The sequence below is a fragment of the Mastacembelus armatus genome, chromosome 6 (assembly GCF_900324485.2).
Source record: "Mastacembelus armatus chromosome 6, fMasArm1.2, whole genome shotgun sequence".
Lineage (NCBI taxonomy): Eukaryota > Metazoa > Chordata > Actinopteri > Synbranchiformes > Mastacembelidae > Mastacembelus > Mastacembelus armatus.
The window spans coordinates 24,723,984-24,796,072 of NC_046638.1; the positions used below are offsets into that span (position 1 = coordinate 24,723,984).

General features: G+C 41.9%; 1 protein-coding gene across 2 annotated transcripts; it reads right to left on the reverse strand.

The window, feature by feature from the left end:
* Nucleotides 1-1,581: 1,581 nt before the first annotated feature.
* On the reverse strand, nucleotides 1,582-48,919 carry sema3d (sema domain, immunoglobulin domain (Ig), short basic domain, secreted, (semaphorin) 3D). Of its 2 annotated transcripts, XM_026310569.1 has the most exons (19): nucleotides 48,720-48,919; nucleotides 43,491-43,675; nucleotides 41,660-41,913; nucleotides 35,705-35,865; nucleotides 33,915-33,977; nucleotides 33,692-33,811; nucleotides 33,504-33,597; nucleotides 32,949-33,077; nucleotides 28,677-28,813; nucleotides 26,456-26,570; nucleotides 25,770-25,839; nucleotides 25,546-25,690; nucleotides 24,805-25,027; nucleotides 23,658-23,746; nucleotides 23,310-23,351; nucleotides 22,178-22,335; nucleotides 19,795-19,859; nucleotides 19,087-19,226; nucleotides 1,582-2,729 (listed from the first exon to the last, which is right to left on the reverse strand). In XM_026310569.1, exons 3-19 carry the CDS (start codon nucleotides 41,895-41,897, stop codon nucleotides 2,301-2,303), a joined length of 2,418 nt encoding a protein of 805 aa, XP_026166354.1. In that variant the 5' UTR covers nucleotides 41,898-41,913; nucleotides 43,491-43,675; nucleotides 48,720-48,919; the 3' UTR covers nucleotides 1,582-2,300. The 2 variants fall into 2 exon arrangements, with proteins under 2 accessions (XP_026166354.1, XP_026166353.1); XM_026310568.1 differs by lacking the exon at nucleotides 43,491-43,675.
* Nucleotides 48,920-72,089: the final 23,170 nt, after the last annotated feature.

Here is a 72,089-nt window from a genome sequence, read left to right on the forward strand (position 1 = left end):
CTTGACCCAACCTGACCTGAATCTAAAGCCAACTCATTATTCTGAAATCCACTGATTTACATTGTGGGTGCCAGCAGAGTCCTCACAATATAAGTGTACAGTGTGAGTCATGCCCGTCGCACACAGGCACAAACACAAACCATAAACCAGAGAGCAGCTGGTGCTGAATCATTCTGACATCTGCACACACTGAACTGGGACTGTGTTCCTATATCAAGGCTCATGTGAACAAATTCTAACCCATGCTAGAGACTTCTTTCGACTGCACCTGTAACAGAGTCACTGTACGTTGATTCTTCAGAGAATGTAAATAAGCAAGAAATTATAGGAAAAAGGCCCCAAGACAATTTTATTTAAATAACTGAACAGCAATAATGAAAACATTTAAGAAACCTACAATACACATCAAAAACATTTGTACAAAAATATGTTTTTAGCTCAAGCCTGATACATGATTATCATTACAATTAAGCAGAGCAGTAAGACTAAACTGAGCAAACTGTATCTCCTGTAAATGATATATAAATATTTATTCAACATGCATTGTCATCACCATAAACAAATGATTCGTTTTTCCTTGTGTGTGTATATATATATATCCATCCATTATCTATACCCACTCAATCCTTAAACAGGGTCACAGGGATCTGCTGGAGCCTATCCCAGCTCTCTTTCTGGTGGAAGGCAGGGGTACACCCTGGACAGGTTACCAGTCCATCGCAGGGCCACATATAGACACACAGAGACAATCAACCACACACACTCACACTCACTCCTATGGGCAATTTAGAGTCACCAATCAACCTAATATGCGTGTTTTTGAACTGTGGGAGGAAACCGGAGTACCTGGAGGCAGAACATGCAAACTCCACACAGAAAGGCCAGGTTGCGAAACCAGGAACTTCTTGTTGTGAGGCAACAGCAACACGTAGCCACCATGCTACCCATGTGTGTGTGTGGATATATACTGTATATATGCACTACTCACAAAAAGTTAGGTATATTTGACTTTTTCAGAATTTCAGAATGCACCTAAAATGCACTATAACCTTTACAGCTGAACTTAATTTGACCTTCTCTAAACTTTTGAATGCACATGTTCAACTGTTCAATGTTTCAGTACTTATTGAATAACATGGTGTTCTCTAACAAGGTGATTAACCACAAAAATCACAACAAGTGTCTGATCCATGACCATCGACCACTAAATGTTCTGGTTCAATGACAGTTCGTATTTAAACAGTCCTCTTCATCATGCTGTTCACATTTTGACATCATGAGACCAAGACGACACCTAACAATTGACAAGTTATTGAGACATTGAAATTTTTTGTTGTGGTATACCCACCACTGTTGTTAGCTTTTGTTACAATAAATTGTTTGAGATGAAGAAATTACCATTGCATACTTCTACTTAAATGCCCTACTTTCATGATATAATATCACTGTAGTATGAACTTTTTACATTTTCCATAAATTTCACCTGAAAGTCGAATATCCCTAACTTTTTGTGAATCGTGTGTATATATATATATATATATATATGTGTGTGTGTATGTATATAAATAATACACTAGGAACTGCAGCTTTCAATTTTTTATTTTACAGTCGAATATTCTACCGAATATTCCAGAAATTATTCGAGTAATGAGATAAAACAGACTTTCGCGTTTTTAAACAATGACACTATTGTGTAATGCATGACAGAAACAACAGGTTACCTTGAAATGACGTTACCTTGTGAGCCAGTCTGGTTCACAGCTGGATGCTTTCTGGCCAGATGTTGAAGCATTGATGAAGTGCTGTTGTGGTTTGCCAGTTCTACTTTACAATAAACGCATCACACCGTGTTGTTACATTTTTTAAGTTTGAAACAATCCCAAACTTTGGACATTTTCTGTCTTTTACGGACGATGTCGCTCTCTGCCATAGCGCTTTTATTCTAAAATGCATTGTGCTACAGTGGTTTACGGTCCGTGTGGAACAATGATCCCCAGGATCAAGAGAGAGAAATTATTATATATATTATTAATATATATACTAATATATATATATTATATATTCACACACACAACAACTTAAATGTGTTTACATAGTTGGCACATAAAGACATATTATCTATTGTCAAACCAATACTAGTTTCGTCTTTCAGGCTGCATTAACTCTGAGTTGCCTTTGCTCAGACAGATGTGTCATTGCAGTTTGACAGTTCATGTCTCCTTCACTGCCCAGTATGTGAATATGCACAGCTAATCCTCATCCTATTCTGTTCAGTCTCAACCCTCACTGTTGTGCTGTCCTCACCACCCTCTCTCTCTCTTCCTCTCCCTGTGGTGTCTCCTGTTCCTGCTCTTCTTCAGTTCCTGGATGTGTTTCCATTTGCTGTCTCCTAAGCCTCGTCCTCGCGCCCTTGATGGCCTCTTTTCCAGCCACAGTGAATTGCAGTACTCCTCCAAAGAGTTAAAGGGAGAGCTCATCGCTCTCAGATAGTCTCTATATCGCTGACGAGACTCGCTGCCATATCGTAGATCAACCACATGGTCTTCAGTGAACTTGGGCTTTCCGTCCGCTTGGCCATGAGTAACAAGCTGTAGCGTGAGACGGAGCAGAGTGTGGGTAAAGTGTGTGTGCTCTTGAGCTACACAGACATAAACACCAGTGTCCGAGGCATGAAGGGAGCGAATCAGGAGGCCTCGATCGGTGTGTATAACACGATCATCCAGCCTGACCTGGAGAAGAAAAAAGCAAGAAAGAGCTTTATCATAAAGAACATGTGACTGCAATGACCTAAGGTTAGAATGACATACATCCTGACTACTCCAAGAATCAATCAGGCTGCCTGCGCGTTACAAACATTTACTTGATACCTCTCACCTTATTTAAACATTTTCACACCTAGATAGCTTAAACACGCCAAATGCAACCACAGGGGGTCTTCATGTGCCAGTCCCAAGTCCAGGTAAATGCAGAGGGTTGTGTCAGGAAGGGCAGCCGACATAAATTTAAGCCAAATCAAACATGCGAATCACAAATATGACTTCCATACGGGATTGGTTGTGGCCCGGGTTAACAATGACCACCACTGGTGCTGTTGACTAAAGGGTGCCAGTGGAAATTGGACTACTGTTGGTCAAAGAAGGAGAGGAGGAAGGCATGTTCATAGGCAAACAGAGAAGAGGAAGGGCAGGAGTGTAGGACTTAGAGTAGGGACTTTGAATGTAGGGACTTTGTCAGGGCAAACTAGAGAGTTGGCTGATATGATGGAGAGAAGAATGGTGGATATCTTGGATATCTTGTGTGTTCAGGAGACCAGGTGGAAAGGTAGCAAGGCCTATAGATTAGGAGCAGGGAGTAGGAGTTATCCTGAAGGAGGATTTTGCTGAAATGCTCTGGAGGTGAAGAGAGTGTCAGACAGGGTGATGAGTCTGAAGCTAGAAGTTTAAGGTGTGATGTTCAATGTTGTCAGTGGTTATGCCCCACAGGTAGGATGTGAGTTAGAAGAGAAGGAGAAATTCTGGAGGGAGATGGATGAGATTATTCAGGGTATCCCTAGCGGTGAGAGAGTGGTGATTGGGGCAGACTTCAATGGAAATGTGGGTGAGAGAAACAGAGATGATGAGGAAGTGATGGGTAAGTTTGGTATGCAGAACAGGAATGCAGAAGGACAGATGATGGTAGACTTCGCAAAAAGGATGGAAATGGCTGTAGTGAACACATTTTCCCAGAAAAAGGAGGAGCATAGGGTGACATATAAGGGTGGTGGCAGGAACACACAAGTTGACTCCATCTTGTGCAGACGTTTCAAACTGAAAGAGATCAGTGACTGCAAAGTAGTGGCTGGGGAGAGTGTAGCCAGCATAGGACGGTGGTGTGTAGGATGACTCTGATGGTGAGGAAGATGAATTTAATTCAATTCAATTTTATTTATATAGCGCCAAATCTCAGTGCAAATAATCTCAAGGCACTTTACAAAAACTAAAACTAAAAACCCAACAAATCCCTTATGAGCAAGCACTTGGCGACAGTGGAGAGGAAAAACTCCCTTTAACGGAAGAAAAAACCTCCAGCAGAACCGGGCTCAGTTTGGGCGGCCATCTGCCTCGACCGGTTGGGGTGAGTGGATAGAGGAGAGACAAAAGCACAGCAACAATAAACAACAGATAGACACTGCAGGTTGGTGGGACCAGTAAAAAGGAGGTGGGAGGAGAGGAAAAGAGGGGAAGGGAAGGGAAGGGAAGGGGGGGGGTGCATTGATGGTGCATTGATGGTCCTCGGGCAGTCTAGGCCTATAGCAGCATAACTAACTCTGAGAGCGAAGTGGTCTATTGGGATAATATGGTACTATGAGGTCTTTAAGGTATGAAGGAGCTTGATCATGAAGGGATTTGTATGTGAGGAGAAGGATTTTAAATTCTATTCTGTATTTTACAGGGAGCCAGTGAAGAGAAGCTAATATAGGAGAAATATGATCTCTCTTGCTAGTTCCTGTCAGGACTCTGGCTGTGGCATTCTGGATTAACTGGAGGCTTTTTATGGAGATACTGGGACATCCAGATAGTAATGAGTTACAGTAATCTAGCCTTGAGGTAACAAATGCATGGACTAGTTTTTCTGCATCATTTTGAGACAGGATGTTCCTAATTTTGGCAATGTTGCGCAGGTGAAAGAATGCAGTTCTAGAGATTTGTTTTATGTGTGCGTTAAAGGACATGTCCTGGTCAAAAATAACTCCAAGGTTTTCACAGTAGTGCTGAAGGCTATGCCATCTAAAGTAGCTATAATTTCTTGAAGTCTTGAAGTCTGGTTAACTGGTTTGTGTTAACGGGATTAATAGATAGATACAACTGAATGTCATCTGCATAGCAGTGGTAATTAATAGAGTGCTTCCTAATGACATAGCCTAAAGGAAGTATGTGCAGGGTGAACAGAATCGGTCCTAGCACGGAGCCTTGTGGAACTCCATAACTAACTTTTGTTCATGTGGAAGGTTCATCATGGACATGAACAAACTGGAATATGTCCGATAAATAGGATTGGAACCATTTTAACGCTGTTCCTCTGATACCAGTCATATGCTCCAGTCTCTGTAATAAGATGTGGTCAATAGTGTCGAATGCAGCACTAAGGTTTAGGAGGACAAGTATAGAAACAAGTCCATTGTCTGAGGCCAAGAGAAGATTGTTTGTGACTTTTAACAGTGCTGTTTCTGTACTATGATGTGCTCTAAATCCTGATTGAAAATCTTCAAATAGTTCATTCCTGTGTAAGTGGTCTGATAGCTGCTTAGCAACAGCTTTTTCAAGGATTTTAGAAATAAATGGTAGGTTGGATATTCGTCTATAATTAGCCAAGACTCTTGGATCAAGACTAGACTTTTTGAGTAAGGGTTTGATTACTGAAGTCTTAAAGGCCTGTGGTACGTAGCCTGATACTAGAGATAAATTTACCAAGTCTAATAAAGATGAGTTGATTAATGGTAGGGTGTCTTTAAGCGGTCTAGTCGGGATGGGGTCTAAGAGACACGTTGATGATTTTGATGAAGCAACTACTGATGGAAATTCAGAGAGATCTATGGGAGAGAAGCAGTCTAAACATAACTGAGGTCTTACAGATGATTCAAGAGCTACTGTAGTAGAAGATTCATTTATTGCAGGTATAGCAAGCATCTGCTGAATTGTATCTCTAATAGTTGTGATTTTATTTGTAAAGAAACTCATAAATTCATCACTGCTGAGAGCTAAGCACTGGGCTCAACACAGCTGTGACTTTTTGTCAGCCTGGCTACAGTGCTGAAAAGAAAACTGGGATTGTTCTTATTTTCCTCTATTAGTGATGAATAGTATGCAGTTCTGGCTTTACAGAGAGCTTTTTTATATGTTAATAGACAGTTTTTCCAGGCTAGAAAAATTTTCTCTAAATTTGTGGAACGCCACTTCCTTTCCAGCCTTCGTGATGCCTGCTTTAAGGTACGAATTTGTAAATTATACCATGGGGCTAGTCTTCTCTGATTTACTAACTTCTTTTTCAGAGGGGCCACAGTATCAAGCATTTCACGCAGTGAGGATACAGCACTGTCAACAATATGATCAATTTGGTAGGGAGTTGGACTGAAGCAGCTGCCCTCCACTGTGTTCGTACTTGGCATAGATGTAAATAAAGATGGAATCATTTTGGGGAAAAATTATTAAATGTTCAATTTCGATAACATAGGTCAGAACAAGATCAAGGGTGTGATTAAAACAGTGGGTGGGTTTATTAACATTTTGAATGAAACCAATTGAATCTAATATAGAATTAAATGCAGTGCTGAGACTGTTATTTTCAACATCTACATGAATGTTAAAATCTCCCACTATAATGACTTTATCTGAACTAAGCACTAAATCAGACAGGAAGTCTGGAAATTCAGTTAAAAACTCTGCGTAAGGGACAGGTGGATGGTACAAAATGACAAGTAGAACTAGTTTTTGTGTTTTCCAGTTTGGATGTGAGAGACTAAGGGTGAGGCTCTCAAATGAGTTATAACTGTTCTGAGAATGAAAGTTTAATAATAAGTTTGAGTGGAAGATTGCAGCTACTCCTCCACCTCGACCTGTGCTTCGAGGAACATGATAATTTTTATGACTGAGGGGGGTTGATTCATTCAGACTGACATATTCATCCTGCTGTAGCCAGGTTTCAGTGAGAAGTCAATTTGGTGATCAGTTATCAAATCATTTACTAACAGAGATTTAGATGAAAGAGACCTAATATTTAATAATCTGACTGTTCTGTTTTTCTGTTCAATAAGAGGAGTGGTCTTAATTTTTAGTAGGTTTTTATGAATAGACACAATCTTATGCGGTTTGAGGAGGGGCGATGGCTCAAGGGAAACTGCAGAGAGGCATTTTAGACTGAGTCTCTGCGTCCCGGTCCCCACTCTGGATTGTCAGGCTTTAGGCTGGCTAATAAACTCGGCCAAATTTCTAGAGATGAGAGCTGCACCATTCAAAGTGGGATGGATGCCGTCTCTCGCTACGAGACTGGGTTTTCCCCAGAAAGTGGCCCTATTGTTTATGAAGAGGACAAGGGTAGAGCAGAGGACCAAGTGGTGGAAGTTGAAAAAAGAGGTGCGTTGTGTGGTTTTCAGGGAGGATCTGAAACAGGCTCTGGGAGGTCAGGAGTTTCTTCCAGTAGACTGAACAGCTACAGATAAAGTGATCAGGGAGACAGGTAGGAGGGTACTTGGTGTGTCATCTGGAAAGAGGAAAGCAGATAAGGGGACTTGATGGTGGAATGAGGAAGTTCAGGAGTGTGTTAAGAGGAAAAGGTTAGCTAAGAAGAAGTGATACACTGAGAGGACAGAGGAGAACAGACAGGAGTACAGGGAGAAGCAGCGTAAAGTGAAGGTAGAGGTGGCAAAGGCCAGACAAAGGGCGTATGAGGATTTGTATGATAGGATGGACACTAAGGGAGAGGTGGGTTTGTACAGGTTGGCGAGGCACAGAGACAGAGATGGGAAGGATGTGCAACAGGTTAGGGTGATTAAGGACAGGGATGGAAATGTGTTGACAGGTGCCACAAGTGTGATGGAAAGATGGAAGGAATACTTTGAAGAGTTGATGAATTAGGAAAATGTTAGAGAGCACAGAGTAGAAGAGGTGACTGTTGTGGAGAAGGAAGTAGTAAAGATCAGTAAGGGTGAAGTGAGGAAGGCGTTGAAGAGGATGAAGAGTGGAAAGGCAGTTGGTACTGACGACATACCTGTGGAGGTATGGAAGTGTTTAGGAGAGGTGGCAGTAGAGTTTTTGACTGGGCTACTTAACACGATCTTGGAGAGTGAGAGGATGCCTGAGGAATGGAGGAGAAGTGTACTGGTGCCCATCTTTAAGAACAAGGGAGATATGCAGAGTTGTGGAAACTACAGAGGAACATTTTCATCGCCCCCTGTTGGTGTTGCTCTCCGGGTAAGCGAATCACTTTGTCTTGCAAGAGTATCGTGTTTTGTGTGTTGCATAGTTCGTCTACAGATTAGAAACAGACTAGCTATAGTTTAACACACCTAAAAACTAACTAAACTCTAAACAATTCATTAACTGCTACATTCCGGTACTAGTCAAGTACCTTTCTATTTTGACCGGTATTTAGTGCTATTTCCTGACTTAGCGTTCGTTAGCCTACCGGTTAGCTTAGCTAGCTAGTTAGCTTAGCTAACATGGCCTCTCCCTCTCTCTCTCTTTCTTGCTCAGTGTGCCACATGTTTAGTTATTCCTCTGCCTCCTTTAGCGATAATGATACCTGTAATAAGTGTAAGGTTCTGTTAGCCTTGGAGGCGAGGATCACTGATTTGGAAGCGCGGCTCCGCACCTTCACACAAAAGCCAGCTAGCCTAGCCCCGTTAGCTGGTGTGGAGCCACCGAACTCAGGGTCTGTTAGCGGTCCAAGGGCAGCTCCGGAGCAGCCCGGAGAATTAGCCTGGGCAACGGTCCGACGGAAACGTACTCCTAAGCAGAAGCCCACGGCTCATCACCTGCCTGTTCACGTTTCTAATAGATTTTCCCCGCTCAGCGACACACCCGCTGAGAAACCGACTCTGATAATTGGCGATTCCATAGTCAGGAACGTGAAAATAGAGACACAAGCGGCCATAGTCAAATGTATTCCTGGGGCCAGAGCGGGCGACATCGAGTCAAATCTGAAGCTGCTGGCTAAGGCTAATCGTAAATATGGGAAAATTATTATTCACGTCGGCAGCAATGACACCCGATTACGCCAATCGGAGGTCACTAAAATTAATGTTGAGTCGGTGTGTAACTTTGCTAAATTAATGTCGGACTCCGTAGTTTTCTCTGGACCCCTCCCCAATCTGACCAGCGATGACATGGTTAGCCGCATGTCGTCGTTCCGTCGTTGGCTGTCTAGGTGGTGTCCAGCAAACGATGTGGGCTTCATAGACAACTGGGCCACTTTCTGGGGAAAACCCGGTCTGGTAGCGAGAGACGGCATCCATCCAACTTTGAATGGTGCAGCTCTCATCTCTAGAAATTTGGCCGAGTTTATTAGCCGACCTAAAGCCTGACAATCCAGGGTGGGGACTGGGATGCAGAGACTCAGTCTAAAACGCCTCTCTGCAGTTTCCTTAGAGCCGCCGCCCCCCTCAAACCACATAGAGACTGTGTCTGCCCCTCGAACATATAAATCAAATAAATCAGAAGTTAACAGAAGAGGAGTTATTCATAAAAACTTAATAAAAATTAAGACCACTCCTCTTATTGAACAGAAAAACAGAACTGTCAAATGTGGACTATTAAATATTAGGTCCCTTTCATCTAAATCTTTGTTAGTAAATGATTTGATAACTGATCACCAAATTGACCTACTTTATCTTACTGAAACCTGGTTACAGCAGGATGAATATGTCAGTCTGAATGAATCAACCCCCCTCAGTCATAAAAATGATCATGTTCCTCGAAGCACAGGTCGAGGTGGAGGAGTAGCTGCAATCTTCCACTCAAACTTATTATTAAACTTTCATCCTCAGAACAGTTATAACTCATTTGAGAGCCTCACTCTTAGTCTCTCACATCCAAACTGGAAAACACAAAAACCAGTTCTACTTGTCAGTGTACCGTCTACCTGTCCCTTACGCAGAGTTTTTAACTGAATTCCCTGACTTCCTGTCTGATTTAGTGCTTAGATCAGATAAAGTCATTATAGTGGGAGATTTTAACATTCATGTAGATGTTGAAAATAACGGCCTCAGCATTGCATTTAATTCTATATTAGATTCAATTGGTTTCATTCAAAATGTTAATAAACCCACCCACTGTTTCAATCACACCCTTGATCTTGTTCTGACCTATGGCATCGAAATTGAACATCTAATAGTTTTTCCCCCAAATCCTGTTTTGTCAGATCATTCTTTAATAACTTTTGAATTTAAAATGATGGATCATGCAGCGTTTGGAAGAAAATTCCACTACAGCAGATGTTTATCCGACAACACTGTTAATAAATTTAAGAAAATGATTCCATCTTTATTTACATCTATGCCAAGTATAAACATAGTGGAGGGCAGCTGCTTCAATCCCACTCCCTACCAAATTGATCATGTTGTTGATAGCGCTGTAACCTCACTGCGTGAAATGCTTGATTCTGTAGCCCCTCTGAAAAAGAAGTTAGTGAATCAGAGAAGACTAGCCCCATGGTATAATTTACATATTCGTACCTTAAAGCAGGCATCACGAAGGCTGGAAAGGAAGTGGCGTTCCACAAACTTAGAGGAAATTTTTCTAGCCTGGAAAAACAGTCTACTAACATATAAAAAAGCTCTCCCTAAAGCCAGAACTGCATACTATTCATCACTAATCGAGGAAAATAAGAACAATCCCAGGTTTCTTTTCAGCACTGTAGCCAGGCTGACAAAAAGTCACAGCTCTGTTGAGCCCAGTGTTCCCTTAGCTCTCAGCAGTGATGAATTTATGAGTTTCTTTACAAATAAAATCACAACTATTAGAGATAAAATTCAGCAGATGCTTCCTATACCTGCAATAAATGAATCTTCTACTACAGTAGCTCTTGAATCATCTGTAGGACCTCAGTTATGTTTAGACTGCTTCTCTCCCATAGATCTCTCTGAATTTACATCAGTAGTTGCTTCATCGAAATCATCAACGTGTCTCTTAGACCCCATCCCGACTAGACTGCTTAAAGACACCCTGCCATTAATCAACTCATCTTTATTGGACTTGGTAAATTTATCTCTAGTATCAGGCTACGTACCACAGGCCTTTAAGACTGCAGTAATCAAACCTTTACTCAAAAAGCCTAGTCTTGATCCAGGAGTCTTGGCTAATTATAGACCAATATCCAACCTGCCATTTATTTCTAAAATCCTAGAAAAAGCTGTTGCTAAGCAGCTATCAGACCACTTACACAGGAATGAACTATTTGAAGATTTCCAATCAGGATTTAGAGCACATCATAGTACAGAAACAGCACTGTTGAAAGTTACCAACGATCTTCTCTTAGCCTCAGATAATGGACTTGTTTCGATACTTGTCCTCCTAGACCTTAGTGCAGCATTCGACACCATTGACCACAACATCTTATTACAGAGACTGGAGCATGTGATTGGTATCAGAGGAACAGCGTTAAAGTGGTTCCAATCCTATTTATCGGACAGATTCCAGTTTGTTCATGTCCATGATGAACCTTCCACACGAACAAAAGTTAGTTATGGAGTTCCACAAGGTTCTGTGCTAGGACCGATTCTGTTCACCCTGTACATGCTTCCTTTAGGATATGTCATTAGGAAGCACTCTATTAATTACCACTGCTATGCAGATGACACTCAGTTATATCTATCTATTAAACCTGTTAACACAAACCAGTTAACCAGACTTCAAGCCTGTCTAACTGACATAAAGGCCTGGATGACCAGTAACTTTTTACTTTTAAACTCGGAGAAAACAGAAGTCATTATATTTGGGCCAAAAAATCTCAGAAATAACTTTTCTCAAATAATAGCTACTCTAGATGGCATAACCCTGGCCTCTAGCACTACTGTAAAAAACCTTGGAGTTATTTTTGACCAGGACATGTCCTTTAACTCACACATAAAACAAATCTCTAGAACTGCATTCTTTCACCTGCGCAACATTTCCAAAATTAGGAACATCCTGTCTCAAAATGATGCAGAAAAACTAGTCCATGCATTTGTTACCTCAAGGCTAGATTACTGTAAGTCATTACTATCTGGATGTCCCAATATCTCCATAAAAAGCCTCCAATTAATCCAGAATGCCGCAGCCAGAGTCCAGATCATATTTCTCCTATATTGGCTTCTCTTCATTGGCTCCCTGTAAAATATAGAATAGAATTTAAAATCCTTCTTCTCACATACAAATCCCTTCATAATCAAGCTCCTTCATACCTTAAAGACCTCATAGTACCATATTATCCCAATAGACCACTTCGCTCTCAGAGTGCAGGCCTACTTGTGGTTCCCAGAGTTCTCAAAAGCAGAATGGGAGGCAGAGCCTTTAGCTATCAAGCTCCTCTCCTGTGGAACCAGCTCTCAGCCTGGGTTCAGGAGGCAGACACTCTCTGTACTTTTAAGGCTAGACTTAAAACCTTCCTCTTTGACAAAGCATATAGTTAGGGCTGGCTTCAGGCAACCCTGAACCATCCCTTAGTTAGTTATGCTGCTATAGGCCTAGACTGCCCGAGGACCATCGGTGCACTGAGCTCCCCTACCCTAACATCCCCCCTTCTCTCCCACCTCATGTATATTCCACCATTGAATGTTACTAACCTTGTGCTCTCTCTCTCCCCTAGTTTGTGCTCTCTCCCTCTCTCTCTGTTCTCTCTGTACCTTCTGCAGGTGTCCCTGGTCCTGGAGCTGTTTATCGCTGATGTGCAGTTACTGGCCCCACCAACTTGCAGTGTCTATTTGTTGTTTATTGTTGCTGTTCTTTTCTCTCTGCTCTATCCACTCACCCCAACCGGTCGAGGCAGATGGCCGCCCAAACTGAGCCCGGTTCTGCTGGAGGTTTTTTTTTTTCTTCCGTTAAAGGGAGTTTTTTCCTCTCCACTGTCGCCAAGTGCTTGCTCATAAGGGAATTGTTGGGTTTTTAATTTTAGTTTTTGTAAAGTGCCTTGAGATGATTTGTATTGTGATTTGGCGCTATACAAATAAAATTGAAAATTGAATTGAATTGACAGGAACTAGCAGGAGAGATCATATTTCTCCTATATTGGCTTCTCTTCATTGGCTCCCTGTAAAATACAGAATAGAATTTAAAATCCTTCTTCTCACATACAAATCCCTTCATAATCAAGCTCCTTCATACCTTAAAGACCTCATAGTACCATATTATCCTAATAGACCACTTCGCTCTCAGAGTGCAGGTCTACTTGTGGTTCCCAGAGTTTCCAAAAGCAGAATGGGAGGCAGAGTCTTTAGTTATCAAGCTCCTCTCCTATGGAACCAGCTCCCAGCCTGGGTTCAGGAGGCAGACACTCTCTATACTTTTAAGGCTAGACTTAAAACCTTCCTTTTTGACAAAGCGTATAGTTAGGGCTGGCTTCAGGCAACCCTGAACCATCCCTTAGTTATGCTGCTATAGGCCTAGACTGCCCGAGGACCATCGGTGCACTGAGCTCCCCTACCCTAACCCCCCCCCTTTCCCTTCCCCTCCCCTCTCTTCTCTCCTCCCACCTCATGTATATTCCACCATTGAATCTTACTAACCTTGTGCTCTCTCTCTCCCCTAGTTTGTGCTCTCCCCCTCTCTCTCTATTCTCTCTGTACCTTCTGCAGGTGTCCCTGGTCCTGGAGCTGTATATCGCTGATGTGCAGTTACTGGTCCCACCAACCTGCAGTGTCTATTTGTTGTTTATTGTTGCTGTTCTTTTCTCTCTGCTCTATCCACTCACCCCAACCGGTCGAGGCAGATGGCCGCCCAAACTGAGCCCGGTTCTGCTGGAGGTTTTTTCTTCCGTTAAAGGGAGTTTTTTCCTCTCCACTGTCGCCAAGTGCTTGCTCATAAGGGAATTGTTGGGTTTTTAGTTTTAGTTTTTGTAAAGTGCCTTGAGATGATTTGTATTGTGATTTGGCGCTATACAAATAAAATTGAATTGAAATTGAATTGAATTGAATAAAGCTCACACAATGAAGTTATGGGAAAGGGTAGTGGAGGCTAGGCTGAGGTCAGAAGTGAGCATTTGTGAGCAGTAGTATGGTTTCATGCCAAGAAAGAGTACCACAGATGCAATATTTGCTTTGAGAATCTGATGGAGAAGTACAGAGAAGGCCAGAAGGCGAGGCACAGAGGCAGAGATGTGAAGGCCATTGTCTTTTTGTAGATTTGGAAAAAGCGTATGACAGGGTCCCGAGAGAGGAGCTGTGGTTTTGTATAAGGAAGTCTGGAGTGACAGAGAGGTATGCTCGAGTGGTGCAGGATATGTATGAGAGCTGTAAGACTCAGGAGGTGGTGTGCTGTAGGGGTGATAGAGGAGTTCAAGGTGGAGGTGGGACTGCACCAAGGATCGGCTTTGAGCCCCTTCTTGTTTTCTGTAGTGATGGACAAGCTGACAGATGAGGTTAGACAGGAATCTCTGTGGATGTTTGCAGATGACATTGTCATCTGTAGTGAGAGCAGGGAGCAGATGGAGGAAAACCTAGAGAGGTGGAGGTTTGCTCTGGAAAGGAGAGGAATGAAGGTTAGCTGCAGTAAAACAGAGTACATGTGTGTAAATGAGAGGGACTCAAGTAGAATGGTGAGGTTACAGGGAGTAGAGGTGAAGAAGGTGGAGAATTTTAAGGACCTAGGGTCAACAGTCCAGAGCAATGGAGAGTGTGGAAAAGAGGAGAAGAGACATGTGCAAGCAGGTTGGAATGGGTGGAGGAAAGTGTCAGGTGTGATGTGTGACAAAAGAGTGTCAGCAAGAATGAAAGGAAAGGTGTACAAGACAGTGGTGAGACCAGCAGTGTTGTATGGTTTAGAGACAGTGGCACTGAGAAAAAGACAGGAGGCAGAGCTGGAGGTAGCAGAGCTGAAGATGAAGTTCTCTCTGGGAGTGATGAGGATGGATAGGATCAGGAATGAGTACATCAGAGGGACAGCTCATGTTAGATGTTTTGGAGAAAAAGCCAGGGAAGCCAGAATGAGATGGTTTGGACATGTTCAGAGGAGGGACAGTGAATACACTGGTAAAAGGATGCTGAGGTTAGAGCTGCCAGGAAGGAGGCCTAGAGAAAGACCAAAGAGGAGGTTCTTGGATGTAGTGAAGGAGGACATGAGGATAGCTGGTGTGGGTGAGGAGGATACAGAGGATAGGGTTAAATGGAGGCAGATGATTCGCTGTGGCGACCCCTGAAGGGAGCAGCCGAAAGGAAAAGAAGAAGACAGCTTAAACACACCAATGACTCCTCAAAGACAAAGCATGTGGTATTGGGTGTGGTGGGTGTCACCTACAGCATGGAGTCCTCAAGGTCATGAAGTGGTGTGGAGAGATCTTTACATCTATGTTGAATGTGAGCAGTTAGTAAAGCCTGGATGGTGGTGTGTGTGTGCGTGTGTGAAGGTGGCAGAATACATATGCTTGTCGTTAAGGTGGAAGGGCAAGTAACATGCTAATCTTTATGGTTCCCTCTTTTCATTTAGCATGCTCCAAGATTCATCAAGTTCCAAGGCTTCCATCAGGGCCTACACACACACACACACACACACACACACACACACACACACACGTCTTCAGAGGACAGGGCATAAATGTGTGTGTGCATGTGTGAATGCCTCAACAGCATACCTCCCACAGTCCTGCTACAATCCCCCAGAGGTGCAACTGACAAGACAAGGAGGACAAGGAGGTCCAGGAATAAACCATGAATATCTTATACATGAATGTCTGAGTGTGTGCATGTGCATCTATGTGTGTTAGTATTTGTGTGTATGTGTGTGTGTTGTGGCGTCTAGGTCTGACACTGATGATGTGTTGTCCACACAGACCCCCAGGCCTTGGAGTTTCTTTGGTCCCTGACCCTGGCTCACATTAAACTCAGTAGTCTGTCTACTGTCACATTCTTGTTTCCTGACACCAAAACAAATGGAATATATATTAAACACATAAAATCTTACTTATGCTAAATATCTGTGGGGGATTATTTTTACAGCGTTCAATCGGTGCTCATGTTTTTATTTGTGTTCCTTTGAAGGTGTCTTCTCTCAGCCATCGAAAATCAAAACATCTGTGGCTAAACGACAAAGCCAGACATCTGAACTCACCCAGATAGTCTGTCTTTATTAGTGTGTCTGTGTGTATCTGTGATTAAACCAACAAACATGGAATGCAGCTTTTAAGTGTACAGTACAGAGGTCTGTGTTCGCAGAGGCACTTAGATGCATGTGCAAACAAGTCTGGATGTGTATGTGGATTAACCCAATAAACCACAGTTTTAAACAGCCTCTTAAATGAGCCACAAGTGTTAGTAAGAATTTTCTATGCTTAAACATCAGTATAGGAATTTTCCATGCTGTCAGGAAGACTGTGCTTTGTTGTAATGAAATTCAACATCATGCATGTTTTTCTTATTACGGATATTATGATTGACCAACATTCCAGACCACAGGAGGTAAATTCATATACAAACACAAACATGCTGTGAGGAAGACAGAGAACTCTCTCCCAGCTCACGTCTTTAATAGCTGACTTTACCAGGGGATAAAAGGAGAAGTGTGCATATGAGTCTATGTAGAGAGTGAATACTGGAGTGTGCTGCAGGTGCTGTGAACAGCTGGCTAAGGATGCCTTCATCAAAATCTGTCAGGAGTCCAGAAAGTGTGGTGTGAAATGCAAAAGGGGGAAAACTGTGGGAAATCATGGAGATAACATGAGAAGTGTGAGGAAACCAAGTAGGCAGAGTAAGAAGCAAGAAAGGCGGAAGTGAGGTGAGATGAAGGTGGGTCTGACGAGGGAGGCTGAGGGCCAGGAGAGTAGAAGGAATGACAGAGAGAAACAGAGCACAAAGAAAAGCTCTGAAATCTGCCCAGCGGTAACAGTAAGTACACTACCTTCTAGGTACAAGAAGGAATCACCTCACATCCCAAAGCCCAACTATAGTAAAAAAAAAAGGAGCAGAATAAATTGATACATAAACTGTTCATACTACCAAAAAGAGACACACTACTATTATTAATCTAAAGACCATATTTTTCATTGTTGACAATTAAAATGTTGAGATGTCTTGATACATTTGCCATTAAACAGAACAGTGACTGCTGCAGAATGTAAAAAAAGACCTAGAGATGGAAAGAGCTAAATAGACAGTAACAATAAAGTCATGTTTGACTCCAGAGATGAGAAAATTGAGGTCAAATAGCACAAATTCTAAGGCATAATATTTAAACATCTGTAGTTTGTGCTGCTGTTGAACTGTGTTGCATTATACGGAACGGTGTTCCTTTATTTAGCCTCAGTGATGCAAAAAGTACGGATAAAATGACATTATAACACAATACCATTCACCTTCCAAAACTATTACACAGTTTCCACAAAAACCTGGAGGAAGGAGAGTTTATTGCAGGACTTTATTAGTTTTATCTTGATATTGTCATGATTCCCCTTTGGGACTTCCTGCCAGAGGACTCTTGTTTTGTAATGACTTCCTGTTTTCCCCCCGTTCGGGTCTCTGGCAGCTTTGTGTAATTATGTTCATGAGTTTCACCTGTCCCCGTTATGTTCACCTGTGTTTCGATTACCTTTTGTGTTCCCCTATTTATACCTCCCTTGTTCCTGTGTTCCTCGCTGGATCATTGCGTGCATTGCATTGAATGCTCTGAACAGAGTGAGTTAGTGGTTATTGTGTATTTTCGTAGCGACCGTTCCACCCGGTCTTAGTCACCGTTTCATCCGGTTTTGGAACTTGGTGTCTTTGTTTGTTCTCTGCCCTGGAGTCCCCAGGGAAAATAAAGAGCCTCGGGTTGTCCTTCATTTGGGTCCTCACCTCTCCTCCTTCACACCACACCACCCGCACCCCGTGACAGATATACCCCATAAACTACAAACTCTGTGTGTTCAACATTGGTCAGTGTGACCAACTTTTCTGAGTGTTTGTTGTAAAGCACAGCCTGAGTCTGAATTATTATTAAAATAAAGTATTAGAAAGCTTGTGAAACAAAAAAAGCTGTGTTGACCTGCCAGCAAGTCCAGGTGGTGGCCCACTCTACCTTTTTTCTGGCAGAGAACTCAGGGAGATATGATTTCAGTCGCCGGGAAATTGCTTTAGATGCATATTTGAACACAGCCAACTCCTTGGACAGTCTGCCATTATAAACACTATTGAACTTGCCATTAATTCATAATATTCTGCACATTCTGGTGTTTTTTGTTAGCTTTTGTGTCTATTGCATGTCAATCCTGAGGCAGGAGGAACTCCTGCACTCATTCCTTTGTCGCTTTGTCTAAAGTTCAATAAGTCACATATTATTGCATGCCTAGACACACAAACACAAAAAACTCCCCATTGTGAGTATTACCCCAAAACACATGGCTGTCCCTAGGGAGCACTGTGTTATGATGTCCGCTGCAGGAGATCATAAAGAAACACGCACATGCACGCAGACACAGACACAGACTTACATGTATCCTCACATAAAGCCAAAAACACAGGGCATTGCGCTATGCCGGCCTATAAAGGAGCACATGGGTGCTTTAGTGGCCTCTGCACCTGTCACTGTGTTTACAGTGACCGCTGAGAGAGGACCAGTGTGGGAGTAAATAAGTGTAGTGGGAAGCAGAGAAAAACTATGAATGAGTGGACTGAGTGGTATAAGCAGGTCACTCGCAATGGGTGGAAAAAGGTTTATATGTTTAGACCAGGGACGGGGGACGAAGGGGTGGTGAGTGAGCAGGTCTCTGCTGTCTCTTTCAGAAGATAAGTGTCACCATTAATGAAGTTCACCTCCAACACAAACATATTACCTCTCTGTCTTTCTCTGCCCACCACACTGTCTAACAGGAACATAATTTTTTTTATATAAGTTATTTAGGTCGTTTGCAGTGACAGTCTGAAAATCAAATAATACAAATGTCTTTTGCAGTGTTGAAAAAAGCTAGATTTTGGCCATTCTTTGATTGAGGTTATTCCGCTCCTTCCTCAAAAACAGAGGAACTTAAAAAAATTTCAGCGCTCATAAACATCAGAGATGGCCTTGAGACCCTTAACTGATCCGTCATTATTTATAATCCCATAAACTTTTGGGTATTCAACCCTGCCTAAAAGCTGTGAACAGCATCCTCATGTTCCTTCTTTTTATCTTCCCTATGATAACCAGAGCCTGCAGTGATGTGATATATGGCACAAACAGTGGTTGACGGGCTCAAGGTTCAGAGCTCAGAACCAGTGAGGTTGAAGTCTGTTATGATGTTTTGGATATCTTAGAGAAGTTATGTAAGAAATGATTATTCTAGGTGCAAACTTCTGCCTTTGGCTATGTGACCCCCTGCTGTGAGACCTGGCATGAAAGAATGTAAGGAAAGTAAGAATCTTTTGAACATCAGTGTTCAGGTGGTGTGTGCACACGTGTGTCGATGAGTACTAACTTCTTCCTTGCGTTCGGATCCAGGTCTCTGTATGTACCACTGGATCTGGGCCTGTTGAGATTTGGGAATACACTCAAGGAAGGTGGAGTTGCTTTGCACCCCAAAGAGGACCCTCTCCTCCACCTGTCCCACACCAGGACCTGAAGAAAACAAAGCTGTTATTGATCCTAGAGTCTTTGTTCTGATTTGTAAAGGAGATAGATTATATCATGGAGGTTTAGCTGATGGGTCAGCATGGTGGCTGGTTGGTTGGCACTGTTGCCTCACAGCAAGAAGATCCTGGGTTCACAACCCGGCCTTTCTGTGTGGAGTTTGCATATGCTCCCCATGCTTGCGTAGGTTTACTCTGGGTACTCCGGTTTCCTCCCACATTCCAAAAACATGCATGTTAGGTTGATTGGTGACTCTAAATTGCCCATAGGAGTGAGTGTGAGTGTGTGTGGTTGTTTCTCTTTGTGGGTCTATATATGGCCCTGTGATGGACTGGTGACCTGTCCAGGGTGTACCCCTGCCTTCCACCCGAAAGAGAGCTGGGATAGGCTCCAGCAGGTCCCCATGACCCTGGTTAAGGAATAAGCGGGCATAGCTGATGGATGGATGGATGGATGATGTTAATTTATTGACTGGATGTGTGTTTTCAGTCACAAGAAAATAACAGACGTTCCTACAGACAGAGATGAACTTCTTAAGAGAACGAGGTCTACATACTGTCATCTGTGTCCCAGCACCGACTGGCAGGGTCTCCATGTTTGATATCCTGTCTCCTGGCTCTCCTGGAGAACAACCACATACACTTTATCAGGATTACAAGTTCATGTCCTGTGAATGAAAGTTCATAGTAAAGTTCATGGTGATCTTAACAAGGTAATCTCTACAGAATGCCATTTTCACATACACATTTAAGATGCCTTTTTATTGAGCCCAATGATCTTCCAATAAAAGTCTATTTATTTCAGAAGATGTTTTGTAATCATGTGTTGTTAACATGTTTTCCCTTATTTCTACAATGCCTGAAACAAGGAAAAGAAGAAGTAATTCAATCAAATGTCTTTGGCCCCTAGCATGGTTGGGCTCTTTCATTTTGAATTGATTTCACCTCCTCCACCTCCTGTCAGTCCTGTGTGATGGTACATCTGTAGCCTTCACTTACTGACGCTGTGAAGATCAGCTTTCAAAGAAGCCTTAAGACCAAATGCTGGGCCCGTGTCCCACAAACCATAACAGCATCCCCACTGGCCAATAATGTGGAAGTACTGTATGACCCCTAACTGTATGGTTTAGATTGTGCAGAGCTGAGATTCGTGCAAGCAAGCACAAAGACAACAAACAGGCATACTTTAGCACCTCAAGGACTATGCCCTAGAGGAGTGGAATGACAGTAACATTAATCAGTTAAGGAACAGCATCTCCAATCAATGCCTCAAATGGACTAAAAACCCCATGACATGGAGAAAAAGCTGGAGAGATGAAGAGAACCAAAATAGAAAGCATCTTTAGCAATGACCATAAACTTGCTCTGACATTCCCAGAACAAAAACACACAAATATCCACACCATGAGCAATACTCCAACAAATGGTCAGTTTAGACCATGTTATATATGCACTTTCCCTTTTCTGGATAATATGTTATAAGCCCACATGAAAGTATGTCTAAAATCTTAATGGCACCAGCAGCTCTGCATACCAGAGAGTAGAAGTAAATCTTGAATCTGCATTGTGCACATGTGGCGTATGTGCATGTATACAGCTTGTCCATCTTACAAATTATTACGTTTGATTTCTCCTATATTGGCTTCTCTTCATTGGCTCCCTGTAAAATATAAAATAGAATTTAAAATCCTTCTTCTCACATACAAATCCCTTCATAATCAAGCTCCTTCATACCTTAAAGACCTCATAGTACCATATTATCCCAATAGACCACTTCGCTCTCAGAGTGCAGGCCTACTTGTGGTTCCCAGAGTTCTCAAAAGCAGAATGGGAGGCAGAGCCTTTAGCTATCAAGCTCCTCTCCTGTGGAACCAGCTCTCAGCCTGGGTTCAGGAGGCAGACACTCTCTGTACTTTTAAGGCTAGACTTAAAACCTTCCTCTTTGACAAAGCATATAGTTAGGGCTGGCTTCAGGCAACCCTGAACCATCCCTTAGTTAGTTATGCTGCTATAGGCCTAGACTGCCCGAGGACCATCGGTGCACTGAGCTCCCCTACCCTAACCCCCCCCCCTCTTCTCTCCCACCTCATGTATATTCCACCATTGAATGTTACTAACTTTGTGCTCTCTCTCTCCCCTAGTTTGTGCTCTCTCTCTCTCTCTCTCTCTCTCTGTACCTTCTGCAGGTGTCCCTGGTCCTGGAGCTGTATATCACTGATGTGCAGTTACTGGTCCCACCAACCTGCAGTGTCTATTTGTTGTTTATTGTTGCTGTTCTTTTCTCTCTGCTCTATCCACTCACCCCAACCGGTCGAGGCAGATGGCCGCCCAAACTGAGCCCGGTTCTGCTGGAGGTTTTTTCTTCCGTTAAAGGGAGTTTTTTCCTCTCCACTGTCGCCAAGTGCTTGCTCATAAGGGAATTGTTGGGTTTTTAGTTTTAGTTTTTGTAAAGAGCCTTGAGATGATTTGTATTGTGATTTGGCGCTATACAAATAAAATTGAATTGAATTGAATTGAATTGATTTTAAGCTCCCACAATCTTCCATAAATGCATCTCCAACATGATATGTGATGCTCGTTTTTACATTTTACTTTACAGTAGGCTACACCTCTTTTTTTAAGAGGTGGATGACATGAAACAATGCTTAGTGAAATAAAACAGAACTTTTTATGAATATTTTATTCATCTGTGTGGTGTGTGGTCTAATGCTACAGTTATCATCATAAATAAAACATTTGCTTAAGTTTATTAATATATTTTCTACAACAAAGAAGTAAAACAGTTTCACAAACATACACTAAATACATTATCTTTTGTATCATTGAAATGGGAAGAGTTTTAAAATTGTATTGTATATTTATTGTATCATTGTATATTTTAACAATGCTTTGTGTGGTGCTACACAATGACTACAACTCCACAGAATAAATTTAATGTACCTCTTGGATGCAGGGATGTATCGTGCACACGTATGTCCATCCCAGGCGCAGTAGGGATCTCGCGCCAGACAGCATTCAGCACAGGCTTGGCCATAGAGATGACATCTACTCAGAGAAACCTGGGCTAGCCCTTCACTTGAACCCACATAGAGCTGTTGCTATAGTGAAACAAAAAACTTTACTTTAGGGGAGAGTATAAGTGTGCAGTTATTATCCATAAAGGAAATTACAGAGGGCAGCATGGTAGCTGAGTGGTTAGCACTGTTGCCTCACAGCAAGAAAGTCCTGCGTTCGCAACCCAGCCTTTCTGTGTGGAGTTTGCATGTTCTCCCTGTGCTTGTGTGGGTTTTCTCCAGGTACTCTGGTTTCCTCCCACAGTCCAAAAACATGTATGTCAGGTTGATTGGTGACTCTAAATTGCCCATAGGAGTGAGTGAGTGTGGTTTTTTCTCTTTGTGTGTCTATATGTGGCCCTGCGATGGACTGGTGACCTGTCCAGGGTGTACCCCCTGCCTTCTACTCGAAAGAGAGTGGGATAGGCTCCAGCAGATCACCTGGTTAAGGATTGAGCGGGTATAGAAGATGAATGGATGGATGGAAATTACAGACATTCAATCATTAGAGAAACAGCTGTGACACTTTCAGTATGTGAAACTGGGCTTGTTCTGAAGGAAAATTAAGATGTTTGTTTAAATTTAGCTCCTCTTGTGCATGATTTTTCATTTATCCTCATGTATCCTACAGTGAAATCAGGTTCAAACGACATAAATTCCATGATTTCTCATTGTGAGGAATCTTTACAAATGTGACTCAAAGGATCTGCTCTGACGTTAAAGAGCTTCCACTGAAAACACAGGTTAGCATGCACATACAGACACACACAAACACACACACACAGGTCAAACACTGCTGGAGATTAATGGAAGCTGTGACTGGGCTTGATGTGTCAGGGAAGACGCAAGAGAGACAGAAGAGGAAATGAAATATATTTGGGATAAAAACGATATGTCTTTAAGCATGCGCACATGCTGAATGCATGAGGAAGGAATAAAGGCACAGAGCATAGAAGACATGCAGAAAGAATCAAAACAGAAAGACAATAAAATGGATGAAATAATAAATGAGGCTGAACCTGTTTAGAAGACATCTCCATACTGAGGATGGGAGTGGGAACCTACAAAGAGTAAAACAAACATACTCCACCAGCTTCTATACCTCAGGAAACATAAATTATGTTTGAGTAAAAACAACAGATGAGTTTGCTGATTAATAGCTTAGAAAAGTCCATCAGTTTGAGAGTTTCTGTATAGTTCATACAACAAATGCATGATGAGCATTTCAATGTTTAATGAGTCATCTGCCCCACCGATGACTGCAGAACAGTTGGCACCATCTATCAAAAGGTAATTCTTGCATTCTCTGCAAGTGTGAGCGTGCTCATGTGCCTTGGATTTGTATGTGTTGCTGTTGAGCACAAAACCTTGAAAATTTGAAGTTCTTCAAGCACCACTTCCTCTGTTGACCAATTATCTTGAGTGATGCTCACCACCTTCAGAACTGAGCCAGCATCTACAACAGGAAGTGAGTCAAGAAAGAGAATAATGTAAAACGTTCATGTAGATGATGTCAACAGTAAAATGACCGAACAGTATGAGTATCATTTTTATATAGCCCTGGCCTCCAGCACTACTGTGAAAAACCTTGGAGTTATTTTTGACCAGGACATGTCCTTTAACTCACACATAAAACAAATCTCTAGAACTGCCTTCTTTCAACTGCGCAACATTGCCAAAATTAGGAACATCCTGTCTCAAAATGATGCACCTTAAAGACCTCATAGTACCATATTATCCCAATAGACCACTTCGCTCTCAGAGTGCAGGTCTACTTGTGGTTCCCAGAGTTTCCAAAAGCAGAATGGGAGGCAGAGCCTTTAGCTATCAAGCTCCTCTCCTGTGGAACCAGCTCCCAGCCTGAGTTCAGGAGGCAGACACTCTCTGTACTTTTTACTGGTCCCACCAACCTGCAGTGTCTCTCTGTTGTTTATTGTTGCTGTTCTTTTCTCTCTCCTCTATCCACTCACCCCAACCGGTCGAGGCAGATGGTCGCCCAAACTGAGCCCTGTTTTGCTGGAGGTTTTTTCTTCTGTTAAAGGGAGTTTTTCCTCTCCACTGTCGCCAAGTGCTTGCTCATAAGGGAATTGTTGGGTTTTTAGTTTTAGTTTTTGTAAAGTGCCTTGAGATGATTTGTTGTATTGTGATTTGGCACTATACAAATAAAACTGAATTGAATTGAATTGAATTGAATATCCAATGAACATGAGTATCTCCAGTCTGTGAACTTGGATCCTTCTACAAGGCAAGTTCAACCCTGGCCCATTGTTCAACTTTAGTTTGAGAATCTTCTGCTATACAATTGTTTATCAATTGGTAAATATACAAGTGAGTCACTGAAACCTCAGACAGGATCCTGGACCCAAGTTTAACTTTATGATTAATTTTTCCAAAAAATATGAACATAACAGAATCAGCTAAATTTAAACAGTGACCTACTGCCCTCTGTCAGTCATTTACAGTATTTCAACAGGCACAGTGTTGTGTGTGTGTGTGTGTGTGTGTGTGTCTCACCTGTTCCCAGAAACATGACCTCATACTGCCCATCCTCTGCTAAAACTCTGTCCACCACAATCTGAGTCAGGGTGTAGTCCACTTGGACATGGGTGAACACAGGCCGCCCAGTCACAGGGTAGACCGAGTGATACATCAGAGGGTGGAATCGAATGAAACTGACCACTTCATCTGGGAAGTCTTTGGTGATCTTGATCCTTGGATCATATGTCTTGCTGGGACACTAAGGGAGAGAAAAAACAAACTGATCTAATTAAACATTTTGTCACTAGTTGTTTTTACTATGTTCCTTTTCAGCATAAACTCTCCTCTATTTCTCAACAATTTACTGGTGCATGTCTCCCTCTGCTGGGAAAATGAAGAACTGCAGGAACCAAAGCACATCTGGAACATCTGTGTCACTCATTTCCTCTTTGTGTAATACTGCAGCTTGCAGCTGAACCTTACGGAGCCATGTATCTCTATCACCCCATTATTAGCTTTTAAACCAAACTAAAACAAGAATCGGATTAACGTGTCAAGCAACTTCAGGTGATGTCACACATCATTAGCTGCATGTGCAGATGTGAGCATGCTTCTACAGCATTTTGAACACATCACCCTTGAACATACCAAAGCCAACTCCTAAATTAGGCTTTGTTTATTATTTTATAATTAGCAAGACAGCTGAAGATTTTAATGTGTGGGAAAAAAAACAGGGTTGAGACTTCTTTCCTCTACAGCCTTCTGTGGGCAACCCACCGTTCCAGGACGTGGATACGGTATCTTCCCCTCATATTCCACCCATCGGTGGTCGGGCCCCTCCTTGTGGGCATATGGTCCGTTAAACACAGTCCTTATGTCTGCCATGCTGTACACACACACTGCTGAGCCACGGAAAATCGAGCTGTGAGGCAAGTGAAAAAAAGAGACAAGGTTGAAGATACAAAAAAAAGTTTGGATAATGTGATGAACCCTGAACTTACCTGGAGGTGGTGAAGACTGCATACACTATGGGGTTTTTGGCATCTCTGGTAGGAAGCAGAAAGATGTCCTCTATAAACAAGAAACAAATGAGAGTTAAACATGTCATTTCTTTTCTTACAGTAATCTCCACAGAACAAAAGCTGCAACTATTCATCCATCCATTATCTATACCCGCTTACTCCTTAACTAGGGTCACGGGGATCTGCTGGAGCCTATCCCAGCTCTCTTTCAGGTGGAAGGCAGGGGTACACCCTGGACAGGTCACCAGTCCATCGCAGGGCCACATATAGACACACAAAGACAAACAACCTCACATTCACACTCACTCCTATGGGCAATTTAGAGTCACCAATCAACCTAACATGCATGTTTTTGGACTGTGGGAGGAAACCCACGCAAGCACAGGGAACACATGTAAACTCCACACAGAAAGGCCGTGTTGTAAACCCAGGACCTTCCTGCTGTGAGGCAACAGTGCTAACCACTCATCCACCATGCTGCCCGGCAAGCTGCAACTAGAATGATATTTTCCTTGTTTATTGTATTTGGAGCAGCTTCTACAGAATATAACAGTAGAATGATCCACTGCTGCTACACTTACAAATTCAGTCACTTCAGACTCTCTGAAGGTAGTTTTTCAAAGATATAATCCAGTTTTGGTCCTTTTCTTCTCACAGTTACTTACGGAGCTCATCAAAGTGTGTGTCCACTCCATCGGGTCCAGGGAAGGAACAAACAAGCCTGGCTTTGAGGAAGGTGGTCCATTTATTTGTCAGACTCCTCAAACCTCCCATGTCATTCTGAAACACAACCACAGACACTGATACAAAACCAACCAACCAAAAGACAACCACAGTTAATAATATAGACTCCAATCTGACTGAGATCTACACACATTGACTTACCCACAGAGATGGCACAGAGAGTTGCTGCCTGACTCAGATTTCCTTTGCACTAATTAGGAAAATAAACAGGTGAACCACATGCCTCTAGCGTGTATCTGCTTATTTGACTAGCACAAAGGAGACCTTCTTGTTAGTATAAAGACAGTCTGGAGTAAAAGGAGGGGATAAGGAGGGAAAAGTGAGAGAGAACCATGAAAGTGTAGTCAGTAGTTGGAGGGGAGTAATAAACTCAATTGCTGATTAATAATGCAGCTCTTTTTCTTAGCATATGAAATGCTGTTGTAAGAAACAACCTTTGATTAAACTATGGGTAAGAGCATTCAAGTTCACCTCTTTGTAATGCATAGAAAAGATAACATCAAAGATGATAACATTAAACGTGGCTGGTAACTAAGCATATTGAAAAAAGGTTCAACACAAAAACACACTTGTGCTTAGGAGACCAAAAAAATGTAAGCACTTCATCAGGATATTTCACAATGGTGATAATCTTCAAAGAAGATTGAAGTGAAGTGCTCTCCTTTTACATGCATGGAAAAAAACACTTACAGATAATGAACGTGAGGAAAAATGCAAAGACCAGGAGAGAGCAATAGCTAAGAGTGAAAGAAAAAGAGGGCTGTGATCCAGCGGAATCTCCACCCAGTTTGCCTTACAGCTTACTCTTAAGTCATAAACACACTGAAAGCTTTTCTCTAAGAATGTCGCAATGGACCTCCACATACTAATAGGAAAATGTTGTGTGGCCTAGTCCCATCTGGAACGACTAAGAGCAGACTGTATGGTATACAAAACATTCCCAATCACAAATCTATCCTGCTTCTGTCATTAGTCTGATATGCAGTGCCCATTCAGTTGTTTTGACGTGCTGTCAGAGACTGATGAATGACGACCTCTACCCCGTGCTGCAACAGACTAAATCATCTCACTGTAATGCAAAAGCAGTTGCCAAATGAATGTAATGTAATGTCACAGTGCATACTTCAGTGAACTGAAGACTTACTTAATCAGCTATTATTATTGCAGTTACCCACATCAACACATATGTAGCAGTCAGTGGTCACTGCTGCCTTCAATTTGCTCCTGTTCAATCTGCTCCTACAATGACATCTTAACCCTGATCACCTAAGGTTTTCAAAAAGATATTCACTATTAAAAAATGAGATACCCAAAAGTTGTGTGTATTAAAAAAAAAAAAGATTACACACATTAAACTGGTCAGCTTTATTACATTATTGTCCTTTCTGTATGTCTTTAATGTTTTCACTACACAGAGCAGGTCACAGTATAATAGAAACTGAAATGGGTGGCATTATGTCAATTCCATTTATTTATTTACTTATACTTCTATTTGTGTTTCTCTGCTCCAACTGTCTCCTCTTTGCTGTGTGTGAGAAACTTGGATAAGCCATGCCCTGAGTAGAGACAGCAGAGAGTAATGGTCATGGCGTTGGACAGTGAGCACATCTAAGACATGCCTGTTTTGTGCCTTTCTTTTTAGGGGCCTGGGGCAACACTGAGGTTTCAACTCTATCGATGTCATGGACAAAATAGGCAGCAGCATTTTGAATGTCCTGCCGGCAGAGCACAAAGAGGGTAGGGCCATGATTTACTGACCCTGGCAGCAGCACCCCACAACTCTTTCAGATGTCTATGAAAGAAAAATGATTCAGCAAGGTCTCATGGGGCACATAAAACACTTTTGTAGTGGCCGACACAAAGATCCTTATCCAATCAGATCACTTTAGGAGTCATATGAAGAGTCTTGTACTCTCACGCTCTTTCTCTCCTACATCCCACTACATCACCAACCCTGGGTCGATCTTCCAAACACTATTTCTCTCACTTCCAAGTAAGTGTTGACATCTTTGAATGTCCGGTGTCCTAACTGAGACTTTCTTTCTTCTATCCTCTTCTTTCTTTCTTACCTGTTCACCAATCTTTTATATCCTCACCCCTATATAGCCCTCACTTCGATTCCACTCTTGTGTAATATCTCACCTTGCACACACGAGCCACTCGGGATAGGATGCTCTTGTCATTGCCTTCCCATGACACCTCACGGAAGAAAAAGTATATTTTATCATCATCTGGGTTGTAGGTGTCTGCAATGGGATGAGCAGATATAAACTTGGCCTCTGAAGACACAGTGAGAAAAGAGACAGAAGGGGAGACTGTTAAAGTGCATCAGGTAATAGCTTGGTACATGCATTACTGTGACATTCAGGAAACTAGATTTCCTGTCCCGTGGTCTTATTGTGAAGGGACAACGGGAAATGTCTGGGCTGAAATAGCTGAGCTTTGTATGACTACTGATGTGTGTCACCTGTGGACTTGTAGTTAAATAGCAGGGATCGTGCTGACACAAGTCGCCGGGTTGTCTGCTTACCATACCCACAGTCGGAGGATTGTAACTTCGGAGTTATGGTTCCTGTATTCTTGGCCGCTGGAAGGATCGGAGGAATCTCCAGGTCACGGCAAGTTTTGTTCTAACTATTATTGACTATTGGAAGCTGCTCAAGAGGAGTCAGTCTTCATTCCTGTACAGAGGAATCCGCGAGGTGGAATTAGACTCGACGAGGGGGACGCTTTTTCTAATTCAGAGTATTGTATATCACGATCTGCAGTGGACTGTCTCTCATCTCTCTCGAGGAGCGAGGGAGACAAGATGTACGCGCTGTGATCTCCGCTCACCAGGAGTTCCAGGTGCTTCTAACTGTCGAATTGAGACATTCCTCCCTTTTGACCTTAGTTCTTGTTTTGTTCCTATTTTTCAAGTATCTTGGCTACCGGGACCTCTGACTGACCACAGGGGGAAAGTCTTCCGTCAGATATAAACATAGTGGAGGGCAGCTGCTTCAATCACACTCCCTACCAAATTGATCATGTTGTTGACAGCGCTGTAACCTCACTGCGTGAAACGCTTGATTCTGTAGCCCCTCTGAAAAAGAAGTTAGTGAATCAGAGAAGACTAGCCCCATGGTATACTTTACATATTTGTACCTTAAAGCAGGCATCACGAAGGCTGGAAAGGAAGTGGCATTCCAGAAATTTAGAGGAAATTTTTCTAGCCTGGAAAAACAGTCTACAAACACATAAAAAAGCTCTCCGTAAAGCCAGAACTGCATACTATTCATCACTAATCGAGGAAAATAAGAACAATCCCAGGTTTCTTTTCAGCACTGTAGCCAGGCTGACAAAAAGTCACAGCTCCGTTGAGCCCAGTGTTCCCTTAGCTCTCAGCAGTGATGAATTTATGAGTTTCTTTACAAATAAAATCACAACTATTAGAGATAAAATTCAGCAGATGCTTCCTATACCTGCAATAAATGAATCTTCTACTACAGTAGCTCTTGAATCATCTGTAGGACCTCAGTTATGTTTAGACTGCTTCTCTCCCATAGATCTCTCTGAATTTACATCAGTAGTTGCTTCATCGAAATCATCAACGTGTCTCTTAGACCCCATCCCGACTAGACTGTTTAAAGGCACCCTGCCATTAATGAACTCATCTTTATTGGACTTGGTAAATTTATCTCTAGTATCAGGCTACGTACCACAGGCCTTTAAGACTGCAGTAATCAAACCTTTACTCAAAAAGCCTAGTCTTGATCCAGGAGTCTTGGCTAATTATAGACCAATATCCAACCTGCCATTTATTTCTAAAATCCTAGAAAAAGCTGTTGCTAAGCAGCTATCAGACCACTTACACAGGAATGAACTATTTGAAGATTTCCAATCAGGATTTAGAGCACATCATAGTACAGAAACAGCACTGTTGAAAGTTACCAACGATCTTCTCTTAGCCTCAGATAATGGACTTGTTTCGATACTTGTCCTCCTAGACCTTAGTGCAGTATTCGACACCATTGACCACAACATCTTATTACAGAGACTGGAGCATGTGATTGGTATCAGAGGAACAGCATTAAAGTGATTCCAATCCTATTTATCGGACAGATTCCAGTTTGTTCATGTCCATGATGAACCTTCCACACGAACAAAAGTTAGTTATGGAGTTCCACAAGGCTCTGTGCTAGGACCGATTCTGTTCACCCTGTACATGCTTCCTTTAGGATATGTCATTAGGAAGCACTCTATTAATTACCACTGCTATGCAGATGACACTCAGTTATATCTATCTATTAAACCTGTTAACACAAACCAGTTAACCAGACTTCAAGCCTGTCTAACTGACATAAAGGCCTGGATGACCAGTAACTTTTTACTTTTAAACTCGGAGAAAACAGAAGTCATTATATTCATATTATAAGGACATGTCCTTTAACTCACACATAAAACAAATCTCTAGAACTGCATTCTTTCACCTGGACCTGGACCCATCTCCTTTGGTCATCCATCTCTCCCTGATTTCTGTTAACTTGTGTTCCAATAAACTCATATTCTACTTTTATGCTCGAGTTCTGGGGGTTTTGTGTTGATGGGGTCGTGATCCATACAAACCTTAGCTAAAAGCATGACAATTACAGTCTTGAAGTGGCATAAATTGTACATTTAGCACACGTTTATTTTCAGCCCAGCTGTATTTTTACAGCGAGCTCTGATCTATTGCCATTTCTATTTACTAAGCTAATTCTTGGGCTGCACATAAATCTTCTGATGGCCACGCAGTTTGCTCCATGGACTAATACAGTGATAGCCACAATATTTAAGTTACACTTAAGCACTTTTGTTTATGTTTTGTTTTCAGCCTGTCTGGCAAGTATCTGTTATGCAGCAATATGGGATAGAAACCATCCTTCAGCTGAAACACACAGGTTTGAACATCGACCCTAATCATGAATTCTCAGTGTTTGACAGAGTATTAACATTCACTACATGTAACAATTACAAGTATTGTGCATTTAAAAACTTCATTTTAAAACAGCATGAATTGATTCTATTTGCCACCTGTGGCAGTGGGAAATGTTGTAAACACAACATCATTTCCCACCTTATGAAGTTCAACATGTTAGTAAACAGATGCCTATTTATTCAACGACACCCAAAATAACATTAATGTTTACTTGGAGTTGTGAAACTAATAACCACTCTCCTCTTAACTTTTCACATCTCCAAAAACTCTTAGAGAAATTTCCAGCTCTTAGGATGCAAAATAGTCCAACATGTTGAGCAGTTAGTTGTTAACTTCATCTGTCCACTTGGTAAGGAGAGGTTCTGAGCTAATGAAAAGAATAAAGGTGCAGCAAACACACTTATGAAGAGATGAGGGGAACTGCAGGTGATCATTTTATGTTGACTTCCATAAATAAAAACTGATTACTGTAACGTATCACACTATGCACTATATTTATATCTATAATATAAATAGTAAAAGTACAGTGCTCTGAATTTAATATTAAGAGTATCTTGCTATCTTTCTGAACTCATATGTGAATTGTTAATCAAATACCAGTAAGTTATACTTTGTTGTTTCTGCATGTTGGACAGTATAACAGAAAGTACTTAAAGAAAGAACCAAATATGTGATGTAGGACATGGCAGTGAGGAAAAACAGAGAACAGCATGTTGCCATCAGTGATTTAGAGGGGAACTAATCCAAAAGCTTAAGTGTTGCAGTGACATTACATCAACATTAGATCAATCCCTGGAAGCTGAGCCAAACACAGGAGGGTGATCCCCAACTGTCACAGCACAATGTTTAACTCCTAACACACTTGACAGAGGGTCACTGTTAGACCTGCAGCACCAGGAAGAGGTTCCACGGGCTCACAGGAACAAAAACACTGCAAGAAATAAGAATCTTTCTCTCTGCATGCCCAGAGGGAGAGAGACATAATTGTTCTAAACATCTCTGTAGTTGTGAAATGTGGAGACCATGTGTAAGGATTTAGATCCTGATGACAACTGCTGATATACGACAACCCATCAATGACTAGAAAACACTTGAGACTCGAAATGTATACAGACAGAAAAAAACCCCTCATTAGTGATGACTATGCATGTCTGTGTGTGTGTGTGTGTGTGTGCGCGTGTGTGCGTGTGTGTGTGCGTGTGTGTGTGTGTGTGTGACTAAGATCGTGAACTTTGTGGCACACTGTAAATTCCCCTGTAGGTGTGGTCCCACTTCAGCATTCATATAAAAATTCCAGCAAAAATGAATAAGTGTGCTGTTTCCTCTGTGCTGGAATGTCAATAACCATCCTCACAGACAAAGAGTTTCTTTGAATCGGCAGAGAGCCTGGAAGTCTGAAGAAAAAGCAGTAACAGTTCTGAGTGCACTTAGCGTGTTAATGTGGAGCATGTTTGTACCATTGATCCAGTAGTCTTCAGAAATATCTGTGCGTATGTAGTGCTGATCAGGTGGAGGGCCAAGGGAGCGTGTGAAAGTTGTGTCTTTGCCCAGGAAGTCTGAGGATGTTCCCACATACAAGTACTGATCTGGATCAATTAGAGAACAGGTCCATCAGCACAAGATATAAGCACATGAAGTACTTTATTGCATATTATCACCTTGCAGTTCTTAGTTTAGTTAGTTTTACAATGCATAACAAAAAACAGATGTGATAATTCCTATAATTGTTTTTTTCTTTGTTGTGTATGGGTTCACTGAACCCAAATGTAGACTGAGAAGCCTTCAAGAAACAAACCATGAGGCTCAAACACACTTGTTTACAATTGTCTGTCAAATAATGTTGTTGCTGCCTGATAAATATCTGCCTCTTTCTGAGAAACTTTGGAGAAAAGTGCTGGGAAAACAGATGCAAATTTCCTCAAACAACTAAGTGGAGATTTAAAGAGAACTGTAATTTATTCCTGGTAATATGATGCTGCGCAGCAATACAGTTCTGTTATGGTTCATGCTACCTGTGAGGACCGACGTGAATGGCTGCATTGGATCAAAAGGACATTTCAACCTGCCCGACTCCATTGTACTAGGCAGCAAATGGAACACACCATCCTGTGAGACAAAAAGGAAGATATGATTAAACTTTCCAAAATGTGAATCCAACTCCTGAAGTTCTACCTACTGTAAGTTCTTATATGCACCTCACCTCTGTGCGCCCAGTGATTTCAATGAAAGCACAGCTGGGGTAGAAGGCCCCCGTCCCACAGGCATAGACGTGTGTTTGATTGTAGATGTGCAGCACCCTGACAAAGTTTGCACACTCCAACTAGGACACGTAGTGACAGAAAACAAGCAAATATTAACTATAATGAAACACTTACAGCTCCGGATTTACAGATTTAGAATCCCTATAATTTTTCTGTACTTACATATGCCTTTTTGCCCGCTAGTTTGCACATTTCCACTCTGTCCCAGGGAGCTGACCAGTGAATCTGATTTGAAATAAAACATATTGGTATAATAAGAAACATAATGGATCCTGTATATCTGTTTAAGCCAGTAAGTGTGAATTAATATCATGTATTCAAGGTGAAAAGTGCTCAGAACACAAGAGCTAGATTACTTACAATTTCTGACAGAAGCACAATACTACTGTTTCAGTGAATCTACGTTGGTTACTTACACATTTTACAGTAGGCTATTTTGATTTAATGAATCACTTTAAAAGGTTACCGCCTCTCGCTCTTTATGGCTAAAAATTTGCTGCTGGGCCCCTAAGTCAAACTAAAGGAGGAGTTTATTGCTTTATTTTTGTTGTACAATCATTAGCACCACTCAGTTCTGGTGGAGGTGATAGGAGGAACATATAATATCAGCATCCCTTCAGTGTGCCCCCCACCATGCTCACACAGGCTTATGTGTTGTTACCTCTCCACAATTCTACCAAGGCGAGCTTCCTCCAAACTAATTCATGGGTCGACAGAGCCCAGACATGCATGCAAGAACACAGGCACAAATATCAAAACATCTCATGATTCAAAATCATTGCATGCCACTGAGGAATTTGTACAGAAAACCAGTGTTACAGTGTGTTGACTGAGTACACAGTGGCCTTTGAGGTCTTAAACTAGTTTCTGAACCCAGAGTGGCCTAGTTTTGACACAGCACATGGGGATATTTAAAAGACAAAAAAGTTTACATTACAGAAAGTCAAGGTAGCAACAACTTGAATGCTTGCTACCAGAACATAAGAGTGTGTTTTATTGCCTGAGGGTCCCATTCCAGGTATGCCTGATTAACTGACAAAAAGTTTGTATCTGTAGGTCATATTCACTGTCAAGGGCTAGTCCCAGAAGACTCACAGAATTTGACTTAAGTGCATATCTCCCTGCCATCAGTATCAATGACCAAGGAGGCAGGGCTTTGAGAGGAGGACTAAGAGTTAAAACAACCAGATAATGATCAAATAAATACACTCGTCCTCCCACTTGCTGATCAATCTCAGCTGCATAAACACAGACTCAAATCTACAAACTTTAACATATGGCATCCATCTTAATGCATTTGTGTGTTTGTGTTAATGTGTAAGCGTGAGTGCGCGTACCATGTAAATGTGTATTTATTTTATATATCAAATTGTGTGAGTGTGTGTGTGTGTGTGGGTGTGTGTGTGTGTGTGTATGCCCTCTGACATGCTGAGCCCAAACTCATCGGGCAGACAGTTTCAGACTGAAAGGTATTCATCTCTAAAACACTACACGGCTGAGTGCGTTTCAGCTTGGCAACAAAGCAATGGAAAAATAAAGCCTTACTTGACCCCACTCACTGACAAGACAGGTGTAAATGTCATAAGCTGAAGCAAACTGATGTCTCTATAATAATGAGCATTAATAACAGAAAAATAACAAAGTGATCAAGATGTCTCAGGTGACTCCCAACATGAGTTTACGTGTCGGGGGAGTGGGTCAGTAACTGTGTGGAGGCGATACTCCATCTCCTGTTCTAACTTGAATTTCTTCCAGCACTATCCCTCTGTCAGAGGGTGAGGGGCCTCTTAAAACTGCTGTAAACATTTCAAAGTCTACATTCTCAACATCTCAAGTATAAAAAAATAGCCTGGATAGCTACAAATCCAAAAGCTGCTCATTATTTATTGCACTAAGTGGATTCTTAGCCTGGATTATTCTGTGTCCTCTAATCTACACATCATGTTCTGTACCTTTCTGGGAGCTCTGGCTAAATTATCAGGGTCAAGCAAGTAGATGTGATCCCGAGCTCCCAAAAGAAGACGACTTCTCTCCTCATCCAACAGGAGAGAGTGGGAGTGGAGGCCATCAGCGGGGCCCAGAAACACAGACACGCTGCCGGCTTGCACCAGTTCTTGCACAGGAAGACAGACAAACATAGACAAACAATGAGATAGAAAAGCTTTAACAGTGTAAAAAAGCATCATCCAGCATCAAATTAAACTGTTGGAAAAAAATATTTCAGCAGGAGTAAGATGTCAAGCGAAACATTTTCTCTTAACCAAAATCTCAAAGCAAAGCACTGAGTTTCCTTTTCTAGAGAAAAACATGTCTTGGCTTGTCAAGGAACTGCCTAATCTTCTCTGGTTCACATTCTTGCAAAGAAGAGAGACAGCAGCAAACAGCACTTTGCTTAAGTGGATGTATATTATAAGATATCTCAAAGGTATTTCATTAACTATCAAGATATCTCTCAGGTCACTCAGCTGTTCAAAATAAACTGGTGGTTTATTTATTTTAAAACTGTTTCTCTACCTGAACCTCCCCAACTGGACCGCATTAGCAAGATGACAGACATGTCCATAAATATGAGCTGTGGCAGTAGCATATGACTGCCATGGGTAATGTGAGGTTAGATCATGATGAGAGCATGTAGAATACCTGTTGCTCTCCATTAGCTGATGACAGAGGTTGCTGTTGTGGTGATAGCATTCTAAATACACTGGATAGATAGTGTTCATAGTGAATATAAGATGTGTTTCAGTTTGTAAAGGCTGTTTCACCAGTTTCCCAGCATTTTCTGAGCGCTGACTACTGACAACATCCTCAGCTCAGCACTGTGCCATTCAGCTCCTTGATCTGAGGAAATCTCTTCTATCCCTGCGCTTTCTTCAGTGCACCACTATAGCAACATGCCTTGAATAAATACAGGCTCATTGTGGGGGGGGGGGGGGGGGGGGGGTCCTGTGGGAGTCACTCTGAAAGGATTGACATTGTGATTACCCTCTTGGTGTGAAGGATCGGAGAGGTTACCAACCTTCAATATTTGAACATCTAGGACCCCACCACCACCACACAACCCTACTTAAACCTCCTCCTATACTCAACCTCACATGCACTGTAGCCTCACATGCTCATATCTTTCACCCCACACACATACATCATATTCACAGCAGGTTAAACCTCAAAGAGAGATTAGGCCTTTGGACAACACTAATCTGTTCTGTAAACACACAGCACTATGAGCCCATTGAAACAGCTTGCTCCACTCCTTTCTCCAAAGAAGAGAGCCCCCAGCCCCTCAACATTTGATTCCCCTGGTGGTTTAAGTAACACATCACCAAGCTGACGTGTCACCAGAAGATTTGGGCTCTGCTGATAAACCAGATCCATCCATCCATCCATCCATTTTCTATACCCGCTTTTCCTGAATCAGGGTAACGGGTATGTGCTGGAGCCTATCCCAGCTCTCTCTCGAGTGGAAGTGCAGGGGTACACACTGGACAGGTCACCAGTCCATTGCAGTAAACCAGATCTGAGGTCTATAATACTATAACGTCTGATATCCTACAAGTGTAGACACCCTATCTCATGATAAATAAGGCATCAAAATGAGAGGATGGGCATGTGAATCGTCCATTTGTGCTGGATTTGCATCACGTTGATCAAAAGAGCTGCTGATCACTGTACACTGCATTTAAGACAGTTGAAATGAGGCCACTGTTTTTATGTTACATGACCGCAGCCTCAAACTGCCATTTATATGGAGTGTGGGATGTTCTGTCCATAGCTTCAGAATATAAACAGTAACGGCACAGTCAGTATCAAATGTTAGGTCAGTGCTGATGAGAAGCTAATGCAAATGTGCCAAATATGGTAAATGACTAATAAATTGCAATTTTTGAGTAACAGGCTAAAAGTAGAGGAAACATGTGGTGTAACTTTATCCTTGTGGTCACACATTAAGAACAAAAACATAACAATCTGAATGTGCATCCTATTATAAATCATGGCCAGATGATTTTAGTTTTCGTCTGGCTGAAGGCCACGTTGTCTATGTTGTGACTGTAGTTGAAAGATGAACTTGTGCCTGAAACTATGTTTTTCAGAGTTTGGTTCACACTTCTGGAGTAGAAGGCAGATGTTTTGGAAGCTTTCACTCAATCCTGGATGATTTTACTTTGATCGTTTCACTTTCACAGGCGGGTGATGTCATGTGATATAATGTTTGAATCACTGCTGAGTGGTGTTGCTGTTTAAGAGTGCACTCTGATGTGATGATGACAAGATGTGTGCGTGATGTGTGCAAAGGGTTGGAGGTGATTATGCTATGGATAGATTCTTCTTTGCTTCAGTCATTCTGACGGAGGAAGCCAAATATGAACTTTCTTCACCTTCTTTTCCTTTCGGCTGCTCCCTTCAGGGGTCGCCACAGCGAATCATCTGCCTCCATTTAACCCTATCCTCTGTATCCTCCTCACCCACACCAACTATCCTCATGTCCTCCTTCACTACATCCAAGAACCTCCTCTTTGGTCTTTCTCTATGTCTCCTTCCTAGAAGCTCTAACCTCAGCATCCTTTTACCAATGTATTCACTGTCCCTCCTCTGAACATGTCCAAACCATCCCATTCTGGCTTCCCTGGCTTTTTCTCCAAAACATCTAACATGAGCTGTCCCTCTGATGTACTCATTCCTGATCCTATCCATCCTCATCACTCACAGAGAAAACCTCAACATCTTCAGCTCTGCTACCTCCAGCTCTGCCTCCTGTCTTTGTCTCAGTGCCACTGTCTCTAAACCAGACAACATTGCTGGTCTCACCGCTGTCTTGTACACCTTTCCTTTCAATTCTTGCTGACACTCTTTTGTCACACATCACACCTGACACTTTCCTACACTCATTCCAACCTGCTTGCATAGGTCTCTTCACCTCTTTTCCACACTGTCCGTTGCTCTGGACTGTTGACCCTAGGTACTTGAACTCCTCCACCTTCTTCACCTCTACTCCCTCTAACCTCACCATTCTACTTGAGTCCCTCTCATTTACACATATGTACTCTGGTTTACTGTGGCTAACCTTCACTCCTCTCCTGTCCAGAGCAAACTTCCACCTCTAGATTTTCCTCCACCTGCTCTCACTACTAATGATAATGTCATCTGCAAACATCATGGTCCATGGAGATTCCTGTCTAACCTCATCTGTCATCCTGTCCATCACCACAGCAAACAAGAAGAGGCTCACCTGTCCTGCACCACTCGAACATACTTCTCTGCCACTCCAAACTTCCTCATACAAAACCACAGCTCCTCTCTCGGCACCCTGTCATACGCTTTTTCCAAATCTACAAAAATACAATACAGGCAGCTGCTTCTGGCCTTCTCTGTACTTCTCCATCAGCATTCTCAAAGCAAATATTGCATCTGTGGTACTCTTTCTTGGCATGAAAACAGACTGCTGCTCACAAATGCTCACTTCTGACCTCAGCCTAGCCTCCACTACCCTTTCCCATAACTTCATTGTGTGAGCTTTATTCCTCTGTAGTTTCCACAACTCTGCATGTCTCCCTTGTTCTTAAAGATGGGCACCAGTACACTTCTCCTCCATTCCTCAGGCATCCTCTCACTCTCCAAATCTTGTTAAGTAGCCCAGTCAAAAACTCTACTCCCACCTCTCCTAAACACTTCCATACCTCCACAGGTATGTCGTCAGGACCAACTGCCTTTCATTCTTCATCCTCTTCAACGCCTTCATCACTTCATCCTTACTGAGCTTTGCAACTTCCTGCTATTTCCACCAGAGTCATCCTACACACCACCATCCTATGCTGTCTGGCTACAATCTCCCCAACCACTATTTTGCAGTCACTGATCTCTTTCAGGTTGAAACATTTGCAACAGATGTAATCAACCTGTGTGCTCCTGCCTCCACTCTTATGTCACCATATGCTCCTCCCTTTTCAGGAAAAATGTGTTCACTAAAGCCATTTCCATCCTTTTTGCAAAGTCTACCACCATCTGTCCTTCTGCATTCCTGTCCTGCATACCAAACTTACCAATCACTTCCTCGTCACCTCTGTTTCCCTCACCAACATGTCAACTGAAGACTGCCGCAATCACCTTCTCTTCTAACTCACATCCTACCTGTGTGGCATAACCACTGACAACATTCAACATCACACCTTCAACTTCTAGCTTCAGACTCATCACCCTATCTGACACTCTCTTCACCTCCAGAACATTCCTAGCAAAATCCTCCTTCAGCATAACTCCTACTCTATTCCTCTTTACATCCACACCATGATAAAACAGCTTGAACCCTGCTCCTAATCTATAGGCCTGGCTACCTTTCCACCTGGTTTCCTGAACACAGAAGAAATCCACCTTTCTTCTTTCCATCATATCAGCCAACTCTCTAGTTTGCCCTGACAAAGTCCCTACGTTCAAAGTCCCTACTCTAAGTCCTACACTCCTGCCCTCCTCTTCTCTCTTTGCCCACGAACACACCTTCCTCCTCTCCTTCTTCAACTAACAGTAGTCCAATTTCCACTGGCACCCTGTAAGTCAACAGCACCAGTGGTGGTCATTGTTAACCCGGGCCATGACCGATCTGGTATGGAAGTCATATTTGTGATTTGCTTGTTTGATTTGGCTGAAATTTTACGTCGGATGCCCTTCCTGACAAAACCCTCTGCATTTACCCAGACTTGGGACCGGCACATGAAGACATTGGATTGTGCTCCCCTGTGGTTGCATTATGGACTTTCTTCATCTGCTTTGTTGTTATTCTGAGGTCCAAAGAAAACCACTACATACTGTAATCAAATGGCCTTTCTCTTGAATGAACAGCAATGTGTCGTCACCCAGGCTCATGGTGAATACAAAGCCAAGACATACACTCTAATATGATATTTTTTAAAACATAAGTTGTCTCAAATATCTAGGCGACCATAAATTGCAGCCATATATGAAATAATGAACTACTCTGTTTGATCAACTTGAAATAAGCTAAATACTAGCCTAACTGCTGAGTAAACACCATCCCTAGCAATCGTTATTCCTGCAGCTACTTACAGATATTTATGTTGGACACTAAGGATGGGCATGTGTATCTATTTCCAGCCATACTTGGTTTTGGAAGCCTTTGGCTTTTGCAGACGACAGGGTGAGTTTATGTCTGGGGCACAGTGGGGATTCCATTTTATGGCGCAAGACCTAACTTCATTTGTGTGGTTTCTTGGAGCTGATACATGAGGGATGGAGACTTTGAACTAAAGTTTTCACTGGAGTTCTCTTCTCTCAGGATTTAAGGGGAATAATAATTTAGCCTTCCCTCTGTGGCACAAAGCAAACACAGCTAGTTAACACAAAACTACACAAATGGCTGGAACCAGCTAATACACACAGCAGATTGAACAACAGTCTCCTATTTACCAGGAGCATCAACATAAAAAGTATGTTCTGCATTTGACTTTGACTTAACATACAGGACTGGATGCAACAGCAGTGTATTTTATTGAAACCAAGCATTTGCCATTCTAAATATTCAACAATAAATCAGATTCTGGTTAATGTAATCAGGATTTATGTCGAGGAGAGTGTATTAATCTCTCTTTTTACTTTTCCTGTTGGCTGTGTGCAGAAAGTCCAAAAAGAATTAGAGGCAAATGCAAAGCAAATTTTACAGAGAGGACATGGCTTAGCAAAATTAAAGGGAAAGGGAAATTAACGTCAGCAGAGTATTTCACCTGATTTAGTATTATATTTAGTGCAGCTAGGTGTGAGAACTAAATGCTAAATAAACTCAAATCACCCAAATTTAATTTTGTTTATAGACTCTGCCAAAATCATATGAAAGTATTAAAGTAAATATAAATGTGTAAACACAATAAAATTACTAGACAAATCAATCATATTTTAGTTCTTACCTCTGTGGCTGAGTTTGACTCTGGGGACACGCTGTGTGATGCTTGCTCCAAAAGGGAGGGTGGCCAACAATAACAATTCCACTAATGGGACCCTGAGATTGGATGGTAACTTAGTCCTCTTCCTTTTTCTGTCATAATTGCTGCCAGACATGCAGCAAAATGCCCCAACTTCATTCAGTCTCTGATTACCAGAGTCCCTTTTCTTCATGGTGTGTACAGGGTCCTGTTCCGTTTTCATTCTGTCCTCTGCAAACCTGGAGGGAGCCCGGTGTAAAGAGTCAGGCTTGGGAGGAGCAATCATATGTACATGCATGTGTATGCATGAGAGTGTGTGCAGTCTCATCTAACTTCACACAGGATATGTACACACATTTCTGAAACTATTCAGCTGTTTCACCATGGAGGCCTTCAGGCATCTCCCCTTTCTGTACCCATCTTACATCAGCTGTTGCCTGTCACTGGCTCTCCTTTTGTGTTACCTTTAAATCTGTTTGCCCAAAACAAAGGCTAACAAAACAGTCACATTCTGCTACATTTCCCCCAGCTATGTCTAAGTTTTGCTTTCTCCCCATCTTCTTTTAGCACGGTTAGCTCATTGAACTCTTAACCTAAATGATACTTGCCAATAGTTTTAGCATTGGCTGATGACTCTTTCAACTTCTTTGTGCTGTAAAGAAAAATGGGCCATGTCCAGTCTAGGACTTCACAGCACAGATAGCAGTTCAAAAAAGTGTGTAGTGTGTAGTATTTAAGATTAAACAAAGTGTTATCATTGCTCATTCTAACATTTACACATTAGAAAGATCAAATCTGACAGTGTTTGAATATTTAATTCAAAACTGTTGTGCATTTAAATAAACATGTGGCATGGAGTGGCCGTGATGTTGATTCCCATCACCCTTGTGATCCCAAGATGTACATAGTTATATGTACATACAGGATGTTTTGTAGGACAGGCAACTGACAATACTTGCAGAGAGGATCAACTTTACAATGATACTTGACATTTTTAAAAGAAAGATCCTATGGGCTGCGATGAGAAAGCTCTAGATTTGAAGTGGTAATCAGGTCAATCATATTAGTTGCGTTTTTTTGCCTCATGAAAAGTGTTGAATCATACCAAGCTCTTACTTGGCGAACATTCCTGCACATTCCACATTCAACTAGCTACTAATTAACCAGAGAATCAATAAAAAAATTAATGAATGCATCAAAAGAATGCCTCCCTTCTCAGACCTCTTTGCTGCCTCTGCCTCGTTACTTTCCTACCACCCTTATCTCAGATAACACATATCAGTCTGTCTTGTGACAATATAAGCAGTGGCAGGCTAAATTAATAGGTCAGGCAAACACACTCAGGTATCTCAAATACTGAAACCAAGCATGGTACTTTCAGGTGAAAAATTCAGAGACATAGACAAGATAACATACAATTACCATTTGGGCCAAATATTGTCTATGTAGCACATAGAAAATTATATGACATTTATATTCATGCCTACACACTGCATGATAAAATGTGCAATGGCATGTTAGCAGATACAAGCTGTCAAAGTACAGCTCCTTTGAGTTTCATTATAAGAGAATCAGAGCAGAGTGGCATCCCAGTGCCCCATAGCTTCAAACTGGAGAGGATTAGACTTAAATAAACAGGCTGCTGTTTATTTAAGTTCGCTGGCTGAGGCACCTTCACACCTTCAGGTTTAGAAATACAGATACAAAGCAGTGTATGACTGATGGACAATCAGCAAAGAGACTGAAAATGTATGAAGGTTTCAATCTGTGCAGCCACTGCTAGTGCTGGTGATGGGGCTCATCTTCTCTACAGTACCTTCAGGGGAGCATTGACACGATTTCACCCAAGTGCGTGGTGGTTGTGTAATGTATCTCTCTTCAGCGCCTGAGTGCTCACATCCATCAACAGTACAGGCCTGTCCAGCACCCCTCTAAAAGAATGTCCCCCAAAGAAAAGAAAATTCCTCAAGTGTTGGAAGAGGGACATTAACAATTCTCCATCTGTTGAGAAAAGGACAAGAAAAGACTGACACACACTCAAATAAGGAAGGATATAGATTACCCTGCCACAAAGAGTGAATAGTACAGATGAAAAAAGACAGCGAGGTGAGAAAGAGGAGAAAATGACAGCTTGTGCTATGTGGGTTAAGCTAACACCCCTTTTTCCTGGCGGCTGAGGTCCCTGTTGTCTTTGGCAGCATGGACAGCACACGGTGCAGGGGGTGATGGGAAACAATCTTGATGGTGATGGTGATAGGTTTAAAGCGAGCAGCCAACACTGTCCTGCTGAGTTCTCATCTCAGTGCGACATGCAACATCTTATAGCTGTCACCTCCTCAAAATCTAACAAATACAGTATATAAAGGTGCCATAAAACAACCATTCACCGGCCGTCCTTAAACAACAACACTTCGAAACGTATACGCTATTTAAGAAATTTTTAGTAGCTGAACTTTTAACACTGGAACCGCCAAGAGGTCATCCTGTTTTCGAATTAGACAAGTTATTTGGTCAAGCTTTATTTGTCATTTTAAAAAACAAACAAAAATGAACAACTTAACTTAACCTTTGTAATTACTGACAATGCAGGGGGTAGAAATGATATTGGTGGTTCTGTTGTTAAAAGACAATTAGAAGCTGTCAACAATCATGGGAAAGGGGCAGATGGTGAGCAAGTGTTGTGGCCATGGACATTCTCACACAGAGACCACCCCTAATGAGGCATTTAGCAACACCCAGGTGCACTCTCCACTATTATCAAACCCTTTTATCTCCACAGGACAGAGTGCATTAACGCAGCTATTTGTCTTTATTCCCTGACCACAGGCACTGACCTGGCAGAACAACATAGGTAATAGTTTCTAGCTCTCAAGACATTAAATTGTTTTCCTTGGCAACAGTCAATCATCTGTTTTAGCCCTGCATTTAAGCAAGCATGTAACTCCCCTGTGAATCTGTGTGAGTTCATGTCTTCGCAGGACTGCCACTACACCACACTGTTTTTGCTTTCACTAAACACAAACTATAAAACAGATACAAGGAGCAGTGAATTTTAAAGTTGTTCTGTTAGCTAGAACTCCAGCTATATTTGGCAGACACACCACACTTTAAACACGGACAACTGCCACTGTTTATTTATTTTGCACTGTAAAATACAATGTGTCTTGGAGCAATTACACATTATTTCACTTTCTATAACAAGCAAAACAACTTTCAGAGACATAAGAGTAAAATACCAATGTCAGTACTGTGTACAAATTATATGAATAATATAAACAGTTAACAACACTAACTCTATATACACTTGATGCAGATCTCACACACATCATCCATGTGCCAATGTAAAATTATTCTGGACTCAAAACCTCAGCTTGTATATTATTATAGTCAAGCTTTTTGGGAACTTATAGTTTATAAATAATTTTTTTTCCTGTTGTTGTTTATGCCAGACATAAGTAAACATGTCATGAGTCCCTCTGGGGACTTCCTGCCTGAGGACCTTTAGTTTGTTGTGACTTCCTTTTCTCCTCGCACTGGTCCCCGGCAGCTTTATGTTTGTAATTTGTGTTCATGAGTTTCACCTGTCCCCGTTTTGTCACCTGTGTCTAATCACCATTTGAGTTCTTCCTATTTATACCCTTCGTTTCCTTTGTTCTCTGTCGGAGCATTGGCTGATGTAGAAGTGAGTTGGATCGTGTTGTGTTTCTGCCTGTTTGTTTCGCCGAGTGGCGTTCTAGTTGTTTTGTTTGCCTACCTGCCCGCCGAGTGGCGGAGATTATGTTACATTTGCCTGAACCTGGTAATAAAGAACCAGCTTGTCCTGCACTTGGGTCCTACCTCTCCTCCTTCACACCACACCACCCGCACCTTTTGACAAAACATCAAGGCAGACAGCTGGGATTCATTTTAGATTTTAGCTTACAAACATTACCCCACCTTATCTGACTCTACCACCAATATCACTGCAGCATGCATATCTCCTGGGAAATTACACGAATCACTCCAAAAAATGAATGCAAAATAAATTGCCAAAATATCCCCTTACACACAAAATTAAATCATTCAGACATGGTGAGTGAGACAGATCAGATCAGCTTTGAAGTGGAAAATGCTGCAGTAAATTAGCCCCAAAACAATGAATGAATGCATAGTACAAAACATGTTAGGTAAGGATATCTAATACCTCTCCATGGACTAGAACAAGGATCATTTGATTGATCCTTTGCCATTAGGAAAGTCTGTGTTTTCTCCTAATAGACCCAATAAATCAGATATCTACAGGCTGGCTAATTGCAGAATGCCCCTTCACACAACTCAACCACAATGGAGTCCAAACGGTTCACACCACTAGTAAAATAATTTATGTGCAGGCACATGCAGATATTGTATAATGATCACACTTTGCTCAAAATCTCTATACAGAAAGCCCAGACCCAGACAAGAGGACATTCCTTTAACTTTAAGTTTTGGATGTGGAGAGTCCATCTGCAGGGAACAACGAAAGAAGACGGATAAAATTCCAACCCTGAGGTCCTGTCTATCCACATGTTGTGCCTCCCTGAGCTGTTATCTGAAAACACTGGTAAGAGAATACTATGGGCAGCTACCTGTATGGTAACCAAATACACCAAAGCCACATAATAGTGGTTGTGCTGCCTTTGACGAAGACTCACTTTATGTGTACTGTTGCGCTTAATCCTCCACATTGTCAGTGGAAGATGAAGCCCACAGCCCCTCAGTGCAGCCACATACAGTACAGCTGAGGCAGGGCCAGCTCAGGTATGCGGTCACACCACAGGTGAATAGGAGGTGGGAGAGTGGGGGCAGTCAGTGATACTGGATCTGTGGTCTAACTTTTCTGTGCAGATAAGATGGATACTGGAAAACATAAAGTGTAAACAAAGTCGAGTGGAAACGAGAACAAACCATGTAACCAAGATGGGATTTAGATAAACATGCAGACTGGCCTGTTGATGAGGGACAACAAGCTGAGCAGGGCATGACCTGGGCATGCAACTGTATGAGTGTCTGCATGAATGAACATATGTCTGTAAGTTAATACTATCCTGAGGTACGCAAATGGGAGCAACAGGAACAGGGCATGAAAACAGTGACTGACAGTTGTAAGTGCTCTCAATTGTCTCCTGATGGCCTGAGGATACTGTGGTACACCCATGTATGCTATGCAACAACTCTTCTCAAGAGCATTACTCTCATCTCTAAATGTGAGAAGTAATTCTGTTCTTCCTCCCTGTCCTGAGAAGGCTTTTGTTATGTGGTCCCCACATCACCAGCCTCATTACAGTTCATTACAGATGGGAAAAACAGAAGCTGCAGAGCTGCATGGCAGCCAGGCTGTCTGTGTGCAAGTCATTGGCACCTAGCTGTTGTAGACTCTCTAAACAAGAAAGGATTCTAAAGACATGACCATATATGTGCAAAAGTATGTTTAAATTGCACTTTTCACACAAAACATGAAGAGTTTTGAGAAAGCAGTCTTTCAGTTTTTAGTTTTTCATCACCATCCAGGAAAAAGCCTCTGCATGAACTGCATGGTGCTTTCACGGAGCGCAGGAATGGTGTTGTAGGCCATTCAAAACACAGCTGAATATTGATGCTACAATTGTTAGGGTAAAGTAGGATCAGTCAAGACACGCTATACAGAACAGAAGTGAACTGAGCCACACAGGAGGCTCCGTGTTGGGAAAAGCACAGCATGGCTCTGAATTGATTTATATTGCCTAGTGAATGAAGAACCCACAATCCCTACCAAAACCCCCAAACTTCCTCAATCTATTTCCCCAGTCATAGCAGAGCTCAAACAAAAATGAGATCAGGTCACAGGTTGAGCCAGAAACTGTTGTCACTTATCAAATGTCACCTCCTGATTTCAGCAGCACATCTCTGCGGGTTATATTACCTATGCAGACACACGTAACAACAATTGGACAGTGTTTAAAGGAAAAAAATCAAATTTTCTTTTTATTGGCAGCAGAAATCATTTATTTACCTCAGTCATGCAGATTGAAAGCCCCGAAACACTGCCAAAGAAATCAATATCCACACAACGGCAATCTGCCCCTCTCTCTGCCTCCCTTTAACACTTTCTTTGTCTCAGTCAACCCAAAGCTCTTTGTAGGAAGTTAGATAAACGTTTAGAAGCACAGCAAGCAGAAAGTGGGTCCTTGAGACAAAGAATAATTTGATAACTACCCAACTAATCCACATATCTATTTTTCTTTTCCGTCTGCTGCACAGTAAACCACAGAAATACAGTACACACAGATCCAGTGAGCTCCTTAAGTAAAGCAAGGAGGTTCTCTTCACTTGCATCATGTTTAATGCACTAGATGGAGAGGAAAGGACTAGGCTTTGGCTAGTCACATTCAATTTCAGGGTATTTGGAGCCCTCACACTTGCCCTCCTTTCCTGTCCAAACACTTACTACCAAATTTTGCAATTCCACCACCTTATTGAACAATATAAATATACTTCCACAGATCTCTCAGTGGTGAAAAATAAAATGGGCTATTCCCTCAAATGGCAAGTTTGAACAGATAAATACATGCATTTCTCATTAATGAGGATATTGTCAGTCTAACCATTATAACAAAACAGTTTTCTGAATTTCTTAAAAGTTTTGTCTGTTTAAAGAATGCAGGATGTTCTGCAGCTTAAAGTCAATAGAAGCTGTTGAAAATATGAAATATAAAATTATATAGACACATTAACAGAGTGGAGGGAAGTGCATCAATTCATAAGGAAGCTGTCCACAAACTCTATGGTGTAAAAAAACTTAAAGAATATTAAAGAGAAATAAAACGAAAAGGAGCTGAGAGATGTGTTACTGCCACTTCATATCTACATGGAACAACCTCGATTAGTTGCTATAATTCAACAGAAAGACAATAGCTGGGTATCATGAACTGAAAATAAGTCCAGCTAAAGTTCCAGGTTCTGAATTAACTGCATATGATTTGCATTATGGGTAATATAATTATATTTTATATTATAGGTAATATGGTTATTGCGTGTGTGATCTCACCTGCGCAGCTTCGCCTCCTCTCACATGCAACACGTGCCCAAGCTCCTCAGGAACAGAAACCGAATGAGTGACACTTGCGCAGCCTCGTCCCGACGAAAAGAAAAGGTGGATGGATAAACTGAAAACGTCCCGCAAATATTTCCACTTCCTTCAATTGTAGTTAAACCCACACTGGCGGTCTTGAAGTCCGGGCGCACTCTGCGCGTGTACGTGGGCGCGCGCGTGCGTGTCAGATAGCTGGATTTTTGGTAGCAGCTCGCCCCCAGAAAGACATAAAGTCCCAGTTATGATTCAGCTGCTGGAGGGGAGGGGCCCTCAGCATCTGCAGAGCTGGGACCAGGGCGGTCACTGCTCAGACTTTTAACCAAACCGAGTATGTGGCTTTATTTTATTTTCAGACCTACAGTGACATGAACTGCAGCTGTGTATTAAGTTGTCTTGCAGAAAAACAATATATAGGTGGACCCTTTTTATCAAAATAATAACACAAATGTCATGCAAAAACAGATCAGAAAAAGCTTTTTGATTAGAAAATTAGTCCAGAATATGAACGAGATCTGTGCAAGACTTATTTTCTCTCCCAGTTAGAGTCACTCCCATAGACTTGAAAATGTTTCCATGCCTCTGGGATGATGACTTCACTTTGCACATCAAGTTAAGAGCTATACTGAGCTTCTTTCTGAACCTCGGCATTTCCCTCAAGCACTTGTCAGATCCAGCAGCTGTATTTGGGCTCAGGCTGCAGGGTGGGCAGCCTTGGCCACAGGTCTTCACACAGGAGCGTGCTGTCTCAGTCCTCTAGCTGATTTGGATGTGGTTTCTCTGCTACATGCACACACAGACATGAGTCAGTCACACACTTTTCTTTTCTTTTAGCCAAAATTATAGAAGGGTCAGAGTCAAGTACACACAGAAGTCACATCAAAATGAGAGCTGTAATAACAGACCCAGAGATGAAAGTTGCAGTGTGTCCCAGTCATGATGTGCACGACCCCAACCAGTCGAGGCAGATGGCCGCCCAAACTGAGCCTGGTTCTGCTGGAGGGTTTTTCCTTCCATTAACGGGAATTTTTCCTCTCCACTGTCGCCAAGAGCTTGCTCATAAGGGATTTGTTGGGTTTTTAGTTTTAGTTTTTGTAAAGTGCTTTGAGATGATATGTATTGCGATTTGGTGCTATACAAATAAAATTGAATTGACTTGAATTTAATTGAATGTGAGTTGGTGCAAATTAACCTTGTGCTGATGGTCCCAGTTTCTAAAAGGATCAGGATTTAGGTTCACAGGTTAAAGTAATGTCCTCCCTCCCCGTTGGGAGGTTCAGTGTCAGGGTGTGCACTTCTTCAGGACACCTCCCTCACACACATACACACACACACACACACACAAAAAAAATGCTCCTCTGCTCCCCCTGCTCTTCCTGTTACTGCTGTTCCACCTGTTCCTGCTGTTCCTCCTGCTCCCTCTGCCCACCTTGCTCCTCCTGTTCCTCCTGCTCCCTCTGCTCCCCCTGCTCCTTCTGTTCTTTCTGCTCCCTCTGCTTATACGGCTCCTTTCTCCTCCTCTTATATTTATTCATATAGTCACTGTGGTTCAAAAACTGGAGCGGAGCAGAAGAGGTTAAACGTCATTTTTTAGTGTCTACATTGAAGATGTATAACTGTATATGTGTATGCACACACACACACCGCACACACACTAAAGACACACACACACACACAGAACACACAGAACAATGGTAGGTTGTGTCAGGTTTACGCTACACTGACATGGTTCTTTTCCCTGAAGGCAATGAAACACACAACAACTTTGTACCGAGTATATACTCTGCAAGTGAAAAAAGGCCTCAGTTGCAGATGGAGAGAAGAGACTTTCTTCTCTCCCCCATGCGACCTTGACTCTCCTTCGCCCCCTTTCACTGAGCAGTCTTTTATTTTTATAGTGAGGAACAAACAAGGCACATGATGCGTGGGTGCAGTGAGAAGCTTCAGCTCATCATTTTCACAGGACAAAAAGTTATGTGGTTTATCTGGTAAGATAGACACCTGCTAACACAAACATGGTATTGTCTTCAAATCATGTTACACAATGACAACAATTGTACTTTTGACCTCATGACCCCAACAGGTTGCTTTGTGCTTTCCTAGGTCTGTATTTTGATGTTTGGAGTGTGAGGGAACTGAGAGGATTTGGTAATAGAAGACATGATAAAGCAAACCAAAGGACAGCCCCTAATCCCCAGTCATTTCTACAATGTTGTTATACAGTTGATCCTCCATTAAGAAGGATCAGCCGTTCACTCTGGATGAGGTGGAAAGCTGCAGAAATGTGAGATCAACAGTGGATTTCAGAAAAAATATACCATCTTGGATAGTGCTGAAACTCTTTTTCCAAAATTGTAATGGTAGCATAAGTATACACAGAATATTACATATTTATTCATTTAATTATCATTTCATTATCCATTTAATATTCTTACGCTTCCCTATATCTGCTTTTTAAAGTTTTTTGAAGCACTTGACAGATTTTGTAAAACACTGAAGTATCTAATGTAAGTATTCTAATAAGCAGACTGATATGCCCTGTGAAATGAGGTGAGCATGCCAAAATTCTTAAAAACTTTGGCATTAATGTTCTACCAGTAGGTTTCCACAAGGAAATTGCTTTTCTTACAGGCTTGAGGAGTTAATATGGGAGTGGAGCCTTGTGCACAATCACACACAGTGTACAATGCAGAATGCAGTACAATCTGTGAGTAATTTTTACCAGTAATCGTAAAGATCTGCAGAGAGAGGGCAGTCAGCCAGTTTCGGTCACCCAGGGAGCTCCTACTCTGCTTAAGACACACATACACATGCAGGCCTATGAGCTTTAGCTTCAATTGGCTTGAACCTCAGTGATTGTTACTGATTGATGATTATGGATAAGAATTGTACTAATTAGATCACAACTAAACATGTCAACAGGCATGGAACCATGAGTATATATATATATACAGTGTTAAGCCCTTGGGTGTCGGCGGTGAAAGGAAGAACAGGTGAGGACCCAAATGCAGGACAACAGGCAGGTTTATTTCCCCAGATCGTCCGGGGCTCAGGCAAACCGAAAACACTCTCCGCCACTCGGCGGGCAGACAGACAGGCAGGTAGGCAGACAGACAGGGAAAGAACAACTAACAAACCTTGGAGCTCACTTCAGGATCGGTGGTGAAACTGAACTAATGTTCCGGCAGGGAACAAAGGAAACCGGAGGACTTAAATACTAAAACAAGACACAGGTGAAATCAATCTACTAATGATAACTGAACATAAAAGCACCTGGAACACGACACGGAACAGAAACAGGAAATTAACCAAAATAAAGGACAAAACAGGAAACCAAGACTCAGGGCTTAACATACAGTGGGTACGGAAAGTATTCAGACCCCTTTAAAGTTTTCACTCTTTGTCATTGCAGCCATTTGCCAAAATCAAAAAAGTTCATTTTATTTCTCAATGTACACTCAGCACCCCATCTTGAGAGAAAAAAAACAGAAATGTAGAAATTTTTGCAAATTTATTACAAAAGAAAAACTGAAATATCACATGGTCATAAGTATTCAGACCCTTTTGCAGTGACACTCATTTTTAACTCACATGCTGTCCATTTCTTCTGATCCTCCTTGAGATGGTTCTCCTCCTTCATTGGAGTCCAGCTGTGTTTAATTAAACTGATTGGACTTGATTAGGAAAGGCACACACCTGTCTATATAAGACCTTACAGCTCACAGTGCATGTCAGAGCAAATGAGAATCATGAGGTTGAAGGAACTGCCCAAGGAGCTCAGAGACAGAATTGTGGCAAGGCACAGATCTGGCCAAGGTTACAAAAGAATTTCTGCAGCACTCAAGGTTCCTAAGAGCACAGTGGCCTCCATAATCCTCAAATGGAAAAAGTTTGGGATGACAAGAACTCTTCCTAGACCTGGCTGTCCAGCTAACAGACAGAAGCCTCTCCTCAGTGCAAGACACATGAATGCCCACATAGAGTTTGCCAAAAAACACATGAAGGACTCCAAGACTATGAGAAATAAGATTCTCTGGTCTGATGAGACCAAGATTGAACTTTTTGGCGTTAATTCTGTGGAGAAAACCAGGCACTGCTCATCACCTGCCCAATACAATCCCTACAGTGAAACATGGTGGTGGGAGCATCATGTTGTGGGGGTGTTTTTCAGCTGCAGGGACAGGACGACTGGTTGCAATTGAAGGAAAGATGAATGCGGCCAAGTACAGAGATATCCTGGAAGAAAAACTCTTCCAGAGTGCTCAGGACCTCAGACTGGGCCGAAGGTTCACCTTTCAACAGGACAACGACCCTAAGCACACAGCTAAAATAACAAAGGAGCGGCTTTGGAACAACTCTGTGACCGTTCTTGACTGGCCCCGCCAGAGCCCTGACCTAAACTCAATTGAGCATCTCTGGAGAGACCTGAAAATGGCTGTCCACCAACGTTCACCATCCAACCTGACAGAACTGGAGATGATCTGCAAGGAAGAATGGCAGAGGATCCCCAAATCCAGGTGTGAAAAACTTGTTGCATTATTCTCAAGAAGACTCATGGCTGTACTAGCTCAAAAGGGTGCTTCTACTCAATACTGAGCACAGGGTCTGAATACTTATGACCATGTGATATTTCAGTTTTTCTTTTTTAATAAATTTGCAAAAATTTCTACATTTCTGTTTTTTTTCTGTCAAGAAGCTCAGGAAGCTCCTAATTTTGGAAATGTTGCGCAGGTGAAAGATTGCAGTTCTAGAGATTTGTTTTATGTGTGAGTTAAAGGACATGTCCTGGTCAAAAATAACTCCAAGGTTTTTTTACAGTAGTGCTGGAGGCCAGGGATATGCCATCTAGAGTAGCTATAATTTTAGAAAAGTTATTTCTGAGATTTTTTGGCCCAAATATAATGACTTCTGTTTTCTCTGAGTTTAAAAGTAAAAAGTTACTGGTCATCCAGGCCTTTATGTCATTTAGGCTTGAAGTCTAGTTAACTGGTTTGTGTTAATAGGTTTAATAGATAGATACACCTGAGTGTCATCTGCATAGCAGTGGTAATTAATAGAGTGCTTCCTAATGACATAGCATAAAGGAGGCATGTACAGGGTGAACAGAATCGGACCTAGCGCAGAGCCTTGTGGAACTCCATAACTAACTTTTGTTCGTGTGGAAGGTTCATCATGGACATGAACAAACTGGAATCTGTCTGATAGATAGGATTAGAACCATTTTAATGCTGTTCCTCTGATACCTGTCACATGCTCCATTCTCTGTAATAAGATGTTGTGGTCAATAGTGTCGAATGCAGCACTAAGGTCTAGGAGGACAAGTATTGAAACAAGTCCATTATCTGAGGCTAAGAGAAGATCATTTGTAACTTTTAACAATGCTGTTTCTGTACTATGATGTGCTCTAAATCCTGATTGAAAATCTTCAAATAGTTCATTCCTGTGTAAGTGGTCTGATAGCTGCTTAGCAACAGCTTTTTCTAGGATTTTAGAAATAAATGGCAGGTTGGATATTGGTCTATAATTAGCCAAGACTCCTGGATCAAGACTAGGCTTTTTGAGTAAAGGTTTGATTACTGCAGTCTTAAAGGCCTGTGGTACGTAGCCTGATACTAGAGATAAATTTACCAAGTCTAATAAAGATGAGTTCATTAATGGCAGGGTGTCTTTAAGCAGTCTAGTCGGGATGGGGTCTAAGAGACACGTTGATGATTCCGATGAAGCAACTACTGATGTAAATTCAGAGAGATCTATGGGAGAGAAGCAGTTCAAACATAACTGAGGTCCTACATTTGATTCAAGAGCTACTGTAGTAGAAGATTCATTTATTGCAGGTATAGGAAGCATCTGCTGAATTTTATCTCTAATAGTTGTGATTTTATTTGTAAAGAAACTCATAAATTCATCACTGCTGAGAGCTAAGGGAACACTGGGCTCAACAGAGCTGTGATTTTTTGTCAGCCAGGCTACAGTGCTGAAAAGAAACCTGGGATTGTTTTTATTTTCCTCTATTAGTGATGAATAGTATGCAGTTCTGGCTTTACGGAGAGCTTTTTTATATGTTAAAAAACTGTTTTTCCAGGCTAGAAAAATTTCCTCTAAATTTGTGGAATGCCACTTCCTTTCCAGCCTACGTGATGCCTGCTTTAAGGTACAAATATTTAAACTGTACCATGGGGCTAGTCTTCTCTGATTCACTAACTTCTTTTTCAGAGGGGCTACAGAATCAAGCGTTTCACGCAGTGAGGTTACAGCGCTGTCAACAATATGATCAATTTGGTAAGGAGTGGGATTGAAGCAGCTGCCCTCCACTATGTTTATACATGGCATAGATGGAAATAAAGATGGAATCATTTTCTTAAATTTATTAACAGCTTTGTTGGATAAACATCTGCTGTAGTGGAATTTTCTTCCAAACGCTGCATGATCCATCATTTTAAATTCAAAAGTTATTAAAGAATGATCTGACAAAACAGGATTTGGGGGAAAAACTATTAGATGTTCAATTTCGATGCCATAGGTCAGAACAAGATCAAGGGTGTGATTGAAACAGTGGGTGGGTTTATTAACATTTTGAATGAAATCAATTGAATCTAATATAGAATTAAATGCAATGCTGAGGCTGTTATTTTCAACATCTACATGAATGTTAAAATCTCCCACTATAATGACTTTATCTGATCTAAGCACTAAATCAGACAGGAAGTCAGGGAATTCAGTTAAAAACTCTGAGTAAGGACAGGTGGACGGTACACAGTGACAAGTAGAACTGGTTTTTGTGTTTTCCAGTTTGGATGTGAGAGACTAAGAGTGAGGCTCTCAAATGAGTTATAACTGTTCTGAGGATGAAAGTTTAATAAGTTTGAGTGGAAGATTGCAGCTACTCCTCCACCTCGACCTGTGCTTCGAGGAACATGATCATTTTTATGACTGAGGGGGGTTGATTCATTCAGACTGACATCCTGCTGTAACCAGGTTTCAGTAAGATAAAGTAGGTCAATTTGGTGATCAGTTATCAAATCATTTACTAACAGAGATTTAGATGAAAGAGACCTGATATTTAATAATCCACATTTGACAGTTCTGTTTTTCTGTTCAATAAGAGGAGTGGTCTTAATTTTTATTAAGTTTTTATGAATAACTCCTCTTCTGTTAACTTCTGTTCTATGTTCGAGGGGCAGACACGGTCTCTATGCGGTATGAGGGGGGCGGCGGCTCTAAGGAAACTGCAGAGAGGCGTTTTAGACTGAGTCTCTGCATCCCGGTACCCACTCTGGATTATCAGGCTTTAGGTCGGCTAATAAACTCGGCCAAATTTCAAGAGATGAGAGCTGCACCATTCAAATTGGGATGGATGCCATCTCTCGCTACCAGACCGGGTTTTCCCCAGAAAGTGGCCCAATTGTCCATGAAGCCCACATCGTTTGCTGGACACCACCTAGACATCCAGCGACAGAACGACGACATGCGGCTAAACATGTCATCGCTGGTCAGATTGGGGAGGGGTCCAGAGAAAACTACGGAGTCCGACATTAATTTAGCAAAGTTACACACCGACTCAACATTAAGTTTAGTGACCTACGATTGGCGTAATCGGGTGTCGTTGCTGCCGACGTGAATAACACTTTTTCCATATTTACGATTGGCCTTAGCCAGCAGCTTCAGATTTGATCCGATGTCGCCCGCTCTGGCCCCAGGAAACATTTGACTATGGTCGCTGGTGTCTCTATTTTCACGTTCCTGACTATGGAATCGCCAATTATCAGAGTCGGTTTCTCAGCGGGTGTGTCGCTGAGCGGGGAAAATCTATTAGAAACGTGAACAGGCAGGTGATGAGCCGTGGGCTTCTGCTTAGGAGTACGTTTCCGTCGGACCATCACCCAGGCTAATTCTCCGGGCTGCTCCGGAGCTGCCCTTGGACCACTAACAGACCCTGAGCTCGGTGGCTCCACACCAGCTAACGGGGCTAGGCTAGCTGGCTTTTGTTCGAAGGTGCGGAGCCGCGCTTCCAAATCAGTGATCCTCGCCTCCAAGGCTAACAGAACCTTACACTTATTACAGGTATCATTATCGCTAAAGGAGGCAGAGGAATAACTAAACATGTGGCACACCGCGCAAGAAAGAGAGAGAAAGGGAGAGGCCATGTTAGCTAAGCTAACTAGCTAGCTAAGCTAACCGGTAGGCTAACGAGCGCTAAGTCAGGAAATAGCAATAAATACCGGTCAAAATAGAAAGGTACTTGACTAGTACCGGAATGTAGCAGTTAATGAATTGTTTAGAGATTACTTGGTTTTTAGGTGTGTTAAACTATAGCTAGTCTGTGGACGAACTATACAACACGACACGCTTGCAAGACAAAAGTGATTCGCTTACCCGGAGAGCAACACCAACAGGGATCACTGGGGACATCATGTTAATCAATCATAAGGTATCTGGTGTGAGGTTACCTCTGTGTGTGTGTGTGTGCTTATTCATTATTTCCAACATTTTGTATTGTTTCAATGTCACCTCTGATTATTGGAAGATTTGGCCTTATCCAAACCTTGACCAATAGGAAAGGCATCTGGACAAGACATGTGTTTCCACCATTTGATTAGTTTTGGCATGAATTAAATCTGAACCCAGCCTGACAGCACGCCCAATTATGACTGACATGCACTAACAGGGAAAGTGTTAGCAACTTGCATGTCATGCATGTTTTTCTGTGAGCACTCTTTCTGAGATTATGACTGTGACACGACCTTCATTGCTGTAGTTTGGGATGACCCCTTGGGGACCCCAAGGGACCGTCCAATAAGTGACAATGTTCTGACTGACGTGCACACGCAGCACGAGTGTTCATATTCTCCCTGCTTCACAAACTTGTCTCCCTCCCTTAAAGTGGACATGTTTTATATTTACTCTTTCTTTTTGTTTTCCAGCATAATTTTTGGCATCACACACAATCTAGTGTTCTACATTTCTAATATTGATCTTTTTTTATTTCAAAAGCGTTTTCTATTTCCATTTCAATGGTGATTCTTAGGGCAGCATGGTGGCTGAGTGGTTGGCACTGTTGCCAAGCAAGAAGGTTGTGGGTTCGTTCTGGTTTCCTCCCACAGTCCAAAAATGTATGTCAGGTTGATTCGTGACTCTAAATTGCCAATAGGAGTGACTGTGAGTCTGTGTGGTTGTTTGTCTTTGTGTGTCTATGTGTGGCCCCGTGATGGACTGGGGACCTGTCCAGGGTGTCCAGCTTATCCCAAAAGAGAGTTGGGATAGGCTCCAGCAGATCCCTGTGACCCTGGTTAAGGAATAAGCGGGTATAATAGATAATGGATGGATGGATAGATGGATGGATGGTGATTCTTACACTTTGTTTTAAAAATGTAGTCATTTAATGCATGTTTGACTAAATATTTTGAAAACGTAAAGATTATGTTATCTACAGTAGCTCACTTAGCTTATTAGCTGTTTTACCCTAATTGCATGTTATTCTAATGAGAGATTATGTGTTCATGTTTATCGTTCACAAGAAAACTGGAGCAGACTCCTTCAATCCCACAATCCCTTAGGGCAAAACAGAAGAACACAGGCTGTCAGCAAAGAGGAAAACAACACATCCTGGGGCCTGTGGCATGTTAAGTTAGTTAGAATTGAAATAGATTTATTTCCTCTGCTGACAGTCTTCACGATCAGATTTTGGCTACAAAGCAGTAATAAATCACATTAATACGGAATGTATTTCATTTGATTAGCTTCCTGCCTTCGTGTGTGTACACACACATGCACAACATGCAGATGCAAGCTTCAGATCTCACATGCAGGGAAAGACACTTGCATTTTTCAGGGTAAAGCTCTGGAAAATATTAAAGTGTTCATGCTGCATCATACAGGACTTGATACCCCACACCTGTTTCTCTGACACTTTGGCTGAATGACAGAACAGGGCAGGTCTATAAAGGCCCACTATTTGTAACTTTCCTCTAGTACTCAAACCCTCTGCCTGCCTTTCTCTTCTGATGGCTGTAGCTGGTATCTAGGGGTTAATTGTACCATATCATTGTATGTGACACGTCCTCCTTTCATTGTACCTTTTACTGTACTACAACTGTGTATTCATTTTGTGTTTTAGCATGATATAATCCAAGTCACTGTGCAGATTGTTTTCACCATCCATTACTATCAGCTCTTGTACAGGAGAAAATGTAGAACATGTTGTAGTAAAACCCTCTGAAATTCAATTCAATTCAATTCAATTCAATTTTATTTGTATAGCGCCAAATCACAATACAAATCATCTCAAGGCACTTTACAAAAACTAAAACTAAAAACCCAACAATTCCCTTATGAGCAAGCACTTGGCGACAGTGGAGAGGAAAAAACTCCCTTTAACGGAAGAAAAAAACCTCCAGCAGAACCGGACTCAGTTTGGGCGGCCATCTGCCTCGACCGGTTGGGGTGAGTGGATATTCTGCAAATGTATAAAACATTCATGTAGTGACTGCCCTAAAAGCTGTCATGTCCCAACTCATAAAACCCTAATTTTGCCTGACCCAAAGTCTGTAAAATATTGAGTAAAATATGCTTTCCATGCTGTGCAGCACTGACACCTGTAAAGTATAAATGTTATTTGTACATAAAATCATATAAGCTGCATTTTGAGATGCAGCAGTTCTATAAACTCTGTCAGTGTTGTAAATCTCTATACATCTTCTCTTTTTGACTTGAATTTTATTATTATCTTTAAAAGGAAATGGTATGTTGATTGTCTGCCCCGAAGAGCCGACAGTCTCTCTGAGGCTGGGGAGGAACTGAAAGGAATGAAAGGACAGATGGAGCCAGAAAGATGTTTGGTTAGTGATCGAGCTTCAAGTTGATGTGTTTGATGTTTGGGATGGTCTGAGCTTGGCAGGTCAAACTGTCAAGCTCAGAGCACACCTGGAGATTTAAAGTAGATGTTTTATCAAAGAGTACTGTAAAGCTATATTCAATAAAGGCTGTATGTGAGTCTCCACACATCATCAAGTTATAATATTTTGATTATTAGGACTGAGCGCCAACTGCATGGGGTGAGAGGCTGGATCACTGATCTAATGAAACTTAGTAGGACATTAAAAATGAGCTGCTCAAAGTCAAATTTTCCTGAGATTAAAGCGAGTCTGCAAAATCTTTATCAACACTGACGATGAAATTAAAGGAGTCAGAGAAAACAGAAGCAGCAGCATGTGAATCAAATATCTCTCCTTTTGTTATCTCAACCTCTGGCAATCTCACAGGAGCTTAATTTCTTTTGTATCTGTGTTGCAGGATTATCTAAAGCACAGGGTTATCAATATTAATCTATATTCTACAGCGCATATAGTGCTTTTGGTAACATATATCTCTGTTTTTGATAAGATAACCCAGGACTCAAAACTGTGCAGAATCCATAGTTGAAGTCATGCTGCTCTGTTGGTTTTATTTCCAGATTTTTACTTCATTGTAGAGATTTTCGCTTTATGATATAAAAAAACTAATTTTTTTTAAAGATCATGTTAAATTAAGCACTTTAAGCACTTTAAAGGTCTGCTTATGTGCTGGTCATAAAAGTGCTTTACCAATGCTTCTCTGACAATAAAACAGTGGGACTCTGTATATAGCACACACACATACACCCACACACACACCTATATACGCACACAGACACACACACACACACACACACACAGATTCAAAAGCTCCCCTGATGATGCCCTAATTAAGCTCTACCACATGGAAGCCATTGAGTGTGAAATTGAAAACAGGGACAGAGACACCATTAAAATGTGACTGCTCCAACTTCATAACGGCAGTTCAGCATAAGATCAGATAGTCCTCATGTGGGCAGCCAGTTCAAAATCCAGATTTCTGACAATTGCAAAGAAAGTAGTCAGTGTTTTCTCTGGCTGAGATGCTGATAGACGTAATGTGGAGAAATCCTCATCGTCTGCAAGTAAAACCGTGAGTGATTAGGACAATTCTCTAATGGAGCTGCTGCAGAACTCATTTTGGATGATTCAATATGTGAAACTTGAACAAAGAGGCAATTACCCTTAAAATGCTCCAAATAGTGCAGCTAAAGTTTAAGTGGTTGATATAAATAAGCAAAAACAGCTGTTATTGAGCTAGTGCTGCACTCATAATTAACCACAAATATCACAGTTTCAAAGGAAAAGAGTGCTTGAGTTTAATTAGAAGTCAAGAAGACTTCAAGAAGATTAGTCAAGAAGAAGACTGAAGAGTTTTTCTAATGAGCACTTTGACAAAATAGGTGAAGTAAAACAAAGAGCATCTGGATTTTAAAAAAACTAAGTCCAAGCCTACTTAACTAATTTTCTGTGATCCAATAGTACTAATAATATTGAGCTATGCCAAATCTACATAACCACATACAGTAGAGAGGTTGATAATGAATAATGGTGAATGAGCTCTTTCATTCTTTATCCTTTCATTTATGTTGTTCATGTACGTGGCTTTGGAGAGCTTCTGTCTTCTTCTCTGTGCAGGTTACAAGGGAATGTCATATGTTCCATCTCCTAGGGTCAGATCATCTCCTGGGTTCTGCTCATTAAAGAACACCCAGGAGGCCCACAACTTTGTGCCTCTTTTAACCCTCCTTCCCCTTGTTTTTCATGGATCCACTCTGTCGACAGGAGACCCAGTGCAATGCTCGCACTGGCAGCTATGTGATCCTCTGTGGAGAAGGCGTTGTGCTGTAAGTTAACATCTCAAAACCTTGGACCCACCATTTCCAAGGTAACATGTTTTATCTGACCTTAGTTCACACTGTCATCACAAAGTCATTGTGGTGCCAAAACAGCTACCTCTACTCTATACTGTCCTGTAGAATTAAGCCGAAGAGAGGAACTGAGAGAATCATTGTTGTCTGTTGGGATTCGTAAGATCTCTGAGGTCAAGACATTGATATACTGATGTGTCATCTTTCCCTGTCTTGTTCTCTCCTATCTGTCTATCTGCTCCCAGTAGGGGGGCCTAATTCCTCCTAATGTGTATTTAACGTCTCGTCTGCACTGTCACCACACAGTTAGGATGATGTCTGCCCTGCCACTCTGCAGGACATTTTGTGGTTTTGATGACAGCAGAACTACTGCTGTACACTCTGCTAGGGCCTCAGGCTCTGAGTCCGTCTGCCTTTTTTAACCCGACATCCGCCCTGTTGGTCTGTTGCACCGTTCCTCCTCTCCTGGGGTTTATGTCTCCTCACAGCACCGTTTGTCACTGCTTGTCCTGTCATTACTCACACTGGCTATCCGATGACAGGAGAGCAAAGAAAACTGTCTGTGTGTGTGTGTATATGTATGTGCGTATGTGTGTGTGCATTCATCTCATCATATTATATTGTAATCAGTAGTGTACCACCCAACAGCAGGGAACAAATCACATTAAGACAATTGGGAAACACTTCATGTTGGACAGCTGGAGTTGTGCTGGATTGATTAAATAAATTTGGTGTCACAGAGGAAAAGCAGATGGAGCCGGAGACACTACGTGTATGTGTGTGTGTGTGTGTGTGTGTGTGTATTTACTCATGCATGTGTGCACATGCAGTGATAAAAAGCACAAGGGAGAAAGATATAAGAAAAACTAGACAAAGGCTTGTGCACCCTATGGGATCAAGACCATTACACTTTGGAATGAGCAGTGCTGTTGCTTCTAATCAGCACAGTTTGTGATCTACACACACAATGCCTCACATTTCTCCTGAGTGACCACTAGATGTCACTATAATCTCTGTATTGAATGCTCTTCCTGACACGTTTGACTCACTGATAACTACAGAGCATTATTGTGTTACATTCAGTTCACCCCCTTGAATATTTAGGAAAGCCTGTCTAAAACGTTTTGATGGTAACAAATCTGACTATTTTTGGCATATCTGCAAGCGCTCCTGATAAAGACATTTAGGAAGGGATAAATGTGATAAATGTACTTGTGCCTGCACTGTTAAGATTTCTTCTAAGGTCACCTCAACATAGTGGCTTGAACTAAGACTATGCAAATGAGAAGCAAGTAATCAAAGTTCAAGCTGAATTGTTTAAGAGTTCACTGAACTGAAAAGATGTGGAAGAAATTAGTTGAGTTTGTCATCATTGTGGCAAATTAGGCAAGGACTGAATAAATGGCTTAGCAGAGATGTGTGCACTCGGTAGGTGTGTGATGGAAGGAGAATAATGCATGGATTGTGTGGATACGCGTATGAACACACACTAATGTATGATTTTACGTCTGCATGGGGATGAGATACCAAGATACACAACATTGCTTCCATCTTTTTAATGGAGTACTTTCTACTCCTCACTGTGTTGTCATGGTGACGTGTCCCTTCCCAACCTTTTTTTAGATAGGTATGCAGGGTTTGTTCCTCTTTTGCAATCTGACACACATACCCCAGAGCTGCCATGGACGTATACAATTTTACAGGCTCATTGAACTTACAGTGTTGTACAGCAAATCTCCAAATGTATTTATCAAATACTTGTACTTACCTAACTTAATAATTCTCAGTTCATGAGGACAAATTATACACAGGTTTATTTTAGGTCTCATGTTAAAACCTGAACTAACCTTGAAGAAATCTGAAGTTGCCTTTCTCTTTGAGTTATTTTGATTAATTTCAGTTTAATGCTCTCAAATTTCTCTGTATTCAAACTGCTGTAAATGCACCTGGTTCCACCCCTTAAGGTGCAGTTTAACAGTCCAGAACTGTTATTGCCAGACATGAGTAATCAATTAGGAGGAGAAATGAGGACTTGGCTGCTGCCAGGACTTTAAAAACCAAACTGATTTTATTTAGATTTAGTGAAGGGAGAAAGGAGAAGCATGGATAGACAGGCTTGACTGTCTTATCTACCGCCTGTGGTCACATTTGTTTTTCACACCTTCTGTTCTATCTGCAGCCCACATAAGCATGTAAACACACATACCTGCGAGCACACATACATACGCTTGAAGACATGGTGGGTAATAGAAATGTCGCTGGATGATTAATTATCACATGTATTGGAGATGATTCAGCCCAGTTAATACATTTGCTGGAGAAATGGGTTGTCATCAGATCCTCGTGTACAGCTTGGCTTACACAAGCGTAACACTGATTTGTTCATTATAGGTGCAAACAAAAGAAAAATGTTTATTCCAATGTTAGTATGTGCAAAATGTAACACATCTGTAGCGACTTTATTATCCCTATCTGTAGCCTGTTTCATTTTTTCCAATTTCTCATTGTTTGCAACTTAACAAAGCCTTTGTTCTCCACTAATACACACAGCAACATTCAGCAAAACCCCTTAACACATTATTATCAAGGCAGACAAAACAAACCATTTACCTGTATGAGTGGTTTTCTATTACATTTGAACAGGAAGCAAATTAGGGTGAGGAGACTGTTGCTGATGAGAAGTGTTGTATCTGGATGCCAGGTGCAGTGGAGAGCTCGCTTTGCATATCAGAGAAGAGCTATTACAAGTAGAGCCATGCACACTCTGCATTAGTGAATGTAGTGACCAAATGAGGGGCGACTAAATGAGGGGATGCCATACAGCCAGACCCACACACATATATACACACACAGACAGAAACCAGCAAATGCACAGTGTTCACTACCAACAGCAAACTCAAACACAGCCGTCTATTGTATGCAAGTGCAGGGTCATCAGTAATGGATCAGACTATGGGCGCAAAAGCAGCAGCAATGGATCTGCAGCTCCATAAAACCTGTTCTCTGCTCACAGCCTCCATACATATTCAGGCAGGGCCGACTGAAGCTGTGCCATGTCGTTAGCAAATGAAAAGTAGTTTAGCATGAGAATGAGCCCAGGGGTTGCAGGAAAAGAGATGCACAGAGAGTCAGAACAAATATCACTCGGCTTGTAATTGGCCCACGAAGATAAAGGAGGCATGGGATGACGAGGCAAAGAGGAGCATTTATTTAATTTTTTAAAATAACCATTACATTTACAATGCTGCCTGTATCTGGATACATTTTGCATGAACATCTGTTTGCATAATAGAGGTATTGTATTGACAGAACCATCTGATATTGAAATTAGATAGCTCCATCTATTAGTAGCATTAGTTAGCTGGGTTTCATAGCCAGTTAGCATGATACATTTACATTAACAACTGATTCGGCCCAATGCCAACAGCACCTTAAAAAAATTGTGGGATTTGGAAACTACCAATACTTTGCAAACTTTACAGGAAACATTCTGACAACCAAAACTTTTAGAGCAGCTGGTATGCCTCTCCTTATTACAGGTTGTTTGATATCTTCTGCTTCTGCCTAGTCCTCCACATTTATTGCACAGCACAGTACATTCTCAACATCTCACCAATAGAATAGGAAGCTTGTTGACTGTGACCTGCATCTCATCAGCACTCCTTTGTTGTATTCTAGCCTTCCCCTGTTTACAGACTCCAACTCAAAGACATGAGGATTCTTAAAGTCAGACAAAGTAGACAAGGGCTGAGGAAAGCGATAGTAAATAAAAAAAATGCTAATGACATAAAGCCCATAGCAGAAGTAAAATGCTTACAGCCTGAAGTTGCCCCCTTAATTCCACAACTATCAGCTGTTTGGACCGATGATGACTCATAACCAGAGACAAGATGTTTATAAAACGTAAATAAGTGGACAATAATGCAGACCAGTGTTGCTCTTTAGGGTGGACCTGGGAGATTACTGGCAAACTGTCACTCATGGGCCGCTTCCATTGGAGGCTCAGCTGCTTTTGAAAACTCAACAGTGTAAAATATTGATTTACTGGCAATACAAAGACTAGCACAGATGTTCACTTTACTTTTGGCTAGGTAGAGCAGGGCAAAGCAGAACCAGCACTGACTAGTAATGAAGATCAACACTACTCTGAACCAATTTACCCAATCTCACAGAACCTGGCATGCTTCACTGCTCAGCACCCAATTCTTTCTCTGAGTGACTTTCTTTGTCTTCCTCTGTTCTTCTCCCTCCTCTCTTGTCCTCAGCCTTTTTATATGTAATCTCTCTGGCCAAAGTTGTCCACGAAGCAAAAAGTCATTTAGTGTTGGAGAAGCGACAGCACAGTGATGGTTCAGCCTGAGAGAACACAATCTCCCTGAGCAGACCTGACCACAACTGCACACGGATTAGCTCAGTACAGGTCGTACATTCACTCTCTCTGTGCAAAAGCAGAGCCGGGTGATGTTGTCAGTGGGATCTTTTTATTTGCAAATCAGTTTGATTCTTTTCTTTTTATTTTTTTTCTTGTCTGTTTTTTGTTGATGTTCTTTTTTGTTGAGGTGTCAACAGAGAGTTGTTTTATTACACAGAAGAACGCCTCAAACTGTGCTGTACTATGTCTCCATCATTCACACCTAATGTACCTAAACATTCATAGACACAAACAGACACCATTTAATATTTCTCTCAATCCAGGGCACCCAGAGATGAACTCACAAAAACATGTCCCCAAACTCCCTCAAATGTTAACCTGTCAAAACGTATTGATCATACATAAAAGCACTTTTTGCATACTAGAGGCCAAACAGCCATCGCTATTAAAATTTCGTGTGTGTGTGTATGTGTGTGTGTGTGCATACCTCATTAGGCCCACAGCAGAGGATCGTAGCTTGGCCAATTACACCAAATTTCCCTTTTCTTCTCCTCTCCTCTTCCATCCCCTCTCTGTTTCTTTCTGCCTCCATCCTTCCCTAACCTCCCCAAATAAACATGGCCATTTGCATATTGCTTAATGGATTGCAAATCATCCGACCCCCCTAAATGAGCTTAATTGAGGTAATGCATCATATTGTCGGCTGATTTAAGAAGGATAATCATTTTTTATGTCATTTTCAAACATTTTGCCTTGCCCATTTATATATACTGAGGGTCTCTGAAGGAGTGGAGTGTCCAACCTTAACTGAAGTTTTGTAGTGCAGTCTCTAGTTGTGAAGTACAAAATGCAAACACATTCTGTCAAACAATGTACTGTACTAAATGTGGGTCAAACATGAAAGTGGGATTTCAGGTTTTGGGGGAACTGCCCACAGGAAAGGATACAGATGCACTTTTAGAATTTATTTCCTATTCAGTACATGTGACCCTGTGGCTACTGTAAGACAGATATGGGATGGGATTTGCTGGGTGTCTGTGTAAAGATTTTTTATGTGATAGGCAGTACAAATAAAACTGAATTGAACTGAACTGACACATTTGGCTCTGAGGCGACATCCCTCTGCCATATAAGGACACAGAGGGAAAGAGTGTGGGACCTGTGGCTCACAGACTCCAAAATACAGGTTGAGGCATGTATCACTGTAAAGTACTTGGCAAAAACAAGTGGTGCTAATCTGCTCTAGAGGGGACTGTTGATAGTGAAACACAGCAACTGGGAGAAGCACTAGGTCACACTACAACTTCTGATGTATGTTTGTGTGTGTGTGTGTACTCGGGGTGTGTGGTGAGATGGGCAATGGAGACCCTGAGAGGGCAGGTTCCCATGACCCATGTAGTCCAATAGGAGGTCTCTTCAAGCTGTAAAGACAACACTCTGCCAATGAGCACACAGACATAATCAGATACTCATTCACACACGCTCAAGATGTGACCACACACAGAACGATTTCAGTCAGACTAATTTGGACAACACCATCCTCTCTACCTATGCTCCCTTTTCATGCTGCTCCCAAAGATTTAATCTGTCCCTGAGAGAATTCCCAGGCCTACATGCACTGCTCAACCACATGCAAACATTCACAGAACAAAATATATATTCAATTCAATTCAATTTTATTTGTATAGCACCAAATCACAATACAAATCATCTCAAGGCACTTTACAAAAACTAAAACTAAAAACCCAACAATTCCCTTCGGGAAGGCGGAATGAGTTGTTCCGAAGCCACTCCTTTGTTATTTTAGCTGTGTGCTTTGGGTCATTGTCCTGTTGAAAGGTGAACCTTTGGCCCAGTCTGAGGTCCTGAGCACCCTGGAAGAGGTTTTCTTCCAGGATATCTCTGTACTTGGCCTCATTCATCTTTCCTTCAATTGCAACCAGTCGTCCTGTCCCTGCAGCTGAAAAACACCCCCACAACATGATGCTCCCACCACCATGTTTCACTGTAGGGATTGTATTGGACAGGGGATGAGCAGTGCCTGGTTTTCTCCACACATACCGCTTAGAATTAACGCCAAAAAGTTCAATCTTGGTCTCATCACACCAGAGAATCTTATTTCTCATAGTCTGGGAGTCCTTCATGTGTTGTTTGGCAAACTCTATGCAGGCTTTCATGTGTCTTGCACTGAGGAGAGGCTTCCGTCGGGCCACTCTGCCATAAAGCCCCGACTGGTGGAGGGCTGCAGTGATAGTTGACTTTGTGGAACTTTCTCCCATCTCCCTACTGCATCTCTGGAGCTCAGCCACAGTGACCTTTGGGTTCTTCTTTACCTCTCTCACCAAGGCTCTTCTCCCACGATTATTCAGTTTGGCTGGACGGCCAGGTCTAGGAAGAGTTCTGGTCATCCCAAACTTTTTCCATTTGAGGAATATGGAGGCCACTGTGCTCTTAGGAACCTTGAGTGCTGCAGAAATTCTTTTGTAACCTTGGCCAGATCTGTGCCTTGCCACAATTCTGTCTCTGAGCTCCTTGGGCAGTTCCTTCGACCTCATGATTCTCATTTGCTCTGACATGCACTGTGAGCTGTAAGGTCTTATATAGACAGGTGTGTGCCTTTCCTAATCAAGTCCAATCAGTTTAATTAAACACAGCTGGACTCCAATGAAGGAGCAGAACCATCTCAAGGAGGATCAGAAGAAATGGACAGCATGTGAGTTAAATATGAGTGTCACTGCAAAGGGTCTGAATACTTATTTAATAAATTTGCAAAAATTTCTACATTTCTGTTTTTTTCTGTCAAGATGGGGTGCTGAGTGTACATTAATGAGAAATAAAATGAACTTTTTTGATTTTTGGCAAATGGCTGCAATGACACAAAGAGTGAAAAATTTAAAGGGGTCTGAATACTTTCCGTACCCACTGTATGTGTGAGTTAAAGGACATGTGCTGGTCAGTAAATATATATATGTCCTGGTAAATATATATATACAAAATATATATACACAAGCACCTACCAACAAAAGTCACCAGGACTGTAATATTCAAATGCAAAAAAAATGTCTGACACAGTCACAAACGAACCAATGAAATAAAGTTCAAAGAAACTTTTTAAGTGATGAAACAGATCAGGATAGCAGAATCTTTGACAGAGAAGCTCTGTCTGGTCTGAAATCTTCTGAGGTTGTCAAATGAAATGATGTGAATATTTATGAGGTGAGAGGAATGAGACACAGTCATATCTAAAATATGAATTTCCTAATCAGAGCTAATAAATATTTGACTTGTGGAGTCTAACGTGTAGATTAATAGATATTCAGGGCTAAATTCTTAATGTGAGCAATATGGCTTCCCATTATAAGCCAAGTCATCTTTGTCACTTACCGATGACGTTGTTGTCTGATCATATCATTTCTGGCAAAAGAACTCCTGCACAACTCATGTATTACACTGTAAATACCAGAATCTATCAAGCTTATGATAAACTAGTGATACATCAAACAACAAAGATCAGTGTCTGTATTCTAGACCCGTATTCTATGAAATACATGCAGTGATGCTTGTTTGCCTTTGGCCACCCATCCCTTTGTCAGTTTTGTTACTGTGATGAATGATGTTACAGCATCTGGGCATCAGTCACCATGTTACTTCACCATAGTCACTTTTTTAACACGTTACTCTCTGTACTTTTAAGGCGAGACTTAAAACCTTCCTGTTTGACAAAGCGTATAGTTCGGGCTGGCTTCAGGTAATTCAATTCAATTGCAGGTTGGTGGGACCAGTAACTGCACATCAGTGATATACAGCTCCAGGACCAGGGACACCTGCAGAAGGTACAGAGAGAATAGAGAGAGAGGGAGAGAGCACAAACTAGGGGAGAGAGAGAACACAAGGTTAGTAAGAACACAAGGTTAGTAAGGTAACCCTGAACCATCCCTTAGTTATGCTGCTATAGGCCTAGACCCCGAGGAACATCGATGCACTGAGCTCCCCTACCCCTTCCCTTCCCCTCCCCTCCCCTCTCTTCCTCTCCTCCCACCTCACATGTATATTCCACCATTGAATGTCACTAACCTTGTGCTCTCTCTCTCCCCTAGTTTGTGCTCTCTCCCTCTCCCTCTGTCCCCTCTCTGTACCATCTGCAGGTGTCCCTGGTCCTGGAGCTGTATATCACTGATGTGCAGTTACTGGTCCCACCAACCTGCAGTGTCTATTTGTTGTTTATTGTTGCTGTTCTTTTCTCTCTCCTCTATCCACTCACCCCAACCGGTCGAGGCAGATGGCCACCCAAACTGAGCCTGGTTCTGCTGGAGGTTTTTTCTTCCGTTAAAGGGAGTTTTTCCTGTTGCCAAGTGCTTGCTCATAAGTGATTTGTTGGGTTTTTTAGTTTTGTAAAGTGCCTTGAGATGATTTGTACTGTGATTTGGCGTTATACAAATAAAATTGAATTGAATTGAATTGAATCCTCCATTGAAGTTCCACGTTCTCTGGTCAGCAGAGAAATTGAAATAGAAGTTGACTTAACCACTTATCTATGGAAGTTTTTGGAAATACTGGACTAAACTAAAGGCAAAGAGAGAAGAGGAAGGGCAGGAGTGTAGGACTTAGAGTAGGGACTTTGAATGTAGGGACTTTGTCAGGGCAAACTAGAGAGTTGGCTGATATGATGGAGAGAAAAAAGGTGGATAGTTTGTGTGTTCAGGAGACCAGGTGGAAAGGTAGTAAGGCCTATAGATTAGGAGCAGGGTTCAAGCTGTTTTATCATGGTGTGGATGGAAAGAGAAATGGAGTAGGAGATATCCTGAAGGAGGATTTTGCTAGGAATGTGCTGGAGGTGAAGAGAGTGTCAGATAGGGAGATGAGTCTGAAGCTGGAAGTTGAAGGTGTGATGTTGAATGTGCCACACATGTTGAATGTGTGATGTTATGCCCCACAGGTAGGATATGAGTTAGAAGAGAAGGAGAAATTCTGGAGGGAAATGGATGAGATGATTCAGGTTATCCCTAGTGGTGAGAGCGTGGTGATTGGGGCAGACTTCAACGGACACGTTGGTGAGGGAAACAGAGGTGACGAGGAAGTGATGGGTAAGCTTGGTATGCAGGACAGGAATGCAGAAGGACAGATGGTGGTAGACTTCCCAAAAAGGATAGAAATGGCTGTAGTGAACACATTTTTCCAGAAAAGGGAGGCGCATAGGGTGACATATAAAAGTGGAGGCAGGAGCACAAAAGTTGATTACATCTTGTGCAGACGTTTCAACCTGAAAGAGAACAGTGACTGCAAAATAGTGGTTGGGGAGAGTGTAGCCAGACAGCATAGTATGGTGGTGTGTAGGATGACTCTGGTGGTGAGGAAGATGAAGAGGACAAGGGCAGAGCAGAGGACCAATTGGCAGAAGCTGAAAAAGGAAGAGTTGTGTGGCTTTCAGGGAGGAGCTGAAACAGGCTCTTGGAGGTCAGAAGGTTCTTCCAGATGACTGGACAGCTACAGCTAAAGTGATCAGGGAGACAGGTAGGAGGGTACTTGGTGTGTCATCTGGAAAGAGGAAAGCAGATAAGGAGACTTGGTGGTGGAATGAGGAAGTTCAGGAGTGTGTTAAGAGGAAAAGGTTAGCTAAGAAGAAGTGGGACACTGAGAGGACAGAAGAGAACAGACAGAGATGCAGCGTAGGGTGAAGGTTGAGGTGGCAAAGGCCAAACAAAGGGTGTATGAGAATTTGTACAATAGGTTGGACACTAAGGAGGGAGAGGTGGATTTGTACAGGTTGGCGAGGCAGAGCGATAGAGATGGGAAGGATGTGCAGCAGGTTAGGGTGATTAAGGACAGGGATGGAAATGTGTTGACAGGTGCCACAAGTGTGATGGAAAGATGGAAGGAATACTTTGAAGACTGATGAATGAGGAAAATGTTCAAGAGCACAGAGTAGAAGACGTGACTGTTGTGAAGCAAGAAGTAGCAAAGATCAGTAAGGATGAAGTGAGGATGGCATTGAAGAGGATGAAGAGTGGAAAGGCAGTTGGTCCTGACGACATACCTGTGGAGGTATGTGTTTATGAGAGGTGGCAGTAGAGTTTTTGACTGGGCTATTTAACAAGATCTTGGAGACTGAGAGGATGCCTGAGGAATGGAGGAGAAGTGTACTGGAGTCCATCTTTAAGAACAAGGGCGATGTGCAGAGTTGTGGAAACACAATAAGTCACACAATGAAGTTTTGGGA

Bases quoted from the DNA above. Each gene is read 5' to 3' on its own strand.
- sema3d (XM_026310568.1), bottom strand. From the start codon at position 41,897: ATGAAAACGGAACAGGACCCTGTACACACCATGAAGAAAAGGGACTCT. The intron at 35,866-41,659 runs GTAAGAACTAAA...TTCCTGTGCAAG, and splicing joins AGTCAAACTCAGCCACAGAG to AACTGGTGCAAGCCGGCAGC. The intron at 19,227-19,794 runs GTATGTAGACCT...TGTTTTCTTCAG, and splicing joins GTGCTGGGACACAGATGACA to GTCCTGGTGTGGGACAGGTG.